This window comes from Agelaius phoeniceus, chromosome Z (genome assembly GCF_051311805.1).
Source record: "Agelaius phoeniceus isolate bAgePho1 chromosome Z, bAgePho1.hap1, whole genome shotgun sequence".
Taxonomy (NCBI): domain Eukaryota; kingdom Metazoa; phylum Chordata; class Aves; order Passeriformes; family Icteridae; genus Agelaius; species Agelaius phoeniceus.
Window position 1 is genome coordinate 32,045,707 of NC_135303.1, and position 71,331 is coordinate 32,117,037.

At 43.8% G+C, this 71,331-nt stretch overlaps 2 protein-coding genes and 2 long non-coding RNA genes across 4 annotated transcripts; 2 read left to right on the plus strand and 2 right to left on the minus strand.

The window, feature by feature from the left end:
- Positions 1 to 9,071: 9,071 nt before the first annotated feature.
- LOC143691981 (uncharacterized) lies at positions 9,072 to 14,895 on the minus strand. The gene is made up of 3 exons (XR_013179809.1): positions 14,757 to 14,895; positions 12,054 to 12,228; positions 9,072 to 10,882 (listed from the first exon to the last, which is right to left on the minus strand). It is a non-coding gene; the product is annotated as an uncharacterized LOC143691981 (long non-coding RNA).
- TMED7 (transmembrane p24 trafficking protein 7) lies at positions 14,775 to 21,970 on the plus strand. The gene is made up of 3 exons (XM_054652317.2): positions 14,775 to 14,942; positions 17,244 to 17,489; positions 19,376 to 21,970. Exons 1-3 carry the CDS (start codon positions 14,775 to 14,777, stop codon positions 19,610 to 19,612), a joined length of 651 nt encoding a protein of 216 aa, XP_054508292.1. The 3' UTR covers positions 19,613 to 21,970.
- An 8,342-nt stretch (positions 21,971 to 30,312) lies between these two features.
- On the minus strand, positions 30,313 to 31,408 carry LOC129133039 (uncharacterized). The gene is made up of 2 exons (XR_008535901.2): positions 30,851 to 31,408; positions 30,313 to 30,639 (listed from the first exon to the last, which is right to left on the minus strand). It is a non-coding gene; the product is annotated as an uncharacterized LOC129133039 (long non-coding RNA).
- A 158-nt stretch (positions 31,409 to 31,566) lies between these two features.
- LSM5 (LSM5 homolog, U6 small nuclear RNA and mRNA degradation associated) lies at positions 31,567 to 34,404 on the plus strand. The gene is made up of 5 exons (XM_054652124.2): positions 31,567 to 31,725; positions 32,184 to 32,279; positions 32,507 to 32,534; positions 33,142 to 33,214; positions 34,139 to 34,404. Exons 1-5 carry the CDS (start codon positions 31,680 to 31,682, stop codon positions 34,169 to 34,171), a joined length of 276 nt encoding a protein of 91 aa, XP_054508099.1. The 5' UTR covers positions 31,567 to 31,679; the 3' UTR covers positions 34,172 to 34,404.
- The last annotated feature ends 36,927 nt before the right edge of the window (positions 34,405 to 71,331 follow it).

Genomic DNA, 71,331 nt, shown 5'->3' on the forward strand with positions numbered 1-71,331 from the left:
TAGCTCCACCTATTATCTGTTACTGCCAGATCAAAGCTTTTAACTGAGTAAACCAATTTATGCTTCTATATTTGAGTCAAATACTCTTGACAGTGCACACTCTGCTGATTAAAAAAAGGTGCTTAATCAGCATAAATGCATGCCTTGTGCACAAGAGCCCAGAATTTCACTGGAAACAGACTGCAGCATTTCATCTGGGAAAATGGCTGCTGTCCAGATCCCCAGTGATTTGGAAGGTTTTTTCTGTGTGGACACATTAGGCACACATAGAGGCCTATCAGGCAATGGCTGCTGGATGATATTGGAGCCCTATGGCCACGGAAAGGGTCAGAAAATTAATTGTTGGAGAGATTTTAAGGGGGAATGGAAAGAAACTTGTTATAGCACCCTGAAAAGCGTAACATACAAAAAGTGAATCTCCCCTGGAGACCTTGCTCTTGAGATGTTGGAAGTAACATACAAAAAGTGAATGGGGGAGCTCACGCAGCAATTATTCAGAAGTAAAAGGGTATCACTGTGGCTTCCTGCATAGAGACACAATGTAGATAAGTGTTTGTGTCCCCTCCAAGATTTTTCTTATGACAAGTTGTTATTGAAGACAATTAAGAGTTATACAAACAAACCCTTCACTCCCAATGTTTTAAATAACCTAACAAAGGTTATTTTTCTCTTCCAAAATAAATTTTTGCTCTTCTCTATTGTGGAGTCATGATTTCCTTTGTTCTTCAAGCTCAGGACTCAAAAAGGAAAGAAGTTCTTCATTTCTAAAGTGAAATAATGCGGACTTAAGGCTAATTTAGAAACAAACTTGCAGCTTCCCTCAAGCCTGCTGGTCTAGGACACAAAGATCTAGTATTCTTCACTTTCAGGACTGAGAAGCAAGAAGAAGACAGGAAAAGCTCTCTTTAATTTTACTTGTGTATTACTTGTGCATTTCCTTAAATAGAAGGCAAACAATATGATCTAAACATCTCAAAATTGTTTTCTTTTACTTTAATTGGTTGGCAGTTTGAGTTAAGATTCTTAACTAACCTGAGTCTCGGTGTTGTGCTCCAATCCATTCCTTCAGTGCTGTAACTACTGCTTTATTATTGCTGTGTATACCTACTGATATTGCACCCACTGGGTACTTAGGCATAAAATCTGGTCTGTAGACATCAATGGGAATTTTGCTACTTTCTTTTCAGTCTAGAGTTCACTTACAGCTTGTTGAATCACTGTTTGCTTTGGTTTGGTTGGTTTTTTTAAACAGGGGGCAAGATGCAATTAGATGCTATATATCACATTAATATTTCTGATGATTCCATTGATAACCGATGGTTTATGCCTGAGATTTTCAAACTGTGTGATATGAGAAAACCTTCATTTTCTGTTTCAGTACTGCTGCTTTTTGAGAAGAAACGTTTCTTGTTAATCCACCTAAATGGGGTCTAAAAAAACCCCCCCAAAAAAAAACGGAAAGCAGAACAAGAAACAAACCTGCTGCTTCTAGGTATGCAACAACAGTTGCTAAAGCCATATCTGCAGGACAGAAGAGCTGTCATCACACCAGGAAAATGAGCAACTAACCCCTGGAGACCTTGATCTTGAGATGTTGGAAGTCATCATCATCATCATCATCATCATCATCATCATTAGTATTAGTATTAGTATTAGTATTATATTTGAATGTTATTATTCTATTATCATAATAATTATGTTTGGGAACATAAATATTAACCTAACATATTCAAATCTATCTTCCTTGGAAATGTGACTCTTTTCAGGAAAAACTGATTTGTGTGAGTGAGCCTCGGACTAAGTGACCTTTGGTGTTTTCTCATTAAAGTAAATAATCATCCTTTTTTCTAGCTGTACTAAAGAGTTCTCTTGTCCAGTGGGATAGTGATTCTTTCTCTCTTTTTGTCAGCAAAGCAGGGGGAATACCTTCTTCGGATTAGAAGTACATGTATTGGTATATTACAACACAACTTAAGAGACAGATCTTCTTGAACAACTCCAGTATATAAAATCACTGCTCCAGGTCTCTTAGTTTCATTAGAAATGAGCAGTGCAGGATCCTTCTTTGCCTCGACTCTCAATTTCTGATTACTTTCATTTCTCCATCTTTCATTAATATTTCCATTTTGCAAAGCAAGCATAAACCTGTTCAGTTTGGCACAGATGCAAATGACTTAGCAATTGCAAGCACAAATGTCCCATTATACAACTACATTTGGTTCCCATTTTAATCAGTGCAACAACTTTACAATTGTAAAAATGTGCAATTAAAAAACCTGTTGATATGATAGCATGATAGAGAAACCTTCACTTTTGAGATGCCACTACCCTCCAGCTGAGTATATCATGTTCAATGCTACAGTTCTTGTCTGTAATAACACCCTACCTAGTTCACCTGTTTACGCTCTAAGAAATGTGCTGAGTTGTAACTTTTGTGCCCTTTTGAAGAAGCAAGAGAGGACAAATGTGATGCCTTCATTTGGGTGACCTCTGCAGGTGCAGAGATGATCAGTTTGCTGCATTAGAGGTATCATGTATTGATCCATGGTAAAATTTAGCTATCTCCACACTCAAGATCCTTTTAGACTGGGGGTAGCTGACCTCAGAGTGAAAGAATTAGCTATTTCTGGAGAAAGAAAAAAGGTTGTTTTCCCTGCTTGTATTTCTTTATTGTCTTGGACAGATGATTTCAAGACAACAGATTTTTCTCCATTTTCCATGCAACACTAATAAAATAGAAAAGCCTTGTTGAGGACTGCCATCCTGGATAACTCTTCCCCTCAAGTTATGGCTAATATTCTGAATGTCAGCACTAGGAGGAAAGGCATGCGTGTCCTCTGACATACACACAGAAAATTAAAAATGATCAACAACAAGTAACAATCTACAGAGAGATATCAACACTTTTGAAAAGGAAAAGAACATATACATATATATATATATATATATATATATATATATATATATGTATAATATATATGGGGAGGAGAAATTTAATAAAGTTCCCTCTCTAATTTTTAAACATAATATTATGAAAAGTATTACAATTTCAGGGGTTATTTTATTGCTTGTCCAAACCCAAAGAAGCTTCAAGAATGCAATATATGCATATTTAACATGCTTATTCCAGGAAGGAAACAGAAGGTTTTTTGTTCTCATGTTCTCTCACTTTTTTCGGCATCTAGTATATTAAATATGTACAAATGCAAAGGGTGTCCATGAATGAAAGATTCCACCAGTTCTGTTTGTCATCAGAACCACATATATTGGTGTCCAGACCTGCAGACTGCAGTAATGATGATTACTATCATTTTTGCAGCTACAGCCCTAAAATTTAAACCCCTCACCAATTAGTAAAAATATCAACCCAGAGACATAAATTCTAACCCAGAAAAATTAGCAGAATATATACTACAAACATCTAAATTCCAGGGGAAAAAAAGTACATGGTTTCATTGCAACCTCCTTACAGCTGTTACAACAAAGTTGTTTATTATCAACATCAATATTTTGAAATTTAACTATGGGTGTCATTTTTAAAGTCTTCTGGAATTGAAACGCTGACACATGTGACTTTAAAAAATGGAAGCAGTATTCTAAATGAAGGCCCTGAATTTCTTGAAATACTTTATTTTCTCTGCAGTGTTTCCTGATGTCAGCTTTCTGTTTCATCTAATGTAGAAAAAACTGTTGTCAAAACACTGCCTGTACCATGGTAAATTAGTAATTAAATAAACCATACTACAACTATGATTAAACCAGATGTTGGTTTTTATTTCTGTATACAACTTTAATTATTACATCCTTGTTACAATATAGAGAGTTTCAGTCTATCTTATTTTTGTATTGAAAATGTGTCACAGCATCCTAACTAGTACAAAGATGCTGAAAAATAAACAACTACCTGTTGTTCCTGGCACCAAGATGATCTACAAGCACTTAGAATTTTAGAATAAATACATGTCCTAAGAAACTGACTTTTGTTAACTGCCTCTCACTCATCTTCAATAGTATCCTAACCTTTCCTCTTCCACCTATAAGCAAATTCAACTGCTGAAGCAAACCCTTGTATTCTTGGTCTTGCTTCCCTACCACAGCCACTTTAGAACTCTCCCGTCTCTGCTTTAAAATGTGCATCTGCCACACCAAACCAGGTTTGTCAGATTATCTGCTCAGCACTTTTGCTAACAACACTGAAAGAACCTGTGAACATCTGGGACACAAAGCATATTGCAAAATTATCAAGTTACTAAAAGCATCTTTTGAAGGCAGCTATGGATATATGTGTAATTTTACAGACTGGCATAAGCACATCATCTTTCTGTATCTATGATTATCTACCAGTCATCATTGAAGATTTCAATATGTAATTCAAAACACAGCATGGAAATCTCTCTGGTTTCATAGTTCATGCTGTTATAAAACCTGGTTATCTATTAACCTAGTGATAGCTACCTGTCTTACATGAATGTGATAAGTCCTGTGGACTAGACAGTATCCCTTATAGAGACAAATAATAAAGATTACAAGTTTGGGTGGATTACTTATGCAAATAATTTGAAAATATCTTTAGAAGGGTCAGATAAGATGATAACCCAAGAAATTACAGGAAGTGGAAATAGAAAATATGAGATTGGAATCACAGCCTGAAGAGAGAGAAAGGAAGCAGGTTTCATTGTCCACAACATTACTGTTTTCCTGTGCCCAGGATCCAGTAAAGAACAACACCAACAACAATCATTTCATAAAAGCCTGGCATCATGCTTGTTCTTTCTTTCTTTCAAAAAATATGTCTCCCTCAAAAAATAGGCAATCCTGTTGCCTGGTGGATGTTGTCATTCATCCTATCCATCAGATTTTGTAACAGGACTTGGGTTACTGTTTTCTCTTAACAGAGTGGCAGATGAGCAGCAGATGCTGATTGTAATATCACCTCTCATATCAGCTGTTTTTGTACTTCTTCACAGGTATTTGTCTTCCACATGACTGACAGCTGAAGCCAGTTCAAAAAGGATGATTAAGGCTGGAATAGGTACGAAGCCAAGTTTCCTCCTGGTTTCTTTTCTTCTTCCTGCTGTGCCCCATGTGGCTGGCAGAGCTTGGTCATTGTGGAACAGAGGCTGCTGGAAGTGAATTCTTCTTAAGCAGACTGGCTTTTGTTCAGTTTTGACTCAGGCTTCCAGCCCAAACTCTTGAGCAATGTGCGCTGAGAAAGCTCTCTGTGTCTGTGTACAAGGTTTGTGTTGGTTTTTGGTTTTTTTTTGGTTTTTTTTTTTGGCTTTTTGTTTGTCTGAGTTTTTCAGTTGGTTGGTTGGTTGGTTTTTGTTGTTGTTCTTGTTCTTGTTCTTTTCTAGAGGCTTCCAGTCAGATTCAATCTGTGGTTCAGAGAACCATTTTCTGAAAGACTGTGTTCTGTGCAGAGGATCTTTATTATCAGCCTTGTGCTAGCATATTCTTTGAAATTTACACTAAATTAGGCTTTAAGGTTTAGATGCAGATGAAATTATTCTTAGGTTTCTATACCTCTATTTCTTTATGTGGGCGAATTGCAGAACAAATCAGGGAGGCATCCTGCATTATTTTACTTCTTGTCTATTAATTAATTAATTTTCCCCCTGTACAAATGTGAGAGAAAAATGGTGTCTACACATTAAATTTTTCTTTCTGAAAAAGGAACACATGCTTCAACAGCTCATATTCTGTCACAGCCACAATTTCATCATGTGAAATCCAAGGGTGGTCTGTGTTCTAAAATAGTCAGTATGTTCCTCATCTTTTTGTGGACATGCAAGAGGCCAAACAGTTTTATTGGTTTTACTAATCCTTTTCCACTTCTCTTGGTATGACTTCCAGAATTCAGTATCTGCAATGTCTTTTCACAAGTCTACAAACTGAGACACTCTAGCAATATCATTTTTGGGTGCACTTATATCAGCACAATGTTCACAGAGCATTTTGTGTAATTGTTGAAGGAGTATCCCTCTTTCATTTTATTAGTGACAATGGTAGACAACCACTCCTGTCTGTCTGTTAGAAGTTGTCATCACCTCTCACCCAAGTTCAAAGCATTTCCAGCCAGTCTTTACCTGACAGCTATTTTTGTTGAATGCTTTGGTGAATCATAAAAAACTGTATGTGCCTTTTGCTGCAATATATACTATATAGATCCTTTACTTACTTCTTTTCCAGCTAAAAAGAGAGGATTGAGGATTATAAATAGTTCTCATGTTTCTCCATCTAACTCCAAGTCCCAAAATTCACATTCACCTCTCTCTATCTTTTTCTGCACAAGGCAATTTAGAACAGCTACAGCTTTGTTGTTGATAATTTTAATCCCACCTAAGAGACTTGCTTTTCCCCCTTAATCCTATTTTCCCCATCCTCATTACACCTCAAGAAACCCCTCTTCCTCTGCTTTTTCCTCCGCGATTTTCATTCTGAAACTGTTTAATGTTTGATCTTTGCCTGGACTTAATCTGTTACAAATTGTCATATCCAGGCTTGAACTCCTACTTTTTAAACACCATGACAATATATTGCTTCTCCAAATGCTTCTATTTTCTGTAAGAATACATGAATGTACCAATACTTTAATCTGTCAAATATCTTCAAAGCAGCAAACATACAGAATAAGTGAAAAAAGCCACAAAACAGAACTCCAGCTGATTCACAGTGGACCTGATTATTATGCTGGAATCACTACAAATGGAGAAGTCCCATCATTACATGCCCTTTTTAAAACTCTTTCTCCAGTTCTCTTGCAGGCCTCCTCAGACACTGGAAGACCCTTAGAACACTGTCTTGGAGCCTTCTCTTCTCCACGTTGAGGGTTAGGGTTGGTTTTCTGGGCTGCTGGACATTGCTGGGTCACGACCAGCTTCTTGTCCACCAACAGCCCCCCAAGACCTTCACCCCAGGGCTGCTTTCAATTCATTCCCTACCCAGCCAGTACCTGTGCTTGGGATTGCCCTGACACAGATACAGGATATTGCATTTGGCCTTGCTGAACTTCATGATGTTCACATGGTCCAATTTCTCCAGCCTATCTAGGTCTCCCTGCATGGCATCCCTTCCTCCACTGTGTCAGCTGCTCCACACAGCCTGGTATCATCAGCAAACTTGCTGAGGGTGTTCTCAATCCCACTGTCTCTTGTCACCAACAAAAATATTAAATAGTGCTGGTCCCAAGGTTCCCCGATGAACATAATTTGTCAATGGTCTCTACCTGGACATTGAACTGTTGACTGGAACTGTCTGAGTGCAACCATCCAGTCATCTCCTTATTCTTCAAGTGGTCTAGACACCAAATTCATGTCTCTCCAGTTTATAGACAAGGATGTTGTGTGGGACAGTGTCAAATACTTCCCACAAATCCAGGTAGATGAGGCCAGTCACTCTTCCCTTATCCACTACCTCTGCAATCCTGTCATAGAAGGCCACCAAATTTGTCAGGCATGATTTGCCTTTAGTGAAGTTTGTAACCAATCACCTTGTATTTTCCACATTCCTTAGTTAGTTACCAGAAGGTTTGGCTTCATGGTTTTGCCAAGCTCTGAGGTGACTGACAGTTTTGTAGTTCTCTGGATCTTCCTTCCTTATTTCTCTTTTTAAAAATATGGATTATGTTCCCCTCTTCCAGTCAGTGGGAACTTACTGGACTGCCATGACTTCCAAAGTATGATGGATAGTGACTTAGCTACTTCCTTCACCAGTTCACTCAGGACCCACACAAGAATCTTGTTGGGTCCCATTGATTTGTGCGCCTTCAGGTTTCTCAGATATTCTTGAACTTGACCTACATCAGGCAGCTCTTCATTCTCCCAATCCCTGCCTACACCTTCTGCAATTTGGATGGTGTGACTGGAGAACTTATGGGTAAAGAAAGAGGCAAAACCTAATTGAGTATCTCAGCCTTTTATCTCAGGGTTACAGCCCACAGTAACCGAGTTTCCTATACACATCCTTAAAGAGCTCACATTTTTCCTAGTCTTCCTTTATCACCAATGTACCTATGGAAGGTTTTCCTCCTGGCCTGACCAGGTTTAATTGTATCAGTGATTTAGTTTTTCTAATCTAATCCCTGGGTATCTCTCCATATTCCTCCCAGGCTACTTGTCCTTGCTCCAAGCTTCTGTAGGCTTGAATGTGTCCAGCAGCTCCATATTCATCTGCGCACACCTCCTAAGGCTTCCTGTTCATTGGGAGGCTCCTGAGCCTGAAGGAGGTGATCCTTGAACATTACCCTGCTCTCCTGGGGTCTTCTTGCCTCCAGGGCTTTATCCCATGGCACTCTACCAAGCAGATCTCTCTAGGCCGAGACAGCTGCTCTGAAATCCAGGGCTTGCTTTGCCCCTCCTCACTGCCCTAAGGATCTCAAACACCACCATTTCATGGTCACAGCAGCCCAGGCTGTCCTTGAGCTTCACACCCCGCACCAGCCCCTCCTTCTTGGTGAGAACAAGGTCCAGCACAGCACCTCTCCTTGTTGGCTTCTCTATCACTTGGAGAAGGAAGTTACCATTGAGGCATTCCAGGAAACTCCATGCTTAATGCCCTGCTGTATTGTCCTCCCAACAGATAATTGGGTGGTTGAAGTCCCCCAGGAGGACCAGGCTTGTGAACATGAGGTAGTTCCTATATGGCCTGTAGATGACTCATGTCCCCTGTCCCTGCCATTCCTTTAATTCTGGCCCATCATCCATCCCCAGGCAGAACTCCATGCACTCTGAGCTTACCATTGACATAGAAGGCAACACATCTTCCTCATTTCCCCTGCCTGTTCCTTTTTGAAGAGGAATATATAAAATATAGAGAATTTTATTGGTTTTGGTCTTTTAAGATATGTCAACTATTATGAAGCCACACTATTGGTTTTAATATTTTCAGGCTGTTTCTGTAGGCAGAATGATGTATTTTATTAGACTGATTACGTGTAGTTGTAAAGGCAGTAAGTAATTAAGTATTATCATGGTTTAACTCCAGCTGGCGGCTCAGCCCCATGCAGCTGCTCACTCATTACCCCCTAGTGGGATAAGCGAAATCAAAAGGGTAAAAGTGAGAAAACTCATGGCTTGAGATAAAAACAGTTTAATAGGCAAAGCAGAAGCCACACATGCATGCAAAGTGAAACAAGTAAATAATTCACTCCTTCCCAGGGACAGGCAGTCGTTCAGTCATCTCCAGGAAAGACAGGCTTTATCATGCAGAAGAGTGACTGGAGAATACAAATGTCATCTCTCTGAACTTTCCTCTTTTCCTCTTTCTTTGTCTTCTCTCAACTTCATATGCTGAGCATGATGTCATAAGATACAGAATGTACCTTTGATTAGTGGGGGTAAGCTGTCCCAGCTGCATCCCCTTCTTAGCTCCTTGTGAATCCCAGCCCACTCATGCTGGGGTGGGGTGAGGAGCAGAAAATGCCTTGATTCTGCATAAACACTGCTCAGCAAGGAGAAAACCCTGAGTTATCAACACAGTTTTCAGGACAAGTACAAAACCCAGCTCCATATTAGCTACCGTGAAGAAAATTTACTCCATCCCAGATAAAATCAGCATGAATGTTTTATAACATGTTAAAAATCTAAGTGAATCTAAATCTGAGTGAATACAAGTGCACATATGGAAACACAAGTCTTTCTTTCATAAGGTAAAGTGCAACAGGATTATCAAAATTCAACCATGACTGGGAGGAAAAAACCAAATCAAAAGGTGAGCCACTGAGAGGAGTGCTTTGGGAAGGAATCTTAAAATGCTTTATTTAAAATCTGGCCAGGGCATCCTTTGGGTTTCCTATCTAATTCACTGCAGCCAGCCTTTCATTGCCTCTCTCTTCCTGGGTTTTTCAGCCCTTCCCCAGATCCCTCCCCTTCACACCATCCGTCCACTGAAGTCCAGGTTTGGACTAACAGAAATTGATCTTTCACACATCCTGAGCACTCCAAGTCCTAATGAAACTAAAATATTTGGGGATGATCCTCTGCCATACCCTATCAGTACATGGTGTGTAACAGGCTGGGGAAGGCACCTGTCCCTGGAGAAGACTGGGAACTGCTAATGTCAGCTAGAGATTGCTGACAGTGGGTCATATCTGCCACTGATGCTGCGACAGAGACATTTCCCATGGGGTAACATTTCTTCATTTTCCATGGAGCAACTCTTGCAGCTCCCTCCCTGCTGAGAAGACAGGTGCTTGTAAGCCTCATTGCTGGCAATCTCTGTAGGTTACACACATGGACTGCTGGTACGTAAATGGATGTGTGGCTTTCACTGCTGAACTGTGAGCAGTGAACTGAAAGGTGTAGGCCTTGGATGTTGCATTCTGTTGAGCTATGCCTACAATATGTTTGGCTATGATTGCCACTATTTACTTAAATATTTTTAGCTTTCTGATATCCATTTATCACTGAATTGAAAAGTCAGTTTGAAAGGAAGAAAACCTTAGGTACTGAATATACTTTGAACAAAAACTGAGAAGAGGGAACTAAAGGGGTAATGATTTTAAACAGAAAGGGGATTTAGACTATTTAAGGAAGATTTTTACCATGAGGTGGTCAAACACTGGCACAGCTTGCCCAGAGAGGTGGTAAATGCCTCACCCCGGGAAACACTCAAGGTCAGGCCGGATGGTGCTTTGAGCAACCTGATTTAATTGAAGATGTCCCTGCTCATCGCAGGGGCACGGACTAGAAGACCTTTAAACCTGCCTTCCAACCCCAACCATTCCACGTTGCGATGGTTCCATGTAAATTGTGGTGACCAAGAGCTCCCTCTTGTGTGTCACAGAAAGAGCAGCAGGTCCGTGTCTCCACAGGTCTAGCCTTGGACCAGTAAGTAAAAACTTTTTCCTCAGACATTTGCAATCATGTTAAGTTTCCCACCTTATCTGAAAAGAAACAAAAAAACAAACAAATAATAAACCACCTTGGAATGGAAAACAAATACTAATCCATTAGACCTTATTACGTACAAACCTATTTTTAAAAGACATTGAAAGATATTGACATTTCTTGATATTCGTGTTTATACAAATACAGATTCACAAATTGCTATTATCAATAACTCAGGACTCTGCAAGAGTGCATGTGACATATTTCAGATCATAAGAGGGGTCACAGCTTTCCCAATATTCTCCCTTCTTCCAACTCCTTACACAGCAGCAGCTCTCAGCCTGTTCCTCTGTGAAGCTGTACATATGGAAAGACAGTAAATGCTTAACTTCGGGTGCACCTAAATCTAAAACATTTATTTAAATTTGTTATTTTCTTGTGTATTCTGTATGAAGGTGTTTGGGCTTTTATGTAATCAACTAACACAAGCAGAGCCAGTAGTGCACTGACTTTTTGGACTCAAAGGAGCTTATTTCTTGTTCATTGCAGTTTTGGAAACATGAGAACAGAGGTTAGAAAACGCACTGAACCTTGAAAAAAAGGATAAATTTAAGCAGTTTTAAGGTCCAGTAACTTTTTCCTCCACAGCATGACTTTGCACAAATCACACCGAAACAGTGTGATGAAAATGTGTTACTATACTTGACTGCACTTCAAGTGTTTTTTGCAAGTGCCAGAGTTATTCAATGCCACTTTTTAAAGTACGAAGGCCAGTGAAATGCCTGTCTGGTTTATTTTAGTAATTTTAGCCTATCCAAAATTAAGCACTATACTGGGAAGTAAAGAGGAACTAATTATCTTGACATCAAGGTCTATTATTTATATAAAAATCTGCCAAAGCAAGCCCAAAGCAAAGGCTTTTAAAGCAGAGACACTTAAAATGGGGAAACTTTAGCATTTTAGGTAGTTTGAGTAGCAAGATAAAGTGTACTGTAGAATATGCTTTAAATGAGAATTAAATTAAAACAACAAAGTGGAGTTTTCTAAACTGTTACACAGAGATTTCAGGAAAGATATTAAAGGACTGTAAAGGCGAAGAACAGGTTTTTTTCTGTCTCACTATTTAAATAACAGGAACTATTATTTCAGTCATAAGATCTTATTTTATAAGCCTGCAATTTCATCCATATCCACAACATCTAACACAGGTAAAAGATCTCCAATTACCTCAGGAGAGTAGCTTGATTCAGCTGCTGAGAAGAAACATTAAGACCTGAATATCTTGTATTTTGGAGATTTCCCTGGTCTTTCTGCAGTGGTTTCCGTGTGGTTTTGAAGGAATGAGAATTGCTTGTGCAACTACAGTTCATTAGCAGTCTTCAGGAGAGCATGTTTTACCTGTCTGCACAAGAAACATGTGCCATTTGTCAATTTTCATTTTCCACATACAAAAAGTGGCAACATACACTTGCAAATCAAACCAATGTAAAAATAAAATGAATCTCTGTTTTTTTCCTAGTCTTTGACTTAGCATGTAAGGTAAAAAGGATCCTTAATAAAGTCACATATCTATGCATGTATGGAGGAAGTTGTAACACAGACTTCTGCTTGAAAATATTCTGTCATAATAGAGGAAAAAAAAACCTAATAAATGTTTTTCTCAGGGAAGAACTATGCTGAGAGCATCTGAAACTGATTCTCACCCTACTTAAACAGATTATCCAGGAGGAAAGGAAAACTCTTCATTCTACTCCCTCTAAAATACATTTTTGAACTTATTATTATGTTTATTGAACTTATTTCAGTTTCAAGCTGCTAAAGAATTACTGAAATTCATAAGTAGTTCACAGCGCTAGTAACTAGTTCTCTTACTATCATGATTGCTACATATATAAAACAACTAGTCCTTAACAAATCTACACCAGGTGAGCTGCAAGCACACCACAAAGTGGAGCTGATGCTATGCATTTAGTGCTGACAGCTCTGCCTGCTGATGGTGTAATGAGGAGGCACCAGGGTTAAGGGGACCACCTGGAGAGCTTTTTGGATGCAGTCTGCCTTCTTCATTCCCTTGATGTTTTATAATCTCTGACCTCAATCCAAAAAGAAGTTGATGTAATCTCATCTACTCTTGCTGATTTATTTTGGAGATTGGAACATCTTCTCCATTTCTGCTTATTCTGCAGGTGTCACTAGACTCCTTTCTTGCCTGCTCTGTATCTCACCCCTTCTGTGTTGTTGATTATTTGGTGATATGTTTCCAATCATCATTTCTTAGGGAAGCTTCATTTTGCCCATTTAGTGAAACTTTCAGAAAACAGCTGGAAAGAATGAACTAGGAAACTGTAACCTGGACATGATCACTTCAGTTGCTGTGAAAAATCACAGAGGAAGTCTTTTTAAAATGTATTTCTTGCCACATGAAGGAGAAGGTGATTAGTTGTTTCAGTTCCTGCAAGTCTTTGGTCACTGATTTAAGTAAAATGACTGGAGCTGCATCACATGGCCCAGATATATAACCTGCTTTTGAACCATCTCAGCTATCAGCCAGTGCTTAAGTGCCACCTAAAATAAAACAGTGTGTTTAAATGAAAACAGCAAACATCTGAGGATTAATTGTAAATGGATAATGTCTTCCTCAGCTGTAAGGTGGGTACTTGGTAAAGCATCTGCCGTGTCACTATAATCCACACCTGCATATCTATCAGAGCCTTCTACACATGAATTTTGGGTACCTCTGCCCTATGAAATCCACAGTCTTCAAACTGATGCCCAAGTTTCTTACACAGTGGTGAGGATGAAAATCATACCTTTCACCAGCACAGGACTTCTCTCCAAGGCTAGAGGATTATACAGCAGCACCCAATGTGGTGCCTCTTTTGGCAATAGGTACTTCATGCAAGTTCAGCCCCTCTTCCAGAGGAGCAAAATGGGTGACCAGACCCACTGCATTACAAACTCATGCGCCTGCCTGGGAGGTTTGGCCTGAGTTTTTCTTTTCCTACTATGCCTGATTTGCCGCAGAACTTAATATAATAAGAATGGAGGATATATTTTCTGGTTTTTTTTTTTCTTTTTTTATTTGTAAAAATAACTGAGAAAGGCTGAGAGTGTTGATGCTAGAGAAGGGAAGGTTTTGTGCAGACCTCAGCAACCTGGCAGTATATGAAGGGGGCCTACAGGGAAGCTGGAGAGGAACCCTTCATCAGGATCTGTAGTGGTAGGACGAAAAATAATGGGTACTAACGAAAGAAGGGAAACCTAGGTTAGACATAAGGGAAAAAATTCCTTATAGTGAGGGTAGTGAGACACTGGAACAGTGCCCGAGGAGGTTGGGAATACTCCAAACCTGGCAGTGTTCAAGGCCAAAGGGAGCTCTGAGCAACCTGATCTAGTGGGAAGTGTCCCTGCCTAGGGCAGGAGGATTAGGACTCACTGAGATTTCCAACTGTTAACATTCTACGACTCCATGACTGACTGCTGCAATCAGCGTGAGCACTTTAATCGACGTTTGATATCTCTGTTTATGCATTCACCTCTTACTGACTCTGCAATGAACGTTCAAGTATCTGCACAGCAGAACTCTCCAGACTGCTCGGAGGGCACCGAGGTCGCTCTTTGGGTGCGCTCGGCCACAGGAGCCCGCCATTTCCAGCTACAGGGCCTAGGAGGACCCCGAAAAACTTAATCTGCGGGCAACGGCGCCGAGTGGACACCGAGGGCCCAGCCGCGACACGATGGGGGAAAGGGGCGAGGCCACGGCCGCCGCTCCCCCGCCCCTTCCCCGCCGGACACCCGTCCCGGAAGCGCTCCGGGAAGGCGCGGGCGCTTCCGGGTGCCGCCGCTCGTCCCCTCGGCCACGCCGCGTCCCGCCCGCAGCCTCGCGGTCCCGCAGCCCCGGCCGCCCCGAGCCCCTCTGCCCCTGCTCGCCTCTCTCCGCGCCGGGCGATGCCGCCACGGGGCTCCCGGGGGCCGCTGCCGTCCTTGCTGCTGGTGTGGGCGCTGGCGGCCTGCGCGGCGCGGGCCTCCGAGATCACGTTCGAGCTGCCCGACAACGCCAAGCAGTGCTTCTACGAGGAGATCGCCCAGGGCACCAAGTGCACCCTCGAGTTCCAGGTACCCCGGCGGGAGGAGCCGCCCTGGCCGTGGCGCCGCGCTGGGCCGCGGCCCCGACCCCTCAGCCCAGGCCCCTGCCGGGGGCTCTCCCTTAGCTTCCTTCCTGTCGGGAACAATTGGGAACAGCGCCCGGCCAGGGAGTAGCGGCTGGATCCAATGAGACGTTTCCAGCTTGACTGAGGAAAACTCTGCGGGAGTGGCTGGGAGGCTTCCGTGTAGTGCAGGGTTGAGTGGGACACAGAGTTGATCCTGAAGACCGGCAGTGTCCGTAACCTGGTGGCTCCCATTAGTGCCCCTCCTGAACAGCGCAGAGAATACCTAAAGCACGCCTGACCAACAGGTCGGTGTGCCTTGTGGTTTGTGAAGCATCGACAGGATGAGCACGGTACCTCTTAAGAGCTAATATTTCGTGTTTCCGAGTACAATTCAGGTTTGGCTTACATACTAAACAGTGAAAGGGTGATAGGAGAAGGATGTGGTACAGCATCACTGTTTTGGTGCCTCTGAGTGTATCAGCAGGGCTGGAACTTTTCGGTCTGTCACTTTAGTAGATGAACTCACTGATAGTACAGCATCAGGAGAGAAAACTCATGCCCGCTGACAAAAATCACAGTTATCTTTGGGGGCTTTTGAAAGGATTATGTAATTTTTATGAGCTGACTTTTCTGGCTGAAGTCCTGTGCTTTCTAGTTTCTCAGTTGCTGTCCCATCTCAAGTATATTTGGGGAATGTTGCTGCCACATATCAATCCTTGTTACTCTGTCCTGTGTGGTCTTAAGTCCTGGATATTTTTTTCTCTACCCAAATATTTCTTGTCTCTGACTGTTTCTTCATACAGTCTTTTCTGTCCAGTACTTTACCCTGCAGTTTTGAAGGGGGTATCACTGGACAGATAAGCATGCTGTTGCCACTTTTATTGGTGACCAGAACAGGATTAGCACTGCTAAAAGAAAAGTCTGGATTTGACCAGCCACTGGCAGCTTGAAGTGCTGTGTGAATGTCCTGTGGCAGTATGTCTCAAGGGCCGACAGGAGGCACAAGCAAGTTCAGTGGCAAGGAATCCTAGGGGAGCTTTAAAGTTCGTTCTGGCCAATCTTTACTACCTCTGTGTAAAAGCGATATTTTCAGGGTACCTACAAAACTGAATGCAAGTGACTTCCATGAAAAAGCACACCCTTATCAAATTGTAGATCATATTTCAAAAATGAAGAGCTGTGTTATTGCTTGCCATCTGGATGCTTTTAAAATTTTGCCTTTGTGGAGGAGGTGTTGCTCCAGTCTTTTGTTTCAGTTGTACCACTAAGGTAATGATTTTAGTAACCTGGTACTTCAGTAAACTGATGAGCATTTAAACAATGCCATGTGGACTGAAGTGCAGATACAGAGATACTAAAATATTTCAGTGATTTCTGCACACATATGAAATAAGTCTCTTCCTCCTTCAGCATGCTTTAACTTAAAAGTAAAAAGTTTGCAGCAAGGATAAAGTGTAAAACTGCTATCGTAAGAGTCATCAGAATACCAAGTTGTGAATACCTAAACTCCTGATCAGTCTTTCTGGGGAATCTGCGTAGTAACACACTATAGACAAACAGTAATCAAAGCCTCAAAAATCCCCTTGAAACAATTGTGAAGTTTTGAGTCAGTTGCAGGCATTATCTGGATGTGCTGGTTTTTGCAAGCACTCCTGTGTCTAACTTCAGAAGGGAGGCGGCAGGTCCCCCAGAGCTTGCTGTCTTGACAGCAGCTGACAGGAAAATGGACAGATTAAAGCCAGACAGTTTGAAATTCCTGTTCTACTGGTCAAACACCATTCCTGCAGCCTAATGCAGCTGAGATACCGCAGGGCAGTTACACTTTCCTGGCCACACAGACGGGAGTGTCTTGCTGCATGTTAGCAGTCTCAGCTGGATGAACTAATTCCACAGAGGACTTGAGTGTACAGCAAATGTCAGACTCATTACTGTCATGTCTTTGCTGTCCCATGGAGTGTCATCTACTGTAGCCTTTGCTGTTGTACAGTTAGAAATAACAAAGTAACTAAAATTGTTCTCCTAAGGGTTTGAAAATACAGTTGACATTGCAAATGCTGAACCAGAAGCATTTTTAATTATTTTCTGTGTGTCGTTCATAGGAAAATAATTTTGCAGACTTGCTTTGAAAGATGAATGAAATGCATTATATTTTAAAACACCTGTCAAGGCAAAAAGCTTTGCAGTTCCATCTGCCAGATCAGACTTCTTAAAAGAAATATTTAGGTGTCCATATTTTAAAAAAGATTTCCTTGGTTTTTGTTTCCAGGTGATCACTGGGGGTCATTATGATGTTGACTGTCGGTTGGAAGATCCCGATGGCATTGTGCTGTACAAAGAGATGAAGAAACAATATGATAGCTTCACATTTACTGCATCCAGGAATGGAACATACAAGTTCTGCTTCAGCAATGAGTTCTCTACTTTCACACACAAAACTGTGTACTTCGATTTCCAGGTTGGAGAAGATCCACCACTGTTTCCTAGTGAGAACAGAGTAACCGCACTTACCCAGGTAAGTGTTGTGTTTGACAAAAGTTAAGTGAAGGCAATTTTTCTTCACGTTCAGCTGCTTTAGTTATCTACGTTGCTTTTGAAAATAAATGAAGCTTTTCAAATATTCTGAATTGCAACAAATAGGCCTTCTTTGTAAAGATGAGATTTGTAGAACACAAAACAGAGCTGAGAAGGAATCACCAAATGTTTAAGAGGAAATTAGGACAGAAACTTAAGGCCACTGTTGTTTGGGGTTTTGTTGTTTGGGTGGTTTCTGGTGTTTTTTTTATTGTTTTCCATTTGGTTGGTGGGATTTTTCTGAAGTTTCTAATGGAACATCCTTTCAATGACACAGTATTGTGTCTCTTGACATGTGGATTTCACAGGTATTGGTGGAATAGGGTTTAAAAAATTTCCAAGTCTGGAGAAACTGTCAAAATTATTTCTATATTTAAAACAATAGAGTCTTTTTTTAGGAGGAGAGTTCATGTAACTACTGTTTTTAAACTGGGGAAGGAAATTCTAGCAAAATAAATCAATAAAGTCAGCAATATTTATTTGGCTTCTAGATATTTGGGCTTTTTAAGTCTACAGAGTGTCAGAGCATTATTGTTATTTGTATTTTCAGGATTTTATAGTTTTGTACCACCTGTGCACAATCTAAATACCTTAAAACTTTCTTTGGATCATTTCATTAATTGCTGCAATACTTTTATTTTGGGTCCAGATTCTTGATACTGTATGTCCTGGTTTCTTTTTTTTTGCTTCTTTGGAAGGAGGTTCTTTTTGCAGTTCTGGTTCAGGCTTGTGGCAAATTTGGGCAAGCCTTTCATGGGAGCAGTTAAAGGTAAATCCATAAAACCAGAGTGACCTTGTGTTTAGATCCCTTGTGTAGATCAGGATGTTTCTACAATTTACAAATAGCAAACCTTAGTTTGGAAAAACTCATTCTGAATTTTGTCAAGAAGATTATCTTAGACTTGTTCAGACACATGTCTTGAAAGTCATCAAAATGTGGTTAGACACAGATTTAAGGGACTCAGAGCAGTCCTACAAGGACATTAAACATTTCCTTATTATTTCCTGTTTGATCTTCAGGAAATACTCATTTTAAGCCATTAAAGAGAAACCTAAATTGTGACTATAAAATAAGTCTTTTGAAGATCTAATGACTGTCTCTTAGTGATCAAAACACAGTTAGGAGTACTTTTACTTACAGCAGATAAACTGAAACTGCAAGAAGTTTATATAAAAAATTATCTAGGACTTGGAAAACCAATAATGCTTTTTGCTTTTTTTAAAATGAAAAATCATTAAATTGGCCATGTTGGTAAGTATTTTTGTATGAGTAAGGTATTGAGTGCTCAGGAGCACTGAAGGATAACAATTGTCCCTTCTCTAACCAGTTTTTGTATACATGAGTAAGAGAATGGTCCCTTGACAACAGAATAGATGTTGTACAACTTGAGTGAGAATTAATCAATGAAGGTTGTCATATTTGTGAAAACTGAAGCACGTAGTATCTGCTCTGTGTATCTTAATATTATAAGCAACTGCTTTTTTCCTGTGGAATTAACAGCTGGAGGATCAGTGACATTTCAAAAATATTTCTGAGGGTCATTTGAAATCCAAGTATAAATTTGGAATTTGTTCATTAATTCTCAGAGCTTGTTGCTTTTTTTTAGTTCTGTGGTTTTATCTGCTTCTGTATTTAACAGCGTCGCATTTTTGTGTGTAAAGTTTCATCAGTATAAGTTACATTTTACTATATTTACACTATTTCTATCTGACATTGGTCTGAGTTAATTCTTAGCTTGCAAAATTACATGACTCCTCATTTTAAATATCAAAGCACAAAATCACTAGAAGGGTTCTTAATTCTGTGTTGTGTATTTGCTTCTCCAGATGGAGTCTGCATGTGTTTCAATTCACGAAGCTTTGAAGTCTGTCATCGACTATCAGACTCACTTCCGCTTGAGGGAAGCGCAGGGCCGCAGCAGAGCAGAGGATTTAAACACAAGGGTGGCCTACTGGTCAATAGGGGAAGCAATCATCCTTCTTGTTGTTAGTATCGGGCAGGTATTTCTCCTTAAAAGCTTCTTCTCGGATAAAAGAACCACAACAACACGCGTTGGATCGTAACCAGTAGCGGCAATGCTTCAGGTGTGTTAGTTGTTAAGATTAGTGGTTCTCCAATCTAACTGTAGGTACAGAGATCTGAATATATGCAACACTCAAATGTGTATACTCCTCATCTCTTAAAAATCACAAAACAGACCCAAAAAGTTATGAAAGGGACACATAATTTGAAATATTTTTAAGGATCCTTCAGAACTTAAATATTTTAATTCCTGTATTAAAATATCTGGCAGTGTCTAGTGTCTCTTTATTTCTACTGATATTAATCCAAACCAAGTTTGATTTTTTACCACTACAATTAGTCATCTGCAGTGTAACACTTTAAAATAACACAACAGTCTAGTGTCTGATGCAAGAGATCATATATATGAAAATCTCATTTCATTCTAATTTTCAGGCTGAATATCTTGGATTACAAAACAGAAAATGTGATTAACTGTAGTGCACTGTTTTGATTTGCTGTTTTAGAAAAATGGAATCATACCTATTGCTTTTTTGTAAAATCGTTGAAAGCTTGGCACTACATTGTGGTACACATTCTTTATCAGCCTGGAAAGTCTTCAGAATTTGCTGAATTTTATACTTCATTATGATTGCTTAAACATCTTCTATATTAAAATAAATACATTTTCTCTTTTTCAATGTTTGTTTTACTGAAGAAATTGTAAGCTGAGACTACTCAGGAAATCCACTTCTGCATACAAAAAAAAATCCAAATTTCCAAGTTTATGTAAAAAAACGTGCAGTAGAATAGGGAGTCTTCTAACTTTGTCATTGAACCTGTGCAGTACTATACATGCTGCTGCTGCTTTTTGGATTTAAGACCAGAAGTAGCTTGGTTTGTTAAGCAGCACAGCACCAGCACTGGATGAGGTTATATTATGTGTTAGGCACGTACAAAGCTTTTTACTAAATTGTTTTCCTAGTAAGAGGGCAATTTGATATTGATACTGCATTGCACAAGTGCTGTAAATATTCCTCTCTGTGTTGCACTGAGACATGACAGCCTTGTGCATCTAATTGCCACTCTATTTTGTTAGTAGTCAGGAAATGTTTTAAATATTTCAGGTTATCTTTTTGGTAGAGTTATTAGAGTTACATTGCTTTCACTGCTTATGTCTTCAGTAGCTTATGTACTGTAAAATTCTCTTTTATTTCATTGTGGAAGGTAGTAAATGTATGTACATGCCCATAGTTTGAATTGAGCTGGTCGTAGTAAAACTCCTTCAAATTGCTCTGGGGAAAAAAAAAGTATACTGACCAATTCTTTAATGCACACAAAATAAACTAAAGTAAAAAATTTGTCATATATTACTAGCTCAATCAAAAGATGCTTCTTACACAAGTTCTTGGCAAGCAGAGAAAGAGTACTACACCCTTATTAATTGCTTATAGTATTTCTAGCAAAACTTTGAAATTACTTGTTCAGGTGACACTTGAGCAGTCTGACGAATTGATCTAAGATGACTTGATTTTAAAATCATGTCATGGTTGAAAAAATAAAAGTGCCCCTACTCTGTTGTGAACTGATCAGCTGCTCTTTTGGAAACTGAAGGAAAATATCAGACAGCTCAAAGACTATTTAGAAGGTCATGGAGGTATTAAATTTCCTTAAGTAAAATTCAGAATGTAAAGTTTTGCTGTCCTGTACTGAATTTTGAATACTGCAGTCCCATTTTGGGATGCAGGTTCCCCAGAAATAGTTAGACCCACTAATACAAGAAAACAAAAGTCTGCTTTTGTCTTGCGATACAAATCTGTGCCTGCACACAACATTCTTGATTGTACCTCTATGCTTTCTTCTTGTGCTTCAGCAACTGATGTTTAGTACTTTTTGTGCTGCATTGCACACAGAGTAAAGCAAGTGGTACACTTCAGGTGCAAGTGTCAAATGAAAACATGATTTACTTTTGCTAGTGTTCATTATTTCTGGAGTTTGAATATTAGTTATGTAGCTTTATTCACAACAAAGGCATTTGGTTGAAGGCTTGAATTGTGTTGGGTTTTTTTTCCTACTGAGTTGTTCTGTGTGCTGGCAAAAGTGGTAAATAGTGCTATAAAACTGATGATGATCAGCTATTGCATACATGTCTCTTTATTCTTTCATAATGTTTGAATGTGTGAAGAGGACTGTTCCATTCAATGTTACTCCCACAGCAGAGGTTTAGTGGACTTGACTTTTCCATTAAAGTTAGGTGTCTGAACCAGTGGTCTGGCATCCTGCTGCATAATATGCAGCAACAGCTTAAAAATGCCTTTATTTTTGTGTTGTTAAAAACATGGCACAAACACACGTTTAAACGTAGCTGTATATAGTTTTTAACTGACTGAATAGGATATAATAAAACACACATGCTAACACGCAGTGGGTGAAGAAGTGCATTGTGACCTTTGGTTAAAGCTGCACCTTTTTAATATACGAGCAGTTTGGTTATGGTGTGATACACAAGAAAACACCCTGCGTTAAAGGGGATATAGCTGTGTTTTTAATTGCTAAATGCTCTGGGTTTCAGCTATGCGTTGGATGTTTTATGTTTACAAGACTTTTTTCGTGTCCTGAAATGTCGGTTCTTTAGTTTGAGGACATGGGGGGGGGGGGGAAATTTAGTTTGAATAAGACAAAAAGCAGACCCTGTGAATATTGTATGGGAAAATAAAAAATTAATATATGAATGTAGTCCAATTGTTTTGTTTGCATATGGGATTGGGGAACATTGTCCTTCAAAAAATCTTTGAATTATAATTTGATAGTCAGCTTGTGTTTTAATGTACTGCAGTTAATCTACCTCCTGACAGTTGATCATTACTTCAGCCATGCTTAGCAAGGTAGTGTGATTTATTGGCTCTTTGCTCAGGACATCCTTAATGCAGGCAGTCACAGTCATAAATCTCTTCATGTTGGAGTAGAATTCAAAGTATTTAAATGCAGATGCCAGGAATTATTTGGGACCTACTGCATGTTTTCATATTAATTCTGTAGATACAGAATTACAGAGGGAGCTGGAAAGGTGCCTTCAATTAATATTTTCCAATTACAAAATATGAACTTCAAATAAATAGTGACTGAATGTGTGATTTAAGGTACTTTATATTGCGTTGCATAGGTTTAAAGAACAGATATGATAGGCATCATTGTTTTGTGTGGACACCTTCCAGAATTACTCTTCTTGCTAAGTCAGTTGCTAGATATTAAAAAATTTCAAGACTATACAGCAGTTGGATTAAGAAAAGCTATTGTCTAGAAGTATGGGTAAATACTTCTTTCAGTGATGTGTTAATATTATGGCCAAGTAGTTGTCTGGAGCTTTTTAAGGTGCACGGCACCCAGCATTTTGAAGCAGTTAGTTGTGGTCGGTGGTGCTTTTCTGCTGAAAGGAGATAATTGTACAAAAAAAAAAAAAATTAGACGAAGTGAAAAGATGAATCAGTGGATCAAGTGACATGCATGATGATGATGAAGGCTTTTATTAGGAAGGGAGGAGAAATGTGCTCTGGACCCCCACAAATGTAAACAATTCCTGAACTACTAGGCTACCAGAGGGCACAAGTGCAGCAGCAATACCACAACCACCTCCTTCAGGGGTGAGATAAAACCAAAAGTTTAACACAGGTCCTATATGAGATGGATGAAAAGTCTTTCACATTCTTCCCTTGACTTGCAGAATCAAGTTCCAGAAAAGCAAGGTTATGCTCTGTGCACACTGAGGGTGCTACTGATTTCCATCAAGTTAAGTGTTGTGAGACATGAAGGAAAGTGGTGACTCAGCTTAGCTTAGTACAAGCTCCAGACAGTAACAGCTCTCAAAAGGCTCATTTATTTGTATTAAAAAGTCCCTGTTGCACTCCACACGGCCTTTAAGAAGACTCATGCCTTCTCCCCACCTGCTGAGAGGAACCAGCGTACACATGTGAGAGGCCTGGTCAGCATCTATTGTGTGCAGCACATTTTTAAGCACATGGACTGCCTTGTGTGCCCATGTTTTATGTTTCTTATTACAGGCTGTTTTGCTAGTGAATTAACAGGAAAGGGAGTGGCATGGGTTATTTGTAGTTTTGTTGCCAGCCTCCTGTGTCAGGATGGAAGGTCCTTAAATGAGTCATCAGAACTGTAGTTTTACCAGAGTGCAGAAACAAATCCTGACAGGAACACCAGGTTCCTTAATTTCACTGTTGATCATTGTGTGTTCAGTAATCAGTAGAGGCCATTGAACAGAACTTCCTTCTTCTTGTGATTTGAATGTCATTGTGAGATACTGTCAAGTTCAGAATACAGCACATGAGAGGCAGTACAGCAGGATGCCATCCCTTCAACAGCCTGCATTGTTCAGGTGCACATTCTGTAGCTGAATGTATTTTTTGATGTGTTTCCACAAGAAGGTTGCAGTGACCTGCAGACATGTGTGACAGTGCATAGTCCCTTATCAGCTGCATACTTAAGAGGCCTCCACTTGATGGAGTATTCCTGGCTTTAGCAAGAACCTTTTTGTTAGGGATGGTTTCTATGCATATCTTGGATATTCTTTCCTAAATTATTGTACAGGGATTTTCCTGGCACCAAGGACAGTAAATTTATTCAGACTTTACTGTAAATGAGTATTCTTTATAAATCACCAAAACAGAAAGTACATTGATATATTTGATATGCAGGATATGAAAAACCAAAGACAGGCATTTTCTTCCTGGAAAAATCAAACAGGAGGAAAAAGGGGTTGGGAAGGATAACACTGATAAAAGAAAAGAGCTTTTTTGGCACAGCATTGGCTTTTGCTCTGGTGTTTGGAGAACACAATAGCACTAGATGTCAAGAAAGTAACTTGACAGGGAGAGAAAGGGGGTAAGAGAGGGGAAAGAAGGAGGAGTTAGGGTGTATTAGAAGGATGAAAAAAAAGAAGAGATAGAACCCATGTGCTGGGTTTGTGAGGCTTAAGGAGTGCCTAGTTTGCTCCCTATGGTCAGGAGGTGTTCCATCTGAAGGGGTGCTGGTGGCCTTTGGTGGCTGCTACCCCCAGTACAGGTTTGCAGCACAATCTGCAAATAGCAGCTGAAAATCAGACAGAGTCAACTCTTCTAATGCATATTGGTACACACATAATGAGGAATTCAATGAAAATTACCCTGGGGAAACTCAGAAGAAACATGTGTCAAAGGGTGGGTGAAAGTTGGAAGAGCAGGCAGCTGCTACAGGGAGGGAATGTGAAGAACGGAGGATGGTAACAACCAGGAAGTGCTGCCACCTGTGAAATACTCTGCCTCTCCTAAAACCAGTCTTTAATGCACTGACACAAGCCCACAGTGACTCTGCATTTCTGTGTCAGTGATTGTCCTGAACTACTGACTCAAGATAGTCACCTGCCCACCCCTTCGGCATGTCCCTTTCACTCACAGAGATGCCTAAGACATTAAAGACCTCACTTACCACTACACTTGCCCTTCTCTGGAACAAAAGTCATCAGAATCCAAAAATTCACAGAGCAGAAAATGAGTCCATATTTCATGACTTGCACAAATTCTTAGGTCAAGCCCCTAGAGAGTTACACTTCATTAAGTGGAATTGTGTAGCAAATGGAATTTTTACCCTCCTGCAAATAAATTTTTACCCTCCCAGAATTTGAATTTCAAAATGCAATTAACATCTTAAAAACATTGGAAAATAATGCTTTTAGGCAAAGTATGTGGCATTTTTAGTCTAAATATTGCAGTTTAATTTCAATTATAGACTGTTACTGTTTACAATATCTTGGGACACAGCACATGTGTCCTGCAAGAATATTCAAAACCAAAATATTCCTTTTACTTTTTACTCCAAAACTCCAAGAGTTGAAAGTTGAGCTGCTGGCAGCCAAGAGTCCTGCATGCAGTGCAGTCAACAGCAGAAGAAAACACTTGAGGGTGTCCTGGGAATCTGTATCAGTCTGTAGGGTTGGGCTCCAGATATCTGTTTCTTTTCCATAACATTTTCTCATAACCTTGAGTGGAAGCAGGACTGCTATAAACTAAGATTGCTTCTGAGCACTTGACTGGAAGCAGTAATTTTACTGAAACACATATTTGGAAGTACACAGAATGCATAGCAATAAAGAAATAGGATGAATGGCACATGTCTGCAACTGTAAATCAATACACTTCATGGATGCCAAGACAAAATATTGCTGCCTACCTTCAGCTCATCTCTGTAGGACTGAACTTTCTTACCATAAGTCCAGTCAATAGTGCATGGTAAAAAAATCCAATTAAGTACAAAAATTAAGTAGAAATATTGAACTCTCGGTAGTCATACAGGTAAAATTCCATATGGGGGAGGATGACTGATTTAGGGCAGGGAGTGCTAATAGGTGCATTGGTAACTCATCTTCTTTACTAATGCATAAAGAAACCCAGTGTCCATGAGTGATAGGAACCAGGTTCTGGATTGGAAGGTATTCAGAAATTACAATATTGGGGTGTCTTGCTGTATTGTGAGAATTTCAACATCTGAAATCACTGCAGAAACTATACTTCTGCCTTTCCATTTACTGGCAGACCAAACACTGCATTTAGTCAAGAGATCCCTGCTTGGTGAATACAAACTGTCACTTAACACTCTCACTGCCTTTGGATGTTTAGATAGGAAAAACTCTGATGGGCTTTTACCATATTCAAATAGTGATAATTATAAACCTCTTCATCTTTGTCATACCTGTGGTACATACTGATACAGCCTAAATTCCCTTGGACCAAAAGTAGTTCTGAAGTCATAACAAAAGCCCTCAGGGAGTGGGGCTAGCCTGGCACTTAAGCCAACTGGATGTGCCTTCTCCTCTTGAGGCACTACTCCCTCCTCAGGACATCTGTGCATTTCATGGCACACAGAACCATCCACTTCCCTTGAACTCCTAGGAATATATCAAGATAAAAACAGGGATCGTTTGGATCACTAAATCATAGCTTCTTCAGATGCATCAACCATGAAATGAGCATTTATGCAGGAAGGGCTCAACATCCTCCAGCCACTACAGCCTTCAGCACTCAATAGCAAGCAAATGGCCTATCATTAAAATACAAGCTCAAAAGTCTCAATGAAGATTCCCCAGACAGTAGTCCACTGGAAAACCTTTAGCAGATCTTAAAGAAAGGTCACTGATGGAAAATAAAGTTGAAGGAATTAAATTCTGAAAGACCCAGAAGCCATCACACCTGCTCATTTAGTTCTTTTTGAAGTTCTTCTATGAGTTTTAGACACTGTGCTGGAAATAGCAGACCAAACACAGCTCTGCACACAGATTCACAACTCCATGCTTTCAAATTTTTGTGGCTATCCTCAGAGCTCTTCACAATCTTTGAATCAACCAGATGTGAACACCTGGATGGTGGTACAAGATGGGCAGAAGAAGCAGGGGCATTTGAGTGGTTATTTCCTTGCCACATGATTAACACTAGCTCCTTTTATTGTGGATTTGGAGCAATAAAGGTTCTTTTTTCCCCATTCTGCAGACTAGACAGTGGATCTGAGGAGGGCAAATCCTTCTGTCTCAAGTTCCTCATTGAGTTTGTGGAAATAACTCCAAGGCAATACTTGTGTTGGGCTATGGAGCAAGACTCACAACTCATGTCAACTTCCAGACTCCAGGACAGCACGGAAACCCTCCTACCCACCTTGTGAAACCTAATAACCCATAGTCTTGTTCTTGTTAATGCTTTCAGCCCACCCAGGCCTGCATGGCTGGTATCATGGAAGTGAAGGCACATAGTGGCCAGGGAAGAAGGAGAGGGAGAAGGGAAGTGCAATAGTTTGCTTCCCAGCACTTTGCCATGCATGCAGGAATGTGGAGTATCTTTGAGTCTGTGGTGATTGATTATGGTTCAAAACTGTTGCACAGTGTCTAGTTCTAGCCTTGAGCTGCAGATGTAGAAGCTGGCACACAGTCTACAGGACAGAAGACAGCACTAGACAACCTGTCTGAGGGTGGTGCTGCACCCCAGGGATGCCTTAAGGCAGAGCAGGTGGCTGCTCATTAATTCCAGCTCCTCAAAAAAAACCCATTCATTTGAAGGTTTATTTTTAGTATGTTGCCCTTCCAATTTGGCTGATTTGGCTAATTGGCTGTCATGATTTTCCTTCACATCTTCATTTCCAAAAACTGCTTTCAGGTGTGAAAGAAACACACAATTTTTGGTCTCTAACATTAGTACTGCAGGACAGCAAGTGGATGCAAAGAGTGAGCTACTAATTTTTCTGCCAACATTGAGAAACTTTCAAGGACAAAAACTGTTGCTAGATGGCTTATGCAACAAGGTCCATGAGATAACACAGTGTGACAGCAAACTCCTGAAGCTGAGTAGCTGGGTACTCTGAGTATATCTTTACACTTTCTAGACCAATAAATAATACTTCCTGTGCTCTACCAAACACTCTGAGTAAGGACAGGGTTCCATAGTTTTTATGTAGCTCTGAATTTGAGTTCCACATGTGTTCCCTTGCCCTTTCCCCTCAGAATAAGTGCTCACCCAAGCATTGAAGTTGGCTTGGGTGCTTCAAAATTACAGTGCCCTTGCTGTAGTTTTGCCTACCCTGTGGCTGGGCTGCAAGACTTCTGCTGTGAGATTATTGCACTGCATTTGGAACCCAAATGAAAGGTAATGTGTTTCTATGCCAGTAACCTAAAGAGAAAGACTTCAGTGTCATTCTAGAAAGTGGAGAAGGAGAGCAAACAAGTCAGCCTGGCAGGTTTGTGCAGAGTGGCTGGGCAGATGGAGAACACAGGTAAGTATAGGCAGTGTAGAGGCTGCAAGACCAGATCTTTCCCAGACCCAGGCAGAAGTAAAGGACAGTAACTAAGCACTGGGAACCACAAACAGGGAAAGTGCTGTGGCCATTTGCACCAGGTAAGGTGTGGAGCTGAAGGGATAGGACAACAAATTAGCTGAATTGGCAGAACTACAGAAGTTCAGTCAACACAAGATTTCCCCAGATGGCACACTCAGGCATTCAAGAAGGTAGAGATCCCCCAAAGGTCAGCATTGCAAGAATTGGAATTACTTCACAAGAGACAGTTTCCTAGTGGTGGCTATGGGACAAGAATCTGCTGCTTGTGCAGAGAGAATATTTGTTTTCTCAGATGGAGAGCTCTCTCCAAATGGCAGCAGCTGAGAGAAATGCAGACACCTTCAGTAGCAGTCCTCTAAAACTTATGCTCTCCTCAGGCTGTCCGAGTTTCCTAGGCAAGAGAGCAAGGATTGCAGTGCACCTTGGAGGAGCAAAGAGCATAAAGAACAGCAAGAAGCAACTTGATGCTGCCAGAAAATTCTGTTACTAGACCTGGGTACCTGTGCTTGGGAAATTTAATAAGAGTCAGCTGCTGGGCACACAGGCAGCAGGCTTTGTGCAACATCAAGATGCGGGGCTCCAGGGTCACAAATTAGTATTTTGGTCCATCTTTGTTCCATTGATGCAGGTCAATGGAAGGGGCCAAGTTTCAGCTGTCAGACAGGTAGCTGAGGATGAGGACGTGGCACTCTATGCAACATTGTCAATTGCATGCATGAAGACAGGAATACATAGAAATCCTAGCTCTAAAAAAGAGTCTTAGTGCCCAAATGAGATACAGAGAGCAAGGTCCATGGAGCAGAAGTAGGGAGACTTCTGGGACAAGAGGAGTTTGAACAAGAGGAAAAGGCTGCACTTTGATCTTAATGAAGTGAGGCTTTTGGCCCTAAAAATTCAAAGGCTCCCAAAGTAATATTGAAAGTAGAAGCTGGGAGAAAGCAAACAGGCACAGATGAACATGTAGTGTAGATGATGTGATGTTAAAAAGTGGATACATCTAGGGTTCAATGCCTCTTGTGAAATACCAGAAAGGAAATGAAAATAAGAATTGCAATAAGTAAGGACAGCAAGTTAGACCACCAATGCCAGTTCATTTTCACATGCAAAATTAAATGTTGGTGTCAGGGCAAAACTGGCACATCCTTGCATGGAGCCTGGGGAAATAAGTTAGGGATGCTGAAATGGTTACCTTCACAGAACAATGGCCACCTCAGCAGCTGGGATATGGACGATCAATGGTATTCAGTGTTACCTTGCTGACAGTTTTCATGGCAAGGAAGGAGTGAGTGCCCTCCCTCCCCTCTGCAAAGCTGTGGCCAATGCCATCCTATCTCCCCCAGTACCAGCAGAATACTCCCCATATCCACTGAGTGCTGTTCTGCCCCTACAGGAGCGCTGCCTGGGCCTTCAGGGCCCATTCCCCGGGCACAGCTCCCGTGATGCCAGCTGGTGCCTGTGCCCAGCAGGTGGAGAAGGGATGAGTGCCAGTGACCCCAGTGTCCACAGTTCCAGCAAGCATCTCCTTCTCTGAGCAGGTCTGGGGGCTTCCTGTGATGCAGGGTGGTAGCCAGTGCCTCCCTTGTGCAGCATTCCCCATGCCCAGGAGGCCCAGAGGGCTGTCTCTGGCCCTGGTGCCTACTGCACACAGATGAAGCCAGCTGGGAATGGTGGTGGGATGAAGTTACTGAAAGGCTTCAAAAACCTCCCACACACCCACCTCTAGTGAGTCAATTGACAAATGTGGGAAATTAAAATATTCACATAAAAGATTGGGGCCAGCAGCAGCAGGCAGTGATTGCCCCCCTATGCTCAGCACTGGTGAGACCACAATCGAGTCCTGTGTTCAGCTGTGGGCCTGTTACCAAAAGTCAGTAAATATAACAACTCCTTAACACTAATGTAGCATTAAGAAGGCAGCATTCTTTATTGAGCTGGATGCATGAGGGGATAGCTTCTCCAAAATCTCATTCATGCTGAGTACAGAGCTCTAGTTTATGCACTGTATTTTACATACACATTGATAGGATTTCCTAGAAGAAACATATATATGAGAATCATTTCTCTGAAGTCATTAACATATGTTCCCTCCCCTCTCTCCATGTGTTCTTCTGTCTTGGGGGTCTCTTTGGTGATCCCTGGTGGTGAGGGACTCCAAAGTCATTGCTGACAGCCTTGTGAACTAGCAAAAGTTGGCACAACTGGGCTGGTTGCTTTCCAATTCTTCTTCCTACAGAATAAGCATTGTGCAGTTCCACAGGTCAATGGTTTTTGAAGAATAAGCATTGTATTAACCCACCCACTGTGCAAACAATTCCTCATCTGGCAACAGGCCCCTCTCTGCAAGAAGAATACAACAGAGCTGATGAAGGGCCTGGAGCTCAAGTGCCCTGAGGAGCTGGGTTGTTTAGTGTCAAGAAAAGGACATTCGGGGGACTTACCACTCTCCACACCTGCCCAAAAGCAGGTTGTAGACAGGCAGGGGTTGGTCTCTTTCTCCCAGGTAGCAAATGTCAGGACAAGAGGACAGCCTCAAGCTGTGCTGGGGAGGTTTATGTTGGACATTAGAAAGAATTTCTTCACAGAAGAGCTGCCCAAGGGGGTGGTAAAGTCAGTGTCCCTGGCGTTGTTTAAGGAAAGACTGGATGTGGCACTCAGTGCTATGTTTTGGTTTACATGGTGGGATTCGTGGGGTCGGCCTCGGTGATCTCAGAGATCTTTTCCAACCTGCCTTCTTCCGTGATGCTGTAGGAGCTGAGCCATCACAGCGCACACTACACAGTCCGCGGTCCTGGCGCGGAGGCACAGCGGTACCGGCGGCGGCCCCGCCGGAGCTGCTCGGCTGGGCCGGCAGGACGAGAAGGAAGGGGGAAAAGGGGGGATTTCCTTCAAGTCTCGTCTCTACGTGGAGGCAGCACAGAGCGCGATTCCCGGAACACGTCTGCACTGCGAAGGGAGCGCGGGTGGCGCTGCGCGGGGCGCGGCTGCCGGCCCGGCCCTTCCCGGGTGGGCGGTGCTGCGGGCGGGCGGAGCGGGGCGGAGCGGCTGCCGGCCCGGCCCTTCCCGGGTGGGCGGTGCTGCGGGCGGGCGGAGCGGGGCGGAGCGGCTGCCGGCCCGGCCCTTCCCGGGTGGGCGGTGCTGCGGGCGGGCGGAGCGGGGCGGAGCGGCTGCCGGCCCGGCCCTTCCCGTGTGGGCGGTGCTGCGGGCGGCGGGGCTGCCTGCCCGGCCCTTCCCGTGTGGCGGCGGCCATTGGCCAGGGCCGGTTCCGACATGGCGGCCAGCGCGGTGTCCAACCCGTCCCAGCTCCTGCCGCTCGGTAACGATGGGGGATTCCCGAGATTCCCAGTCGGGGCCCAGGGCGGGGTCCCTGTCCGGGGGGTCGGGGCGGCTGCGGGCCCCTCCAGGGGCCGAGCTGCGCCGGCGCGTGGCGGGAAGCGGGAGGGCGGGAGCGCCAGGCGGCGGGGCCCGCGCACGGCCCGCGAGGATATCGGGGTCTGGGGCCAGTGGAAAGGGGAGTGTGAGAAGGGGATAGGTGTGGCGGTGTTGGGGTCTGGGGGATGAGGTGTGGGGCTGTTGCACTGTCTGAGGGAGGCCGGTGGTAGTGGGGATGGATGTAAGGATGTCGGGGGGGTGTGCTGGTTTGTGTGGGAGAGTGGAGGGGGGATGTGTAAGGTTGTGTGGAATGTGTCTCTGTTTGTGTAAGTAAACACAAAAAAACCCGAAAGGCACGAAACCCTTGCTTTGTAGAACGTATGCTTTTCTGTGTATCTACAGAACTTGTGGACAAGTGCATTGGTTCACGTATTCACATCGTGATGAAGAGTGACAAAGAGATTGTTGGGACACTTCTAGGATTTGATGACTTTGTCAGTATCCTTTGATGGACGTCTAAGGCTACCTGCTTTATGCTCTGGCCTAAGTAATTTGTAGCTCTTGAGAGTTTTGGGTTCACTGAATAGAACTTTTTTTTATGGATCGGTTGTATTCTGATATTTTCAACCTTCAGGTAAAATCACATTTTGGCATAAAATGAAAATAGCATTAAATAGTCTAGTTGTAAAATCTGGGCCTTATTTTCCTTGAAACTAGATTTTCAGATATGGTACTGGAAGATGTTACGGAATTGTAAGTATGTTTTCTGCCTCTTGTTGGTATTTATTGTTTGGGTCACTTAGACAAAGTACTGTGTAAGATCTGCAAAAAAAGTGGTTTTACATCTATGGGATACTTACCAGCTGAGTAGTTTAACAATGGACTTAAAACAATAGAAAGTGATCTGTTCAGGACAGCCATGTCATAGAGTAGCTATTGTGTGGTTTATACTTGTATGGGGATCCTATTTGTAGTCTTAATTTTGCACGGGTTGTGTGGGAAACTTTCCAGTAGTTAATTTCTTTTTACACTTCTTTAAGACCTAGGCTAAGATTCAACAAGGTAGCAAACTTAAATATTTTTACTTTGTCATAACATGTTGATATATCATATTCAAGAAATTGTTAAGCTTTAGAGGGTGAATACACATCTCCATGTACTGAATAGAAGAGACCTTTTCAGTTAGCTTTCTGTACCTAGGTGCTCCATTTATCCATGTTATGCTGCCATGTAGCTGATTTATTTGTTATTTCCAGCAATGGCCACCTTAATGCAGAGATTTCTGTCCATTCTGTGGTCAAATCTGGAGCCATTGTCCCTGGTTCTGTGTTCTTACTTACCGTTTCTAATGCTCCTTCAGTGAGATCACACCTGAGGGCAGAAGAATCACAAAGCTGGACCAGATTCTGCTCAATGGAAATAACATAACTATGGTGAGTCATGCATGTGTTGACTTTCTGTGCCTGTAAATCGATCAGTGATTGTATTCAACTCCTTTAAGCCGAGTTTTCCTGACAGTTCCACTACATCAGGAAGTTTCAAGTAGCTTGCCTGCATAGCTGGCCACAAAGCCTGGACTTCCAGTACAAGGGCATTCCTAATTTTGTGGGAAGAGGAAGGCTGAAGTGGAAAGATCTGAGTCTAATTTGGCTCTTTATGAATGAGGAATAGTCTCCATTGTGTTGTTTTACCTATCTTGTATCTCTGCATTGTGTGTCAGAGCAGGTGCCATTCTGTGTTAATTTCTAAGCCTTTTTTCTGCTTTGGTTATTGTTCTGCATGTTGAAAGGACAGCATATGTTCTGACTCCTTGTATGGGGTGAAATTTCTACCATCCAGTTAGGCTGGGCATGTGTTGCCCTTGAAGAAGAACCTGGTGAATTTTCAGCAAGACATAGATACATTTCTGCATTAGATCTCGTGTGTCTTTTGGTAATGTATCTTCCCATATCAGGAAGTCCATGATTTAGACTTTTTCTTATTTTGATCCCAAAACCAGTGAAGCTCTTTCTCTTTAGAAGTGCTTAGCTGATAATGAAAAAGATACCAGTAAAAGTAGTGGTTAATCCTTTTTTTTCCCCTCATGTTTTACCTTTTGTATTTCTTTTTCTGTTCTTCAGTTCTTTGCTTTCTTCACAAGGAGGTGCTATGCTGATTTACTCTCTGCTGCCTTTTTGGTTTGTGTGTCTCTGGCAATAACTGACTTTATCTGTTGGGAGAGTCTGAAAGCCACTTTTGTGGTCTAGCATGAAGTCTCCATGTCCTAAAATGTTTGTTGTAAAGTAAGAGCTGTTGTGTATGGGTTTGTAAAGCTTAACTCTATGGAACTAATGCAAAAATGTCTTACTCTTTTATAGCTGGTTCCTGGGGGAGAAGGACCTGAAGTATGAAGACATGATATTCATAAGTACTTTTTATATATATATATGCAAAATCTAAATAGAGATTTTGGGGTAGAAATGTTTGGGTATGGATCGTTTGCTTTGCTTACACAATTGACATTGTACAAAAGACAACTCTTAAGGAAGAGTGCTGGTGGTAATGTTGATTTTGTAAATTGAAATCATGACTTTCTTGTAAAGACACCTGAACCTCTTCTGAATAAAAGGCTTTTTCTTCGTTGGTTGCTGTGTTCTGTTATGTGAGTGCACAAGTTTGATAATTGTATAACTACTTAATGGAGTAGAAAAATGACAGTTGTGTTTCGGTTCCCATCAGTCATCATTTTTTCTACATCTGTTGCATTTGTTTCTGGCCCAAGTTTGTATAATACACAAGTCATGAGCCAGGATGTTGCTGTGGTTTGGCATACACACAGATACTGAGCTGGATGTTTTGTTCGAAGTCTGTGACTGGAAACCATGTGGCAGAGTTCTGTAGAATTCTGAAAGCCCTTCAGACTGGGTGCATCTGTTTGATGCTCAGCAGCCTTTGGTTCTTCTGGCCTTGAGGTTCAGCTCTTGTTGACCATTTTGTCAGCTGATATCCTTCCTTACAGCACAGCCCCTGCAATGGCATTTGGCAAGTCAGAACAGACAGACCTGACTTGTTTCATGTTCTGGGGTTAAAAATCCCCAAGGCTGGTGTTAAAATTTCTCACTGGTGTCAGTGGTGACTCTGCTTTCACCAGGTGCCTGTGGCTGCTTGCGTAGTTTGGAACACTCATTTTAGAGTAAACAGGAGTCTTGTGTCTCCATCTGTTCTCTTGTGATATAAAAGTGTGACAGTATTGCAAGCTACTATTTTAGGATAATTTCTGTAAGTAATTGCTGTTTTGTTATGATGCCATGCTCCCAGTGTAGCTTATGCTTCCGTAGTACACCTCTCAGCTGGCTTCTATATGTAAATGTCTTTGGAGAGGAATCACAGGTGCCTGCTGTCACTGTAGACAAGGTGGATGCAGCATGGGCTTATGTGGACAGGACGTGCTTTTTCTTCCCATGACCAGAAGTGAGAAGAGTTGAAGAAGGGGGCTCAAGAGCAAGATTCTGCAAGGAAGCTGCTGTACTAGATCTTTCTGCCTTAATCTGACAGAAAAGCTGCCTTCTGCTTGCTGGGTGTGAGCTCAGAAAGCAGTGACAATCTCTGTTGCTGTAGCCTGTTAAAAGGGAGAGGGAGTCCCTGCTCTCTCACAGGGAGAGTGCGGCTTCTGGCTCACGTGTTCTGAATAAGTGATCCGTGTTTGGATTGTGTCCTGGCAATCTATACCATTACTCCCTGAATGTGTTTGCTTTTTTCCTTTCTGTCTCCATTTCTTCCTCCAGCTTTTTTAAATACATACATTAAAAAAAGATATTTCTTTTTTAAACTTAGATTTGATTGAAGCATCATCTGTGGGTGTTTGTCTCAAACAGTTTCCTTGAAATAAGAAATGAGAACACTTCAAAGATTTCTAGTCAGATCAGAACTACTGTGTTGGGCTATAGTTGAATAAAATTTTGGTTTTATTCCAGTTTTCCAGTTTGCACTTGATTTCTACTTCACTCAGTGTTTTGAAAACAGTCATGTTGCTGAGAGAAGAAGAGTAGATCTTGACTCAAAAGCAGCTTTCACTCTGACAGCACAAACATCTTGTTTGTTGCCTTGAAAAAACCCAAACAACTTGACACTGCCTCAGTTTTTGCTTGATTAGCTGTGTTCTACTCACTCCAGAGGAGTGCTTAGACTTTCAGAAGACATTTTAATTCCTGACTCAGGTCCGCAGAGATCCTCCTAAAGACGGTTTGTGCATGCAAAACACTGTTAGTCCTTTCTAAGATGAAACATTTTTCCACTGTCAGCTGAGAATACAAAGTATTCCAGGTGCATCTAGTTTGCTTTGCATTCATTATTCCTGTAGCCTGTTGCTTTGGAAGTGGAGCTAATAAGCTTGTCCAGTCAGTAAGTAAGTAGTGGTGGTTTTTGTTCTTCCTCCCCTAGAAATCCAAGCACTTAATTATACTGCACTGCCTTCTTGTTGACACTGATCTTCTCCAGAATACTATTCAGGGTGCCACCACATGTAGGTAATTTAAAATAATCACCTTAGACTTTAAAAAGATGGAAAACTGAATGAGGCTTTAAGTTTAGGGAAAGATAATTGTCAGGTTAAATAACTTTGTGGTTATGACATGCACAGTAGTGATTCTCTTCAGATTTATGTTTGCGTTGCTTTCTGTTTTTCTTAAGGATAGCACTGGTTGCAGTGATCTTTAGTTCTACTACCTGGCTGTCTTAGCATGGAGAAAGTTCCCTTCTGAGAATACTTGCTCATTCTGTTTTGGGTATAATACCCTCACTGAATTTATTACAATGATTCCTGTCTGTCCCAGGTCACTGGTAATTCTTAACACAGACAGTGCTTCTAAAGCTTATCATTGTAATTTAGCAGTCTCATCAGTAACATGTCATTTTGCAGGTGTAACAATATTTTGGTCAATTAAAATACAGTCAGACACAATGTAAGCAGAGAACACTAGAATATTTATTCCGGTTTCAATTCCAATGACTCTGACCTCAAGACAGTTGATTCTAGGAGTCAGCATATATATTTAGGAGCTTGGTTTGACATTTTTGAACTACCATAATGAACAGGAATCAAAATTCAGCTTTGTTTTGACAGGTGTTGCATTAATGCTGGGCCACACTTTTGCTTTCTGCTAAAAGAGAGAATGGATCTGAATTAATCATTTATCAACAGATTCTCCAGCTTGATGTCACTTTCATGAAGACACTATGGTTGGTTAATTAAACTGTTAGAAACAAAATCAGGAATTCAAAAACCGCGCCATTTTATTTCAGAAGTCCTTGCTTATATTTGTACAATATATTGAATAGCTCTCCATTTTCTGCAAAACCTAATATATCTTTCATGACTTTTTTCTATAAACTTATATGAAGTCACATTCTCTTGAAGCCTTCTAGAAGCTCAAAATAAGCATTACAAATGAAGTATTTGTTGTTTTCACAGGAAAACAGTTACAAGAAAACACAAAAATATACCTGTTTAATCCATTATGAATAAATACTTCAAGCAGATTGAATGCAATCTTCATACATCAGTACTTAATACTGATACTTAATTTGTTAGCTGTTTTCTTTTTTTTATAATGTATTTAATCAAAATTTAAAAATACATTTAAATATGGCAAAGTACTGCAGTTTTATTCCAATTAATGGGTTCTCAAAACCCAGAGTAACCTTTTTAAATCTAATTCAAACCTGTAAACATTTGCCAGTATTTGGTTTGGGTGGTTGGTTGGTTTTGTGTGCTTCTTTTAATGGATTCTCATATTTTGTTTTCAGTACTGATTAAAAAAAGTGGCCTGCAGCAACCATTAAGAGCAAAGGGATTTGGCAAGTCCTCCTGTCACCTGCATTCCCCTGGCATTCCATGTGGTGAAGAACTTGATGTGGCAGCAGCCCCTGCACAGGAAGAGGAAAACACAGGTTATAAGGATTTATAAATAAGCAGTTAAAATGTTTTTTCCATTCAGTAAGCACTGGTATATTGTCATGATTTAGGAATGTTACTCCTCAGTTCAGTGCCCCACTGAGGCTCTCCCAAACTGTGCACAGTTTTTTGACCATACCAGAGGCCGATGCACAGTAAGAAATATGATACCTACTCAACACTACAGTGCTCTCTGGCACAGGGGTCTATGAGACTACTTTTAAAATTAATCCCATTGTCTGACTCAGCTCTTTCTGGGGTTCCACATCACCACAGGCCTTGCTTTTCAAGACTCAAGATGGTGTTTGGGCACAGGGTACATCTCCAGCCATCCCGTGGTGGATTCCACCCCTGTCAGCACATAACGCTTGCCTTCACTGGTTTGTGGAAGTGCAGTCTAATTAGCCAGGCCTCCCCATATTTGTATTTTGGGCATTGTTCCCCATACCACAGAGGCTTTACTCGGCCTGCTTGATTGCAGTGCATGTTTCACAGCTAAGGATAATCTGGGAGATAGTTTCCATGGTTAAGTCCACCCCTCAGTCCCGAGCCCGTCTGTATTGTTGCATCTCTTCTCTGATGACCTGAAGCATCATGGGCCCAATAAGCCAGAAATAATTCACCCTTATGTTCCCAGTTCAGATCCACCTGAGACGCTTTGATCTTGGCAACCCAATCCACCTGTCCATTGTTGTGATGTTCTTCAGTAGCCCAGCTCACAGCTGCATGTAAAAGCACATCTATGTGATGTGGTTTTACAGCCAGCTTTTCTCTCCAAGCAGTGATGTCTTGTCAATCTTCGGCAGCCCAGACGGGTTAACCTCTGTTCTGCTAATGTTCATGTTTTTCCATTGATCCAGCCACCCCTACAGAGTGTTCAGTGGTCAGTGTAGAGGAAGGGCACTGACCATTTCTCTTGTTTAGTGATATCTAAAGCCATCTGGATGGCTTTCAGGTCTGCAAATTGACTTGATCCACCTTGTCCTGTAGAAGCTTCTGCAACTTGCCATGTAGTACTCCATATAGCAGCTTCCTATTTTTGATTTATCCTCAAGATACGGTATTGGAATAATACCAATATAACCAAACAGGACGTGCCTGACCTTGACTGGCCCTTGCTGCTTGACCAAAAGGCAGCAACTGTGGTGGTTTCAGCTCAGAGACACCTTTGGCTGGCTGGATGCTGCAGCTGGGCGCTTGGAGGCAAGTCCAGGCTTGCAGGAGCTCAGGTTTACCTTTGGCAGAGAAGCTTCAAGGTGATGGTGAAGGAAAAGGAGTCCGGGTCTGCTGGAGGGTTTTGATCCAGAGCTTTATTCCTGGCCCACAAGCCTCTGAAGCCAGCAACAGCTCCAACAGAACTCCCTGAACTGTGTCCCTGCTGTTCCTTTTAACCCCGGGGAGAGGGGGTAGGAAGGGGTAGGGATCCCACCAACCAGGTAAGGGGGGGAAATCTTAAGAGACAAATGGCACCTGGATGGCCCAATGTCCTCCAGGGCTGAAAGGCATCTTTTGAACTCTGCCAATCACTGGACGCCCTTCTGGAATGCCAGGACTGACAGACAGCACTCAGCAGGGGTCAGGGTGTGGAAAGGAGAGATGATTGACACACCTGGCAGGGAAGTATCAGGGAGGAACGTGGGGTATCTGTGGCAAACCATGACATCACACCTCAACAATATGGGAGGACCTGTCAATGGTGAGGCCTTTTTCTGGTAGCTGATTATATGATGGGGCCTCCTCAGTACGTCACCTTTTAGTCCTCCTCTGATGATGATAGTCCAAAATGTTTGGCTTCCTTGATTTCCAAGATTCCTGGGTGAGTGGTATTTCCTATTGAGCTTGCTGAGTGATCATCACAACTCACTCCATGTAGCGTCAATGCCATGATGTGTGGCAGGGACTTTCTTTTGAACATCCAGCCCAGCACTGGCAGTCAGGGTGCCAGGAGGAACTGTGCTTGGGTGCCAATCACTTCCAAAGCACTTCAGAACCCTTCATAAGCTGCCAGGATCTCTTTTTCAGGTGAGGTACAACACGCCTTAGATCTCTTGTATCTCTGAGTCCAGAACCCTGCTGGTCATCCTGAAGTCTCCCTGGGTACTTTTTGCCAGAGACTCCAGGAAAGACTATTCTCCCTATCTGCAGTGTAGAGCAAATTTTTTGCATGTGCTCCTATCCTGACTGGCCCAAAGGTTACTGCATGAAGAATCTCCTGTTTAGATCATTCAAAAGCCTGTTATTTTTCAGGACCCCACTTTAAATTATTCTTCTTCCACGTCACATAATATTGAGAGGGCTTACAATCTGACTGTAATCTATAACATGCATCCTCCAGAAACCTGTAGGGGCTAGGAAAACCTGTGCTTGCTTTCTGCTGGTTGGTGGATACATAGCTGCTTGTTTCTTTACCACATCCATTGGAATCTGATGACATCTCTCTTGCCATTTTACTTCTAAAAGCTGAATTTCCTGGGCATATCCCTTGAGTTTGCTTTGCTTTATGGCAAAACCTTCAGGAGGATCTGGATTTTCTTCTCCCCTTTCTCAAGAACCTCCTTTGCTGTGTTGTCCCATACAATATCATTGATGTACTGCAAGTGTTCTGGAGCTCCACCCTTTTCTAGTGCAGCCTGGACCAGCCCATGGCAAACAGTGGGGCTGTGTTTCCACCCCTGGGGCAACAGTCTATTGTCAGTCTCCACTCTCCATTGGGCTTACACCTTGGCCATATAGGACTAGTAAAGGGCCAGCGAATCTTGCTGACCACTCCCTGGCTCTCCAGCTCTCAAATCATCCCCTGGATGGGGGTCACAGAGTCCTGTTGGTGTGATATTGCCAACAATGCACTGTTGTAGTAGCCATCAGTACCTGTTGTTCTTCAACCCTCAGCAGTCCCACAGCAAAGGGTCCTCTGAGACACCAGGTAAGATCATCCTTGAGAGAATACCTTTCCCTCACACTTGACACAAACTATCTCCAGTGGCTGAGAGTTTCTGTGCTCTTCCCAATCATCTTGTCAATGCCCATATTCCAGGACAGAGATCCCAGCTGCTTGGCTTCACTGCTGTCCAGTTTCATATCACGGGCCATGACATTCCAGAATTAGAGCAGCCAGGTCACCAGGGGCTCTCCTGACTAGAGGCTGAAATCTATTTTTATATCTCATAGCTCACCTGAGGATTGGGATTGGGTGATTATCTCTGGCCCTGCCTCTTCGTCTTGTTTTGAGGGCTCTGCTTCCTCTTCATCCCTCATGCAGTCAACTGATTATATGTAGGATTTCTTTTTCTGTATAGAGTTGACTGCTACTGGTTGTTCCTCTGGTTCAGCAGCAGTTTGAGTGGCCATGGTCCCTGCTGGTCTGTTTCCTTTCTCCACCCCTGGGAATGATGTCTACTGTTGAGCAGTGTCCAGTAAACAGTAGCCAGGACAGAACATGTTGTGTAAGTTCATGCCTCTCTATAGCTTTGACATATTTCACCACTTTATCAGGTTGTTAAAGTGATGTAGCTGTTCACAGGTGAACTGCTAAACTATTGGAGAAGTCCTCCCAACACTGGCTTGTGTCCTCCTACATTCCATGCCACTCATTACTATCCCACTTCAGGGTAGATCTCTGAAAAACCTCCCTAGAAATCTCTCTTGGCTCTAAATATGGTGTGCACTGCACTGAGGAGACCTAGCAGACCTAGCAGCAAGAACACACTTTCCTTAACATCTAAAGGGAATTCAGAATTCTTAAAAGCTGTTGTAATAGGCATGAAGGGGTAAAGGAGGTGAAAGGTTGGGGAAAATCATCCTCCTCTTTCCTCTCTTTCTTCCCCATAGACTGGATGCTTTTAAAGATTGGCTCCCAAGGGTAGCACCTTAGTTAAGAGTAGGAGAGCAACACTGAATCCACATCCCAAATGACCCTTGATATTATCATGTTAAGAGCTGATATCAGAGAGTGCAACGGAGCAATCCTGATCCCTCTCCATGCTTCAAAAAAGAAACACAATGGGCACACAGTACATATATGGAAATGTATTTAGTTTATATTGGCCAGATTTTGGTTCGGGGGGGGAGACAGGGATGGCTTCTGTGAGAGGCTGCTGGAACCTTCCTCGCTGTCCGGCAGAGCCAATGCCAGCTAGATCCAGGACAGGTGTGTCACTAGGCAAGGCTGGGCCAATCAGAAATTGCAGTAATGCCTCTGCAACAACATATTCAAGAAGAAGGAAAAAAAATGTTTTTGCACAGATGCAAAAACAGAGAAGAGCAGAAGAATATTTGAGAGGAACAACTCTGCAGACACCAAGGTAGTTGGGAAGGAGGTGGGGAGTTGTGATCCATCTGCAGTCTGCGGAGGACAGCCAGGCTCAGGTGAATGCCAAGAAGAGGCTGTGAATTCATGGGAGGCCTCTGCTGAAGCAGGCTCCTGGCAGAGACCTGCAGACCCATGGAGAGAGGAGCCCATGCTGGAGCAGATTTCCTGGTAGGACTTGTGACCCTTTGGAGGATCCATGTTGGAGCAGCCTGTTCTTGAAGCACACAGTGGAAGAGTAATCTCTGTTGCAGCAGTTTGTGAAGAACTGTTGCTGATGGGATAGACTCACCTTGGAGGAGTTCATGGAGAACTGACTCCAGTGGGAGGGACCCCATGCTGGAGCAGAAGAAGGATGCCTCTCCCTGAGCAGCAGCAGAAACACACAATGAACTAACTGACTGTCCATCCCCTGTCTCCCTGTGATGCTGAAGGGAAGGAGGTAGAGCTGGGAAGGTGGAAGAGGTGGGGGGAAGGTGTTTTTTGTTTTATTTCTTATTATCCTTCTCTGATTTTGTTAGTAATAAATTCAATTAATATCCCTAATTCTAGCTGGTTTTGCCTGTGACAGTATTTGGTGAGTGATCTCTCCTGGTTCTCAGCTCATGAACCCTTTGTTATATTTTCTCTCTCCTGTCTAGCTGCAGAGGGGATGATAGAGAGGCTTTGCTGGATGTCTGGCATCCAGTCAGGGTCCACCCACCATGGGGTTAGGTAGCACACCCACATGAGTAGACCAAGCAGCATTGTGACCACTGACTCTGTACATAATACAACTAATACTTAGATCAAATAGTTTCCAGGTCACACTGGCCAGACCTGTTATTATCTCAACCCTGCAAGCCCTACACTGGGAGACAAATAAGGCTTTTGTGGTTTAGGAATGATACTCTCCAGTTCAGTGCCCCCACTGAGACTTTACCAAACTACACACTGTTCTCTCTTGGTCCCCCATGCTGCTGCAGCATGCTGGAGAGGAGTATTGGAGGCATGAAAGACAATGGTCATTGGTTAAGATAAGAACAACTTACTTGAAACAGCAATGAGATACAAAACCAAATGGTAACAGCAAAAATACTAATGTCAGAGGGTATATGAAAAGAAACAGTTCACATGGGAAAAAAACCAACCCAGATAATAAACAATATTAGACAGCTCCCTTTGCCACATTTTCTTGACTGGAAGAACTCCTTCTCTCCAGAACAGAGTCCCTTTTCCTTGCTTCTGGCAGTGATGTGAGGCAGTATGGAATAACCTAGCCATGCTTTCTCCTGGCTACTGCAAAAGATGAACCCTCTCCTGGCTAAAATGAGGACATATATACTGACTTCAGTATTTAATGCCTAGTGATGAAAAAAGCCTCTTTCCCCCAGTTTTGGCACTGTTGCCCCTTAAAGCCCTGACTGACCAGCCATGCAGGTCAAGAGTCCAGCCAGAGGATGCCAGAACCTATTCCTGACCCACCAGCAAGTCAGCTATTCTCTTTCTTTCCTCTGGGAGTCAGCACAGATAGGACCCTGTCCCACCACTGAATCTGTACCTCCTCTGGCAACCAAGTAGCAACTGCAGTTCCATTGCAATGGCTGCAGCCATAAAATCTTACTGTGATTTCACTCATTCTTCATTACTCAGTGAACTCTTAAATGCATGCATGAACAAGACATGGAGAAAATTTAACACCTTTTAACGCTCTTGGCACAAGGCACACTAGAACATTTCCTGCAGTAAGACATGTGGCAGCTTCAGAAAAATTAGACATTTTATTGATTGTGTCCCTTACACTCTTGAAATAAATCCCTAATCCTAAGTGGAAAGCACTAAGTAAGCACACAGGCAATGCTATAGGAAATGTATCTAATTTGACAAAAAATGAGAAGTTATTAAAACCCATTCTTTCTTTGCTGCTTAGAAAAGTTTATTTTCTGTATATTGTTTCCTGTATAAAATAGTTATGCTGTAACAGAATTAACTGGATTGACTGCCTTGTTCATGTTTCTCCCCTTACATCATCATTGGGTATCTGATCTGGACCTTCTAAAGGTCATAAATAACTGTATCCAGTGTTTTCAGAAAAACAGTAAGCATAAACACAATAACAGCAGTAATCTCCCTAAAGATTACCCAAATCTTGTTAAAACGTTAGTAAGATGACATGCAAGTTAGCTCTCTAAAGGTATATTTTAGTTCCCAGCACTTACTTTCCAGCTCTTTTTTTTTCTTTAAACGCTTTGTCCGGTCAATGGCAGCCAACTCAGCTTTCAGCAGCCGGTAGCGTTTCCGAATTTCCTGCATTTTTGCTTGGAGAACTGTTATGCGCTCGGTGCTACTCAAATTTTGCAAGTCAGCTGCAAGTTAAGCAATTTCTGTTAATTATTGCACTGCAGGAGTTCCCAAGCCTTCTGAGGCTTCGATGAAGGGGGAGGTACTCAAATCTTAGTGATGTGCTTTGAGGTTGTAGGCAGCAAAGCTGAAAACAGCAACTGCTGTTTATTATCACTATCTTGCCTGACACAAACATACTGAAACTTCTTCTTACAAGAAATACTAACCAAGTCCTGGTTCATTATGGCAAAATGGAAGGGGAAGATTTAAAAATTTAAAATCTTAGAGGCTGAGTAAGAAACAGAGAACAAGGAGTAAAACAGCAAGAAAGGAAAACTATCAGGATGTATGGCAAAATTAAGCAAACTGGGGATGGAGTGATTTTAGAAGTAAAAAATCCTCACAACCAGAAAATTCCAAAAGCCTTCTTATAGTATACCACAAGACCACAAGAGGCATGTTTCGAAAAAGATACTTACACACTTGAAAACTCCATTTGCAACCTTTGGGCAAATGACTATCATGTTCTTTTAGATCAGACTCCCTCTCTCCACTTTGCCCACATTTTCCTGTGGGAAGGTAGATTGTTACAAAACAAAGTAACTTTCCCACCCAACCCAAAGCTTACCAGGAGCTGTCTTACTCTAACATGACAGAATCCATCCTGGTGTAGCAGCTTGGCACACAGCTCTCTGCACCACGGGTGCCCAGGTACAGGACCACAAACCAGGTCTGTAATGGGGCCCCTCTAATTCTGGCATGCTGGGAAAGGGAAACCTTGCACTGGAAACACGGGCCAGTTAGTTGTTTTGCACGTAGACTCAGATCTGTTCTGTGGATTTATGGGAACCATAGTCTTACAGACCTAGTTGATAAAAGTAAGAGACTGTGGCTCCACAATCCATCCCAAAAACTGGCAGGTATTTAACTGAATGTGTGTCTGCGTGAACATAAGGAGGTAGGGTAGGGACACACTTCCTGGAAGGAGATTCTTGAATACGATCCAGCTGCTCAAGGTTCGTATAGCCATAGTCCACTCTACTCTCCAACTGGATCACGACAGCAGTGCACTTATTGCTTTAGAATCACAGCCATAAATAAATTGCCTGCATCAGAAAATAAGGCAAAGATGCACTGTAATGTGTTCATGTAGGTGCCAAAATTATCCACGTTTCTACTTATGGAGCTATATAGTCTTTAAAAGACTTTGCAAGAGTGATTATTACATCCTAGCTCCTATTCACCTTTTTTAATATTCATTTCAAACAAATGACATGGTACTTTCACACATTTTATTTCACACTGAGCTGCTGTACTTACTACTTTTATTCTTCTTTTTGATGTTCACAGATATTTTGAGGCTTGTTTTCTGCTTTTTGGAGGAGCTGTCTCTTCCCTGAGCATTTTGAAGGTTTTTTTGGCCTCTAAACACTATAAAGGAGGAAAAATACCCCAAAAAGTAGAAAGAAATGGAAATAACCACAACAATTTAAATAAAGCCTGCATTTCTCTGCATTTTTCTCAAAGTATGTACATCTGTGATTAACAAATCAATAGAGATATATTTTTTGAGGGCTGCCTATTGACCTCGTTCAAACTCTCACCTTTGTTGAACAAAACACATTTTATTGCATTCTTTTAGAACAACATTTCCAGATGAATTATAGTAACACACCTTAAGGGCATTTTGAGGAAATTCAGTTAATTGTTAACTGAAGTCTGTTGCAATGAAAAAAACAAGGAGTATAGTCAGACAAGCATTTTCTTCCTCAGTGTTAAAAATTTTTCAGGCACTACAGCACAGTGAAAGCACTGTAGTTTTGATGAACTGCAAAAGAGCCAGTCACTTTCACAAAAAACCTTTTGGATCCAGCCTTGCCAACAGTTAAAATGCAGGCAGCAGTACGCTGACATCATGTGCACAAGTGTTGGCTGTGTTTATTATCCTCTTCTCTCTGGTGGTCTCAGGATGAATCTCAAAATCACATGAATGTGAAACCCAGCTAAGAAGGTCAATGTTTGATAGCTTGACTTCCATTTTTCAGAACATTAACTTCATAAGGGGCAATGGTTTCCCAAACATGCAATAACTGGCACTTTCTCCCACAAATTAAATAGCTTACAGAGAATCAAGTTTTATGCAAGAAACAGCATCTTCTACTTATAAGCAGGGCACTCAAAATGCTTTCATCTTGCTACAAGAAATATTCCTTACACACTGTATTACAGATTGTTCTGGGCCTTTCTTTTCAAGTCCAATATAAAACATCATTCTTATATACTTTTTTCCTCATTGAAACCATCACAATTCCTAACAAAAGGCCAAGAAACTTCCTGGCAGTTGTATTTTTTTCACTAGATGATTACACATCTGAAGTAGACAGTAGGCTACTATTTCCTACAAAAATTCACTTCCCAGCAGCAAAACTATAACAGAATGAAGATATATGGGCAATGGTAAAATGAAAGTTGCTTAGGTTGAAGACAGTTCTTTTTGCCCTTTCCTTTACCATTTTCAGCATGCTCTGGCTCTGATTGATTACCACTACTGGAGCTGACACTGGCATCAAAACCTTTTGAAGAAATATTTTGATGAGACTGGAGATCTTGCATCTGCCCTGCAGTATTCTGTGCCTCTGCTGTGCCATGCATTTCACTTGTGATGCTTTGTTTCCCTTGATTTGGTGGCAGACTCCCAGAGACAATGACAGTGGATTGATGGTTACTGTGCTCTGCTACAGCTACTGTGGAAGGTGACTCAAGAGTTGGAGCACTGTTTTGCACTAAAAACTTCTCTTCCTTCTTTCCATCATTTTTATTCTAGGTGAAAGAACAGATGAAAAACTTTTCTCATTTGAGCAATTACAAGATTGCCATCTTAAAATTATGCAGTGCTTGCAATTTGTTAAACATTTGATGTGTAGAGGAAAGCTCTCCTCTTTACTTAAAAGTCTACAAGTACCTTCCTATGGTCCATGCTGAGACCTTTCTATTGAAGACACGAACTTTGTCAACACCCAGAGAGATGTGAGAGCAAACACAGCCCTAGAGTGCTGTCGGAGCAGTGGGGCCACAGGGTGACAGGCACAGCACAGCAGCCGTTGGGCAGTTGGGCAGTTTGTGGCCGTTGGGCAGTTGGGCTGTTCCTTGGCACAGCTGTTCCAGAGGTTCCACCATGCTGCAGGGGAAGGAGGGGAGAAGGTGGGGCAGCAGGAGCACTGACTCCTGTAGCAGAAGGAAATTCTTCCTTGTAGCCCACCACCTGAGGAACCTAACCTATGCCTAAATATCAGTTAAAAAAAAAAAGAATTTTGAAGAAAAGGCTCTGAAATAAAATTATATGGATACACACGAGTCCTGTTTGCTCTTCAGAATCAGCAAAGGGAGCTCCCAGATTTCACCCCATCAAGTTGGCTTCCAACACTGATGAAATGGGTTCTTCTCATTGGTTTTCTATTAAGTCATGCATAATAAGAAAAGAAAAGAAAAGGAAAGGAAAGGAAAGGAAAGAAAAGGAAAGAAAAGGAAAGAAAAGAAAAGAAAAGAAAAGAAAAGAAAAGAAAAGAAAAGAAAAGAAAAGAAAAGAAAAGAAAAGAAAAGAAAAGAAAAGAAAAGAAAAGAGAAAAACTGAAAATCCCAAAATCTTTATGGGAAAAGTTTTCATACCTAAAAGGCTGGGAAACCACTTTTCCTGTCATTTACAGGAGAATTTATACACCAATACACCAATTTATACACCAATCAAAAGGAAGCAGAATGGGGTGTACTTAAAAATGTATCGAGCCAATATTGGGAGCAACAAGGGCATAAAAGAGAGTGAAACTACCTTTATTTTCTTTTATTCTAATTTCTGGTACTTTCCTTTGGTCTGCCTTAATCATTCATCGTACCTAAATGCAAAACTAAATTGTACATGTTCATGGTTTTTAGCAGCAATTATGACATTTGTAAGAGAACTTACTAGGAAAAAAAAAGAAAATCAGGAGCCATATAAAATGGAATTTGGATTTTAATAAAGCAGTCATTTGTGTACTTTTCAATCTGCTAAGTTTCAGCTAGGATTCAATTCTCCATGTGTTGGGACACAGAGAATGAAGGCTTTATTACACTGGCAAGTAAGAGGAAAAGGTGTGTTTTTTCCAGTCAGCACTGAACAGTAGAGTCACAGGTAAAACACACCACCCAAATGAAAATTCAGATGGATTGTGGATCTCTACTAGAGAGATATATAGTATATATACTATATACTATATATACTATAGATAGAGTATATACATATAAGGTATATCTACTTCATATGTATACCCTAAAAATTTAACAAAATAAATTCTTACAACTAGATAAAGTGTGGCCAGGTAATAAAAATAAACACTTCTGAGCCTGAGTGTCAGCAAAGTGGGTATTTGGGGTGGCTAACCCACTTGAAGTCACTAACTTTCAAGTCACTGACTTTGTACTAAAAGTTTTTTTAAAATTCTTTTTCAGTTCAAGGCTTCTATTTTAGATCAGAATGATACAAAACAAACACTACTCCCTGTCACAGACATCTTTTACAAAAAATCCTTTCCTTAGGATTTTTTCTCCTGAGAAGCTGAGAGGCCTCAGGACCAAAATGTAAACAATGGTTATCTGCTTCTGTGGAATGCAACAGGTGGATCTTTGATTGGCCCATGTTGGTTGTTTCTAATTAATGGCCAATCACAGTCAGCTGGCTCAGACTTTCTGTCCAAGACACATACCTTTGTTATGATTCTTTCTTTTCCTATTCTTAGCTAGCCTTCTGATGAAATCCTTTCTTCTATTGTTTTAGTATAGTTTTAATATAATATATATCATAAAATAATTAATCAAGCCTTCTGAAACATGGAGTCAGATCCTCGTCTCTTCCCTCATCCTCGGACCCCTGTGAACACAGTCACAACTCCCTAATACCAAGATATTAACAATAGGCATCTTATTATCCAAGGCTGGGCCTGTTCAATCCAAAACTAAAGAGGATTCTCAGAGATTGCCTTGTAGATACTCCACAGAATTCCTAGAGGGAAAACAAGGAAGAAAGAGAATTCTTCCAGCTGCTACATTTATACTCGCAAAGGTACCACATTCTCAGGAAGACAAGGGACCTCAAGGAAGTAGCAAGCCTTGGCAAATTCACAGATAAGTTCCAGGAATCCTCTGTGTAGCTCATAACATGAAAGAATCAAAATTTTTTTTGGCTGTGATCAAAGAAAGGAGGAGAGTTAGTTTCATATCCAAATACTGGAATATTAGATGCAGGCTAAATTTTAAAATTTAGTTTATTTTTAAATAATTTCCCTTCTTCCCTCTCTCCCCATCCCAACATACACTACCCTTCAGATCTTGAAATTTCATTATATGTGTTCATTTTTTATTTCAGTGGCTGCCTCTAAAGCAAAAAACTTGTATATTGGTAAATGCGGGAAACGGAAGACAGTTCTCAGGGCCTGACAGAAGGCCTACATAGTATGCATCCATATGCATACCTTGAGACAAGAAATGCTGAATTAGAAATGCCATGGAATAGGACAGATATTGTTGAGAGAGAAATGGAGCTAGAAAAAAGTTTCAAAAGATAGCCTTGCAAATAAGACTAGATAATTTAGAGAAATAGAACTATGAAATATGTATTGTATTGTATTGTATTGGGATCCATGAGGAGTAGTTTTAGATTATTAGCTTTAAGGCATCTATAGCATGGCATATCAAAAAGCAAAATAGGCCAAGAAAAGCTTATATTGCATTGTAATTAAGAAATAGTTAGCTTCTAGTTGTGATAGCATGAATTATAATGTATGTATTGTCTTACTCTTCTCATGACACTAAAAATAGAATAAAAGTTTTTAAAATGCCTCTCAATTGCCTCATCTCTGGGTCAAGAAACAAGTATTGTCTGACAGGTAACTTTTCAATAGAGAAAGAAATTAGAACCTGGACATGCAGATTTCTGAAGGGAAGAAAGAAAAGTGTTGACAAGAATAAGCCCAAGTTTTAAATGCCTGAATCACTCAAAAATAACATGTTTTGGGATATTGTACCATATGTTACATAGAGTTAAAACAAACCACAACTCATTAGTATCTGGACTTCATTGCCCACTATGCTTAGAAATGTTGCTTGAAGGCACTTTGTGTCAAAGATCCAGTTCCTGTAGATGACTGTAGATGTAGATCAAAATCCTACCAAAAAATCAGTGTCAAAACCAGCAATAGTGACTTTTGTCCTTGGCAGTAGTTTCCAGGTGCTCCTGGCAATCAGCAGGCCTAGACACAAAGATGTGTATTCAACGGAGGGAGAGAAGCATCATGCTTAGCTCTAACTGTGACCTTTGCTAGTAGATCTTACTAGCAGGTAATAAATTACATTTGTTCTGCTCTTAGCCAGAGCCAAGATGGGAATCAAAGTCTAGATCACAGGAGAAGATCACACAAGCCTCAGCTTTTCCAGAAGAGTTAAAACACAAAGTACAGTAAATTTGTGTCGGGTTTACTGGGTTTTTTTACAGATCTATAGACAAGTGATGAAGCTTAAAAGATGACAGCAAAGGAAAATCAACAGATCTGCTGAAACTGAGTGAAGAGGAAGGAGGCTTCAAATTAACTGAAAAGCTGCACAGAAAGCTTCTCTACTTTTTGCAGTTGCTTCAAGTTTTAAATGGCAAAATCTAGGAGTATTTCCAACTTATTTTTATTAATTCTAGAAAAAAGACAATCAAAACTGTGTAGTCCTGCTTACATGAAGTAAAGCACAGGAAGCCATTAGAGTAAGAAAAATTGTGTTTAGAAGGCTGAGGCAGCCTTAGGGGTAGGAGGAATGGGGAGGCATGGAAATCAGGCCTGTGGGCACCATTCAAGGAGCATCCAGTCCCTGAGCAGTCTCTCACTGTGGGTATCCCAGCAGATGGAGTTGAAATGGAGCCACAGCTTGGTGGGAAAAGTGCCGGGGTGGTGAGATGTGGTTAGCAGGGGCTCCTCCATCAAATTGGTCACTGACAGGTGTGATATGTTCTGTGTGTCTCCAACACCTGGCAACAGCAGGCTGGCCCAGATGTGGGAAAAGGCCAAGGAGGCAGCAGAGTGGGAATGGGGCTCTGCAGGAGTTGAACACACCCGTGGGGGATGAGGCTGGCCCAGAGGGTCCCTGGAGGTCTGGGGTGAAAAGGGGGGGAAAGAGAAGCAGGGAGGAAGGGCCAGATGCTGCTGTGAGAATGCCATTCCATCCCATAGGTGACATAGTGAGAGGAAGGAGGGAACACAATGGTGATTCCAGGTGATCACCCTGACATCTTCAGGACAAGAGGTCCAGTAAGGACTGCACATCTGCCTCCTAGTGTTGTCCTGAATGTGAGCTCATAACCTGGTGTTCATTATCCAGAAGACTCGCAGCTTCCCATGGGCATTCCACACTTCAGGTAAGCAAAGCTGCCTACCTATGTTCTTTGGGCCTCTGAAAGGGACTGTCCACTTAGCTACAGCCTGGCAAGGAAGGGAGTCTTACAACACTCTGGATATTTTAGACTTTTATTGCCTCTCTGGCTGAAACAAAGTATCCCCTCACTACTTCTCCATCTTCATAATTCTGTCCTGCAGGTGGCCTGTTCAGGCTGACAGCTTGGAGTGCCTGCAGGCTCCAGTTCAGCTGCAGCCCAGCTTTTCCTCTCACAGCTTAATTCTTATTATGAAAATTCTTTCATTTCTACTTAAAAGATACCTCAGAGCTTCCCTAAATTAACAACACTCTATTCTAAGCTAAACAATTATCCTCTATTATCTAAGCTATCCACATTCTATAGTCCTTAAAAGCTGATCCCTATATTTCCTACTTTTTTTAAACTTTCATCTTTTTGAGAAAGAAGAACAACAGAGCTTTAAATTGAACCTAACAACACACCTAACCTAACCTAACCAAACCTAACCGAACCAAACCTAACAGCTAAACTGAGCAAATATCAAAACGATCACGTTTCCTATCTACGGCACAGCTCCTCTTAATACTCGGGGGATGGCTGGAGCTCTGCCGAGAGATGACACATCCCCTTTTCCCTCCTCTCGGCTGGTGGGGCACAAGGACCTCCTCAGGCGCAGGTGTCTCCTCTCCAGTCTTCCTGCACTTGCTTGGCTGAGATGATCAGAGCAGCCAGGCTGGAGGCAGGATCGCCTGAGGTCACAAAGGGATGCTACCCAGAGGAAAAGAAGAAAGAAAGGAACTCTTACTTTCCAGGATCCCATCCTCATGGGCTCAAGCAGGATTCCCTGGCTACCAGGAAGACACACAAAGAGCACCAAGGGCAGCATGTCCCCCTGCGCCTTCCTGTGCTGGGAGCTGTCTGTGCCACGTGGCCCACACTCCTCCTCATCCCTCCCTGCAGGTGTCCTCAGCTCCCAGGGCTTTTGGCCCCTTTGCTTTTTCTTACCTGGAGGAGTTCCTGGGCAGACCAGCGCCTGTCCTCATCTGCCTGCAGGCAGCAGCGGAGGAAGTCACGCAGGAGAGCCGAGTGGTGCCTGGGGTGCTGCAGTTTTGGGGGCCCGTTCCTTTCTATCAGCTCAAAAACCTACAGCACATGGATGCAAGAGGACACTCCACCTGCTCCTTTGCTAGCCACACAGAGCTCTCTCCACACAGAGCCCTCTTGCTAAGCTTCACCTTACCCTGAGGCGGGCTTCCCGCTGGTAAGGAGCTTCCCCTTCCACCATTTCCAGCCCCATGATCCCCAGGGACCAGATGTCCACTTTGGGGCCGTAGGCTTCTCCTCTCACCACCTCCGGTGCCATCCAGCTGGGAGTGCCGACGCTGGAGCTGCGCTTGCTGCGCTCAGGGCTGAGCTGAGCACAGAGGCCAAAGTCACCTGAGGACAAAAACAAAGCCTGTCAAAGCCAGCTACCACTGGCAAAGGGGCCAAAACCATTGCCCACTCCAGGCCTGACCAGGCCATGCTGAATCTCGCTGAAAAAGCAGCTGAGGTCTCCTCCCATGTGGCTGCAGCCAGGCAAATAAGGCATTGGTCACTTCAAAAACACCCTGACGATTCACGCACTGGCCAAGCGGCGCTTCTGCCCAAGTGGCAGTCACCAAAATGTGAGCGCAAGGCATATGCTGGAAATACTGCAGCCCAGCAGGGATACCCACCCAACTTGACAGATCCATCCATGCCCACAAGAACGTTGCTGCTTTTGATGTCTCTATGGATGACTTGGCGGGAATGAAGGAAATGCAGTCCTTGCAGGCACTGAGAGAGAAAAAGGAGGGAGGGAAAGTTAACGTGCAGGATCTGATTTCATCCCACCAGCAAGGAAAGAGCTCAACGGGATTGACGGCTTTCTCAGGGAATTGTGAGTGAGGGTGCAGCACCATGGTGCTGTCACCAAGAAGAGCTTGCTGCTTCAACACTCTTGGAAGTTTTTTCTAGATTTCCAAGCAAAGGCATCTGGTCTCCCAAAAGTTCCACCAGCCTTCGGTAGGAAGCACGTCACCTTTGGCTGGGAAGTGGCACGGCAAAGATTTTTGGGGAAGCCTAGTGGCAGCAGAGGAGGAAGCAGCACCTTCGAGCTGTTCCAGAATCCCTCGCCATCTGGGCTGCAATGCTATCCTTTGAAGCTGAGGACAGCTCTTTGCCCTCAGCTTGAAATTCTGCCACCTGCATGCTGCCTTCCAGTGGCAAGCAACGTAGGACAGACAGACAGGCTCCAGGCAAACATTCCCAGGCAAAGCTGAGAAGAGGAAGCAAGTGAAACCAAGCGAGAGAGCGAGCACCAGCGCCAGAGGACAGACAGGATGGAAGAGTGCAAGAACCGAGCCTGAGGAGTGCGGGGACACCAGCAGGCAGTTCACTTCCCATGCTCTTTCTTCTCCTGTGTGTTGTGACAGCAGCAGCAGCAGCAGCAGCAAAAGAAAGGTGAGAGCAAGAAATCTCAGCTCTCCTTAACCTCCAGCTGACAAGCAGCATCCTGGGCAGGCCTGGGGAAGCACAAGCAGGATCCTCACCTCCCGACAGACAGCGCCTATCTGTCCTTCCTCCAGGTACACTGCCCTGAGCACATCAAACAAGGTGCCGCCGTCCATGAACTCCATGGCCAGCCAGAGCTCCGCATCCACCAGGTAGCTGAAAGAAAAAAACCATAGCATGGAGAGACAGCAATGGGCACAGCCTCAGTCACCCCAGGGCCTGAGCCAGGTTTTTGCAACTGCTCTCCAAGCTACATGTGCCACAAGAGATTATTGAACACCAGCTCCCCCTCCTCCCACGCTCTGGAGACGGGCAGAGAAATCATCACCAGCTCCGTTCTCTGCCAGTGACCAAAGGGCATCACCTCTTCTGGCTTGCACGAGCTAAAGCTACATTGACATGAGAATACGCCAACCTGTCTAAGTAGGTAACGATATTGGGATTCCTATTGTCCCTCATGGCCAGGATTTCACTGGCAGCCAGCTCCTCGGACATCTCCTCCTCGAGTGACATGATCTTGATTGCCACCTGCAATGACATTGGCGACCGTTACCTTGAGAAGACGCACCCTGCTGGAGATCACAAGGAGCACGGAGCGAGTGCTGGTGCAATGAGGCAGCGGGCTGTGCCAAAGTGCCTTGTCACTAGACAGCAGAGCTTAGCAGAAGCACCAAAGGCCATCCCAAATGCATTCTGTCCCCTGAGCCTAGACTGCACTTCAGAGGAACAGCCACTGCTGCAGACATGGAGCAGCCATCCAAACCTCCAGGCAGAGCTCACAGCAGCGGGGAAAGCGCTCCAGAGCTGCAAAATGGCATGGGGCTGTTGGCACTTTACCTGTTGTCCGCTGCTGGTGTCAAGGGCTTTATAAACAGCTCCAAACCCCCTAGAAAGTCAAAGCAGCAGAAAGAGCCCTTTATCCCTTGGCAGTGAAAGCAAGCCCAGGCAGCAGATCTCCCCAGGCTGCCTGGACGCCTTCCTTAGAAAATGCCTGGCTGCGGCGTTTCTCCGGCCAGCAGCACGTCAGCTCGTGAGCCCTCTGCCATGCGGGGCAGGCTGTCCAAGGGAACACTAAGGTCCAGCATGAAGACCAAGGGCCACTGGAAATCTCCAAGGCATGCACCCAGCCAGGTAATTTCCAAACCTAAGGGGGAGCTCTCTCCTTGTGCGGGTGTGCATGCATGTGTGTGTCAAAAAAGTGAGAACAATTAGAGTCAGAAGACTGTCCTTGAGAATCTGACATTTCTTGAATGGCAAGGTGCTCTTTCAGGCCAGAAAGCTGCAGGGCAGGGGGTTTCCCAGCTCCTGCTCCTCATTGCTGCAAGCAAGACACTGCCAGCATCAACTTGTCTTTGATGAGGCCTTTGGATTGCTCTGACCGAGCAGTCCAGGCAGGCGACAGGAGGTCAAGCCAGAGCCTGACCATGATTGGAGCTTGCCTGACTTCACGCTTGATATTGCACTGGCCAAAGACCTGGCCCACACTTTTGTAAAATGAGCCGATGTCACGCTTACCCTCGTCCGAGTTCTTCAAATGCCGTGTATTTGCTCATTGGCTGGCCCAGACTCACGATGCTCCCTGAAAGACAAAAGCAGTGCAGGGCGCTCACTCGCACACAGAGATGCCACTCCCCAGAGCGCCCCAAAGACAGCCCCACTGCCGGCAGCTCTGGGCCTTTTGTGGTCCCTTGGCCTCCAGCAGCTGAGACCAACACGTGGGAGGGCCGTCTTCTCGACCTTTCATCAGGTGGCCTTTCCAAGAAGGCCTTTATTTCTTTCAAGCGCAGCATTCCATGCAATAAGCCAAAATGATGAGCCCTTAAGAAGGGGGCCCTAAGAGGTAACCAAGGGCCTTTGCAGCCTCTGCAGTCACACCCACCATCACTGGCAGGTCCACTGTCAGGGGCACAAAGTGTCTGAGCCGGAGGAGGAGTAAGAAGGAGAGCCAGAAAACAGCTGGGGCCAGAGAGCTCCCTGGGGCCTAGGCACTTACTAGGTGCCAGCCTTCTGCTCAAGCAGAAACAAGCTCGGCTTTTGTCTTTGGCCCAGAAGGCAGCCCAGGCAGAGCCAAGCCAGGCCCAGCCGCCCTCACAGGCAGCAGGGACTCCCTGAGCGCTGCCGCGCTGCCTCAGAGCACAACAACAGCTTCTGCAGAGAGGCCTAAGTGCCTCTGAGACCGAGGGGCAACTTCTGGCGCAGCCTACACCCAGACACGCACACAACACACTGCTCTGGCAGACAAGAAATGCACGGGACGTACTCAGTGTCTTCAGGCCCTGCTCCTCCCTCATCTCGGGCTGCTGGGCTGCGCTGCTGCAGGAAGTGCCAGCAGCGGGGGGTGAGCTGGCTGCTGCAGGCCATGCTGGTCCAGCGGCACCAGGTTGAATTGCAGAGCCCGTCTTGAGCTGGGACAAGAAAGGATTGCCTGTCAGAAGGGTGGCTGGCAGAGATGCCCCACAGAGCGCACGGCAAAAGCAAGGCCTTGGGAAGGTGCTGTCAGCCACCGCCAGGCCTCTCCAGCTAGGGCGTTTCCCACGTCCCCTTCTCAAAGGCAACTTTGGGAAAAGCCCAAAGGCTACTTGGACGCAGCCCCTCAGGGACGCTTCCATGCTCCACGTTTGCAGCTTTTCTGCAAGACACTGGCAACAAGGTATTGCTGGGGCTGCCAAGATCCAGAAAGAGATCAGAGCAGAGCCCCAGAGCCTTGTTGCTTTCCTCCTCCTGTCTTTCCCTGGGCAATGAAATCACCCCGGAGCTGGCATGCAACGGTCTGCTCAGAAGCCCGCAGTGTGTCCCTTCTCTGATCTGTTTCACGGATTTCCCCTCTCTATGGCAGCCTTTAGGGAGCGGCCCTTTGGAGCCGCCTTCCAGCCCCGCCCAGACCCACCTGCCCTTTACAATGCAGGGCTGCCGAGGATTCTCCTCTCCAAACTCTGCTCTGACCGGCTGGAAGCGAAGCACAGCCTGAAGCGAATTAGTCTATTAGGAGAGGGCAGGTCCCTTCCAGGGCCCAGTGTCTCCCAGGTACCCTGCAAGGCTGTCAATTGTGTCTTTGGGCCACTCTGTCCGCTGACCATGGGCAGCCTGCACTGACAATGGACACAAGGGGCTGACTCCTACACTGAGAATCATTGAATGCTGCCTCCTGTCTGATCCCAAGAGACATTCTTGGGCCCTCTCAGCATCCCAGCTTAAATGTCAAACTTCAGAACCCATTGGCTGGGGCTCCCTGGCTTGCCTGAAGCAGCACTATGTCATGGCAGGAAGACAGACCGTCAGAATTTTCAGCCAAGAGCAACAAGGGCTGCTCCAAAACGGGAAGCCTGGCCCTGCACCAAAGGCAGTGCCAAGCTCAGCTGCCACTTACTGGCTCTGCAAGTTCAGGCTGTGGAGGGACAGCAGCTGGAGGCTTGATGTTCCTTTGCTGCTCTTCAGCCTCTTCCTCAATGACAGAGGCAGCTGGAGGAGCAGCTGGCCCTGCTGTTGAGCCCTGCAGACAGACAGAAGTGAGAGAGATGGGCAAAAGCCAATCCCTTAGGAGCTGCTTTCTACTGAGCTGGGAAAGGACCCAGAAGAAGGGGAAATCATAGACTTTGATACAAGTGGGACTCTGAGTCACGAAAACCCGAGGAAGTTGGCTAAACGAGCTGCTACTCCATCTTGCTGTGCAGTTGAACTTCCCTGCTGCCTAGAAGCAGCAAGATGCCTTGGAGCTGTCCCATTTGCCTTTCGTCTCTTGAAAGGCTCTTCACTGGAAAATCAGCAAACGGCCAGTGCTCCCTTTGCTACTGCTGATGCCTCCGGGCAGCTGGCCTTCCTTTCAGCCTCCCATGCTGGCACTCCACACTCGACTGCAACAGGCCAAGCTGGCAGAATTGCTGCACAATTCTCACACGCCAGCAACGTCTCAGCTTCCTTTGCCACTCACCAAAGGACAGGCTTGTCTCCACCCGCGTGTCAGGTGACCTGCAGCGAGCAAGGCAAAAGTTACCAGAGACCCTTAGAAAAGTGCCCGTGCTGGCGACTCCCACAGCACAAGGCAGTCCCAACACAGAGCATTTCCCTTTCCCAACATGACTCCAGGAGCAACAGCTCTTTCCCACAGCCAGCAAGAGAACAACAAGGGCGCTATAGTAGGCTCTGTCTAAATTTGGGCCTCTTTTGCCAAGAGAGAACTAGAAACAGAGTGGTGGAAATGCCTGTTGCTCTTCAAAAGTTTGAGCTTCTCTTGTGCCCAACAGCTCAAGCAGCATTTTCCTCTTCTCTTTCCTGCATTTTAGATCTCTATTCTTTTAAATTGCATGCCCTAATTCCCATCCCTTGGCTGAAGATGATAGCCCAGGAAAGCTTCCATAAAGGGCCCCTTGACTGCGGCAGCTCCCTGCTGAAGCAGCCCAGGAACAGCTGCTGGGCTCAGCAGCAAACCCTCCCTGCATTGGAGTATGTGCTGCATCACCAAGGGAATTGCAGTCTTGGCACACCATCAAAGGGTCAAGTCACGCAGCCAAGGCCTCTAAGGGGCAGAATTTGGAGGGAAAGGGGCTTTCCTTTGCTTCTGGAGAGAACCACTGAGTTGGTGGAAGTACTTCTGAGGATCTCCCCTCAGAGTCTGCAATTTGCAGCTTGTCTCGCTTGAAGCAGCAAGCTGAGGAAATGACGGACTCCGCTGCCACACACTCTCTTGGGGAGGGAAGGCAACTGCTGCAGGTTGCACTGCAAATACTCTGCACCCGCCACCCAGTACAGATTCCCGCTTTTTAGCTGATGCTGCTGGCAGGACATTGACCAAAGCAGTGGCACCTTCATTGCCATTTTGTTCCCAAATAAACTCGGTCACTGCTGCGGCATCAAGAGCAGAGTGAAGCAAAAGCTGGGCAATGCCAGTCCCAGGAGAAACCTTTACTTACGAGTCAGCTGGGTCAGGTAGTAACCAGAATAGACAACGGAAAAGACGGTGCAAACCGCAGCACAGACTTGCCCGATCATTTTGGCAGCACTGTGCGGGTTTGCACTCTGAATGCCACCCAAGAGAAAGCCAAGACTCCTCTCGGGGTGCAAGCCGTCTGCTGAGAACTCCTTGAGCACAAGGATCCTCCTGCAGGGAGCAAGCGGAAGAGCTGCTCTGGACAACCAGGCCTTGTGCGCACCGGGACAACACTGTGCTGACAGCACTGTGACGTGGCACCGCTCCTTTGACCTCACAATAGCAGCTGCTCTGTGGCTTTCTTGTGCCCAGCAAGCCAACCTTCTGTACAGCTAATGCAAAAGAAAAGCCTGGGAAGTTCTCCTCACTCATAAAGCAGCAGAAAATGTCCTCCCAGCCCATAAGGCAGTGCTCAAGGCATCCCAGGGGAACTCAGAAAATGCACCAACCCAAGCGGCATCCAAGGAACCCAAGCAAACAAGACTTTTGGTCCCAAAAGCTTTGACTGAAAGCAAGTCTGCTTCTTCTAGGTGGCATCACAGCTGGTTCTGAAAAGTCTCACTTCTTCAATGTCATTTAGGGGGCAAAAGAAGCAAAGAGAATAAATTTCCAGGACTATTGTTGGCTGCAGTCACTTCTTGAGACGCGGGAGCATGCTGACCTTTGCTCTGACTTGCTTTGGAGGCTGACCTCCCTTTGTGGAGGGAGACCCTGGCTTAGCTCTTGACACAAATCTTCTCTGGTCCTGCTTGTTGTTTCTCTGGCAGCTGAATGTCTCAGAACATCTGGAAGAGACGTGCACTGATTCTTGGGCTGCCACACTTGTGGCGTGTCGCAGCTCAGGCAGCGGCCTGTGGCCCACTGCTCTGCAATGGCCTGCAGATGTTGAGCCTAAAGGAGGCCCCTTTGGAACAGTCCAAAGCTGCAGTGGTATATTGGGGTGCATGAGACAGACAGTATTTTGGACTTTATTAGCATAGAGAACTAATAGATAAAATGCCTTGGTAAAATGCCTTGAAAGCATGTTGTTATATGCATAAGTTTTGTATGTGATTTCAACCTATATCATTGTAGTACATGTTACTACTCTCCCTAAAATAGTATATAAGTACTTGTATCCCACAAGAAAATCGGATTCTGATCACCAAGTCAGTCTCCCCATCTCTCTCCATTGCTGAAAATTGGTGCCCTGTTTGAGGAAATGAGTTGGCCTGATTGGCGGGCAGTTGGTGAGGCCCTGGAACTGATCGCGACGGTGAGAGAACCGCATTTGGGCCCGCAATCCCTGTCTGATGCAACTTGACAGGTGAGCCAGGGGATCTAAAGGAATGGGAAAGGAAATGTCCAAAGAGAGAGACATCTATGAAACCATGCTAGTCCTTCTGGACAGGTGTGGCTCCCCCATCCCAAAGCATGACCTTAAGTCACTTCTACGATGGGTGTCACCCATGGTCCCCAACACTACCCCTTCTTCTGTATTTACTCCCCACTTCTGGGACAAGGTCGGTATAAAGCTCTATGACCTTGCTATGCTGCCTGTGCACGAGCCAGAGCTCCAAATGCTTCCTGCTTGGAAGGCGGTCATGGACGCAATTAAAAACTGGGAGGGTGCAGGGAAGCCTGCGAGGCTACAGCCTGTGAGGCTACCCTGAGACGGCCCCAGCAACTGCGCCGGATCAAAACCTGCCCAGATCCTGCTCCCCATCCCCTGTCCGCACGCCCTCCCTAGCGAGTGCCAGGGATAGAGCCCGGTCACCACCCCCAGTCCCACCGCCACACCGCCAGCCATCCCAGAGCCGCTGGGCTCTTATGGCTTATGCGACAGACACTGACTCTAGCAGTGAAGGGGAGCTGGACTCTTTCAACCCTGACCCTGAAAAAGATGCGAGCTTACTCCCTTCAGATACGCGTAACAATTGGTTCTGGATAAAAAGGAAAGCCCTTAAGGACAGAGACTTTGACACTGCTGCAGAAATCTTTGTGGCCCTTGCGCAATTCGGCCCCGACGGGCTTAAATGCACAATGGGTGCTCCTAGATCACTCAGAAAATTAAGGAACTGCACCATACCGCTGTGGAATATGGACTGAAGTGCCCATATTTTAGTAATTTGTTAAGAGCAACCTTTACTACTCACCTCATGACTCCTCATGATGTTAAGTTTTTTCCACATCTGTTGCTCACACCGACACAATATGCTATATTTATGCCACAATGGAAAAAAGGACTGGAAAATTTTTTTGCAACGTATGCAGGGCATGCAAGCCAAGCCCTGGCTGCCTTAACTGTTGACCACCTTGTGGAGGAGGGGGCACATAATGTTATAAAAAAAAAATCTGCCAATTATATTTGTGAGAAAAAGGTTACAAAAACTAGTCAGACCACTGTGGCTGCTAAAGCACTACCTGTATGTTACGATAATTACAAGTCGTTGTCGTTTATGTTTTTTTTTTTTTTTTTTTGTATCAGTAAAGGGCCCGCTGGCTTTTCTCCCGAGACAGTGAAGGGCGGGGACCTCCCCAAACAGTGAGGAGAAGGGACTAGACGTAGGAGGGGGAGCATGCAAAATAGCCTCAGGACCAGCATGCCATGAGAGGCTACTACTCCAAAGGTACTGAAAAGACCCCCAAAACAACGAGCCAATATAGAGTTGAGAAATTAGAGTGATGTCTGAACGTGAGGAACAAAGTGCTGAGCCTGCAGAGATGCTGGAGACCTTCGTGGCCCCTCACCCGGAAAAGTCATTGCAAAACCAGGAGCCAGAGAAAAAAGTCAGAAAGGTCTACATCTAACTCATGCCCATGACAGCTCCCACGAGGACTGGACTCTTAGCTTTGCTCCTAGTTGACAAAGCTGTGCATATCCTCCTCCTCCAAGTCACCCTTGGAGAGACGACAGAGACAGCAGACCCGTCCAGTCTTGAGCTGATCACTTTTAATAAAGACATTAAAAGGAGAAAAAGTCTTCTGCCCTGTTTATTTCAACTGGGAGCCCTAATGGCCAAGGTACCTTACCGAGAGAAGCCTTATGTGCAGTGTGTGGACAAATGGAAACAAATATTGGAGAGACAAATCGATAGCGAGCAAGCCAGGGAGATTATACTCCTCAAACTGGCTGTCGAGAACACCAACCTGGACTGTAAGCAGCTTTTAAAATCTTTACCCCCTGAACCTGAACCCACTTTACTCCAAATGATACAAGCGTGCAACCGCTTGGGGACATTACAACACACCACAGCAGCCACAAATCAAGCTGTGGGGCAAGGCATAGTGGATGCTTTTGCCACCATGAAATTAACCCCTGGGAAACAGCTGGCTTGTTTTGGCTGCGGGGAATGTGGACATATCCGCAGAGACTGCCAGAGAACGCAGAAACCTAAAGCTCTGGGTTTATGCCCTTATGCCCTTGCTGCTGGAAAGGCCCTCACTTTGCTAATAGATGTCGCTCCAAGTTCCACCAGAATGGCCAGCCTTTGCAGGGAAACTTCTTTCGCAGCACGGGACGGCGACACGCGCGAGGATGCAAATTCCGCAGCCGACGCAGCAGCTGGGAGCAACCATGAACTTCCAATCGGCCCTGCCCCCGCCCGCCGAGCAATTGTCGCTGACTTACAACCAGCCACCCCAGGCAGCGCAGGAACAGACCTGGCAACCTCCGACACAGTAACATTGCTTGATTCATCTGTCCATTTGCTTCCCACAGGAATTTTCGGACCGCCAGGACAGAATATGCACACTTTGATTATAGGCAGATCTTCCACCTGGATAACAGGGTTGTTTGTTCTCCCTGGGGCTATAGACTCTGATTCCCTTGGGGAAATAAAGATGATGGCTTGGACCCCCCCATCCGCCCTGTGTAGGAGCAATATAGCTCAACTTATACCCTTTCCTGCAGCACCCCTGCCTGCACCCCCGGTAGCTGAATAAAGGGAGGGGGGGTTCGGTTCTACAGGGGTCCCACAGATTTTATGGACACAATGTATTACATCTGAGCGTCCAACATGCCAATGCAAAGGGACTCTGAAAGGCAGACACTCCTAACAGGACTCATTGATACCGGAGCCGGTGTGACTGTTATCTGAAGGAGCCAATAGCCCAATGAGTAGCCATTAACGACTCAGGGACTCTCCGGCGTTGGTGGAAGGAGCGAAAGCTTGCAAAACCAACACTTGGTGCAAATACCAGTGCCTGATCGCCACAGTTAAACCTTTTGTGATGTCTGTCCCCCTGGTTTTGTGGGGGTAAGATTTTTTAACAGAGTGGAGAATTTTGATGCATTTAAATTTTGTACAGGAGTCATTTGGGACACTCGACACCCCCACAATGGTCCCCAGCTGAAGTGCCCCAGGTGAGATGAAGGACTACATTTTGTTCATCACGAAAAAGAGACCAGTGTGTTACAAGAGTTGTCTGCTGACTATTTCTGTACTACTTCATGAGATAGGAGTTACAAGGATACCAGGGAAGGAGTTGCAGGAGCCCACACATAGTCCCACCCAGCAAATGGTACAAACAGATAACTAACAGAAATAACGACCAGGGAAAGGCTGGGGAAAGGGCAGGGGCAGATTAACACCCAGCAGGGAAACCTTTCCCGCTGACAAATGGTACAAGCAGATAACTCACAGAGATAACGACCAGGGAAAAGCTGGGGAAGGGGCAGGGGCAGATAAACAGTCTGCAAGGTAGGATATTTGCTTGCTTAAGCTTGATAGGACACAGTTTGCAAGGCAGGACATTTGCTTGCTTAAGCTTCATAGGGCACATATTGCGTTAATCATAAGATTTTGGTAATTTTCCACGGAGAAGTCACCAAATAAAGACATAGGGTGAAGAAGACGCAGCTGAGGAAGACTCCGCAGCCTTTTATCACCGACCACCAGGAGACAGAAGGATGACCCTCTAGCAACAACCAGCACAGGCACAGAGAACTCCAAGATAACATGGACTCCTGAAGGATGGAGAGGATAAAAGGACTGAATCAGAAACTAGTTGGTGCGGCAGTAGGTGGAGCTGAGACTCCCCTGTCGCCCAGCGCTGAGCCTTTGCTTACTTAGTATAACTGCTTCAATAATTAATAAATTCTTTGATTGGAAATTGCTCGTTTTGAGTCAATTTTATAACAATTTGGTGCCGTGACTCGGATGAGAGTTTGGATCGGGTAAGATCTACCCAGAGTGGGGGGCGCCTCATCCAGTGCTTTCCGGGTGGCCCCTCTGGGAAGACCTCCGCCACTCTCACCGACGACCCTAAAATATATACTAGTAAGCAAACGGGACAAATTATACCGGTGAACCCCTTAATAATCTGTGCACGGAGTCCGGACGAAGACGCAGGACGCGTAAGTATAAAAGGGAATCCGTTCGGGCGGAGTTGGGATCCCGGAGTGTGGCGGTGGACAAGTGTGAATGAGAGGAGGGCCGGCAGCCGGACTCTCCAAGTGAGTGTGGACCCTTGAGTACTGCGGTTCCCGCAGACCCGCGAGGGCTCGGGCCACAAAAAAGGGGAAGTGAAAGGAATTTGAGAGTGAAAGAAGGCACTCCGGACGAATGGGGCAGGGGAAAAGCAAAACCCCAACCCAAGTAAAACTCCCCCCCATTCCAAGGGACAGTCCCCTAGGATTTATGCTTAGTAATTGGAAGCATTACCCGGGGACCGAGACTAAGGATAGGGCCAGAATGATACATTATTGCATGGAAGTATGGGGTGGGAAAGAGATTTCCAAAAAAGTTTTTTGGCCCGTGTTTGGATCATCTGAAGACTGGGTTCAACAGGACTTGAACCTATGGGTAAATTCTAAAGAGCCCTTCTCGCAAGAGGAGAGTGATTATGCCAAAATATGGGTAGCAAGACCCGAAGTGTATGTTTTCCAATTAAGAGAAGGGAAAGGGGATCCGGACAAAAAGGGGAAGAGGGACAATCATTTGGGCGACTTAATTATAGCACCGCCCCCATATGTCCCACCGCTAGCACCCAATGCGCCACCACCTCCACAACCACCTGCACCAAACAATGATGAAGAGGGTAACCAAGGGGAGGTTAACCAAACTGGTTACCAAGGCCCGATTACAAGGAGCCGCAGTAGGATGGAGACGGGGCTATTCCCTCTACGGGAGATGCCCATGGGTGGACCACAGGCGGGTATAGGATTTATTACTGTCCCCTTGAGTTCGGCAGATGTACGAGACTTTAAGAAGGACATGGGACATTTATTAGAGGACCCTTTTGGGGTAGCCGAGAGGGTCGACCAGTTCTTAGGACCAAACATCTATACCTGGGAAGAAATGCAGTCCATTTTGGGCATTCTGTTCTCTACTGAAGAACGGAATATGATAAGAAGGGAAGGAATGCGTATTTGGGACACGCAGCATGTCCAAGGCCCGGCTGCGGACACTAAATGGCCCCTACAGAACCCCCATTGGGACCACCAAAATGCGGCACATAGAACACATATGCAGGATTTAAGGACCATAATTATTCAAGGGATTAGGGACTCAGTCCCGAGGGGGCAAAATATAGATCGGGCATTCAATGATAGGCAAAAGAAGGACGAGTCGCCTACGGAATGGCTCGAGAGATTACGGAGGAACTTAAGATTGTACTCCAGAATGGACCCCGATAGCCAAACTTTACAGTCAATGCTGAAAGTTCATTTCGTTTTAAAATCGTGGGACGACATAAAGAAGAAAATCCAGAAGTTAGAGGACTGGCAGGACAGGGGGCTGGATGAACTGCTTAGGGAGGCACAGAAAGTATATGTCCGTAGGGACGACGAAAGGGACCGCAGACAAGTAAAGTTGATGGTCGCAGCAACAGGTGGGGGGAGGTACCAAAGAGAAGGGCGAAAGGGAGGTTCGAATGAACAAAAAGAGAAAAGTATAGGGGAGTCAGAAGGGGTGAAGGTATGTTTTTATTGCGGAAAAAAAGGGCATTTTAAGCGAGAATGTAGAGTCCGAATCAGAGACGAGAAGCAGTTCCAAATGGACTAGGGGGGTCAGGGGCTCTATTTGGTGGGGACCCGGAAAAATCATAAAGAGCCCTTGATAAAACTTAAAGTGGGTCCCCACAACCAAGAAATGGAATTTTTGGTAGATACGGGGGCAGAAAGATCCACGGTACAGAACCTACCAAAAGGATGTACCATCTCTAAAGAAACTGCCACTGTCATAGGGGCGAAAGGGGAACCTTTTGAAGTACGAATCATAAAAAATGTGACTATAGAATCAGGATCCAAAATAAGGATGGGAAATCTATTATTGGTACCCGAGTCAGATTATAATCTGCTCGGGCGAGACATGATTATAGAATTAGGGATTAGTATAGGTGTAGATAATAAGGAATTAAAAATTAAATTATGCTCTTTAAGGGTAGAAGATGAAAAGCAAATTAACCCCGAAGTCTGGTACACGCCTGAGAGTGTGGGACAGCTAAAAATCACTCCATTTTCGGTAACTATCAAAAATCCGGATGTCCCCGTCCGAATTAAGCAATACCCATTATCCCCAGAAGGGAGACGAGGATTAAAACCAGAAATAGAAAGGTTGTTGAATAATGGATTGTTAGAACCCTGTATGTCTCCCTTCAATACTTCCATCCTACCAGTTAAAAAGCCAAACGGCACCTATCGATTGGTGCATGATTTAAGGGAAATAAACAAGCCAACCCGGTTCCCGGTGGTGGCAAATCCTTATACCCTCTTGACTAAACTGGGGCCTGAGAATTTATGGTACAGTGTTATAGATCTCAAAGATGCCTTTTGGGCATGCCCTTTGGCTAAAGAAAGCCGGGATTATTTTGCATTTGAATGGGAAGACCCCGATACGGGAAGGAGACAACAATTAAGATGGACGGTACTCCCTCAAGGATTCACTGAGTCCCCTAATCTCTTCGGGCAGGCTTTAGAGCAAATTTTACAGGATTACCAAGCGGGGCCAGGGGTTACATTAATCCAATATGTAGATGATCTACTCCTGGCGGGGCAGCAGGAAGAGAATGTACGGAAAGAAAGTATTAAGTTATTGAACTTTTTAGGATTAAAGGGATTGAAAGTCTCCAAGGCAAAACTACAATTTGTCGAAGAAGAAGTAAAATACCTAGGCCATTATCTAAAGAAAGGAGAGAAGAGAATAGATCCCGAACGAATACAGGCGATTTTAGCATTACCAATTCCAAGAAATAAGAGACAAATCAGGCAAATACTTGGACTAACTGGTTATTGTCGTCAATGGATTGAAAATTACAGTAGTAAGGCGACTTTCTTGTATCAGAAACTTACTCAAGAGGGACTCCTAAAATGGGATCAGGAGGACACCGAAAGGCTGCAAGAGCTTAAAGAAAGCCTAATCCATGCCCCGGTATTAAGTTTACCTAATACTAATAGACCCTTCTTTTTGTTCATAAACGTAGACAAGGGGGTCGCATATGGGGTCCTTACTCAAGAATGGGCAGAGAAAAGGAAACCGGTGGCTTATCTATCAAAGATCTTGGACCCAGTAAGCAGAGGATGGCCTACGTGCTTACAAGCAATTGTAGGATGTGCTCTTTTGGTAGAAGAAGCCCGGAAAATTACATTTAATAGCAGCCTGAAAGTGCTGTCCCCCCATAACATACGGGGAGTCTTACAGCAAAAGGCTGAAAAATGGATCTCAGATGCAAGGCTTCTAAAATATGAAGGAATATTAATTGAGGCTCCAAATTTAACTCTAGAAACTACTAATATCCAAAATCCAGCTTCCTTCTTATATGGAGGACCAGAAGAAGCACTAACACATGATTGTATAGTGACTATAGAAGAACAAACAAAAATCAGACCAGATTTGGAAGAAGAGGAATTGGAAAAAGGAGAAAGACTGTTTGTGGATGGATCCTCCAGAGTAGTTGAGGGACGGAGAAAATCAGGATATGCTATCATAAGGGGACCCAACCTGGAAGTGATAGAATCGGGACCCCTTAGTGGATCCTGGTCCGCCCAAGCATGTGAACTATATGCTGTACTACGAGCCCTGGAATGGTTAACAGGAAAAGATGGGACTATTTTTACGGACTCGAAATATAGCTATGGGGTAGTCCATACATTTGGCAAAATATGGGAGGAAAGAGGACTAATAAATTCACAAGGGAAAGATTTAGTTCACCGTAAATTAATATTAGATGTGCTCAGTGCCCTACGAAAACCCCGAAAAATAGCTATAGTTCACCTGAAAGGTCACCAGAAAGGACTGGATTTGAGAAGTAGGGGAAATAATGCAGCTGACCAGGAGGCTAAACGGGCTGCCCTGAGACTCCTCACTTTGCCGGAAAACATAAAACACTCCCAAATGCCAGAACCTGACCCTGACATCAAGTTTAATAAAGAGGAAGAGAATAAAATACAAAAACTAGGAGCTAAAAGGGATGCACAAGGAGCATGGAAATTAGCAGATGGCAGAGAAATAATACCCAGAACATTGGCACATAGATTACTGACTAAGATACATCAAAAAACACATTGGGGATCACAGGGACTGGTAGATTATTTTGCTGCAAAATATGTGAGTGTGGGAATCTGGGACATTGCCAAACAAGTAACCAGAGGATGCCTAATTTGCTTACAAGTAAATAGAAAAAATTTGAGAAAATTACCGGAGGGAGGCCGACCGCTAGCGAAAAGGCCTTTCTCCCACATCCAGATAGATTTCACCGAGCTCCCCAAAGTAGGGAGAACCAAATATTTATTGGTCTTGGTGGACCACCTAACACATTTTGTGGAAGCCTTCCCAACCGTAAGAGAAACAGCCAAAGTAGTTACGAAAATATTGATGGAAGAGATAATCCCGAGATATGGGGTCCCAGAAGTCATTGACTCAGATAGAGGGCCGCATTTTATTTCCCAAGTTACCCAAAACTTAGCAACAGCTCTGGGCATACGGTGGGAACAACATGCCCCCTGGCATCCCCAGAGCTCTGGACGAGTTGAACGAATGAATGGGGAAATAAAAAAGCAATTGACCAAACTGGTAGCAGAAACCAATTTGACCTGGGTTAAATGTATTCCTCTAGCGTTGCTAAATATAAGAACAAGACCTAGAGCTGATTTAGGGGTATCACCCTTTGAAATGATGTATGGGATGCCGTATAATCTAGAAAATCCTAACGAACATCCTGTCATTAATGACACATGTACACAAAAATATTTGGTGGAATTGACAAAGTACAGAAAGGCATTATGGGAAAAAGGTATGTTAGCACAACGGCCTCCTTTAGATTTTATCTTACACCAGGTACAGCCAGGAGATTGGGTGCTCGTGAAAAGCTGGAAAGAAAACCCCTTGACTCCAAGGTGGGAAGGACCGTTCCAAGTACTCCTCACCACAGAAGCAGCCATACGAACCGCTGAAAAAGGATGGACTCATGCTAGTCGCATAAAAGGACCGGTGAAACCCCCTCACAGCTGGGAGGTTTGCAGTCTCCCGGGAGAAACCAAATTAAAGCTGAAACGAACTGATAAATGATTTGGATAGTAATCTGGGTTGGAGATAACCATTATCTCCAAACCCAGCTAATAGGGAATCGGGAGGCTCTTGGATATTGCAAACTCTTAGAGGACGAGTTAAGAAAGCCCTACTTTAAGTCCCCGAGATTAGAACATAAAGGGCACCCATGGTGGAAGGGGGAAAAAGCACAAAACAAAGATATAAGGTTAAAGTGTAACTGGTTAGATTGTGACTGTCACCCCCTTGTATGCTTTTCCTGTAAATTGTGTCACGAACCTTGGTGGTCTCATTGTCGGAGTGGTAGAACACCTAGGGGAATTTGCACGCCGTGCTATGAGAAAGAGAGGAGACTAACTTCTATCATTCTTAGTAGCAGAGTTGCTATGGGGGAGGTAAAGCTTGGATCTGACGAGTGGTGGGAAACCTTTTCCAAAGGGGTAAATCCTGATCGGTTCTGCTACCACCCTAACGAACCGATCCCCTTTCTCCTGGACATCCTGGAAGTGGTGTGTCAGAAGAAAGCCCCCAATTTGCGGCGTGACCTCTCATTAATAAAAGCTGATAACTGGGCTGCCAGTGCTAAAAAGTGGAAACGGGAGGTTTATCCGGCTCCTGAAGAATACCTCTGCTGCCGAGAAGATGATAAACCCCGAGGCTCGCAGCAACCGAGTCGTCGGGCGAGGCAGAGAGGTAATAACCAGTGGAGTCCGTCGGAAGCCTCAACCCCCATATGGGATGTCCAGGAAATGTTGGCTGTCCTGCCCCAGGATTGGTAACCCACCACTGGGGAAACCAAAGGTAAAATTTAACCTGAGCTCCGACAATGACAGCCCCAAATTACAAGCCTTAATTCTTTTCTGGTGCATTGTAACAAGTTCAGGGGCAGAAGGGTATTCACATCAACCCTTCAAATGGTCACTGATTAGATGGGAAGACCAGTATGTTATCCAGACCAAAATCACGTCTGGCGCACCCAGCTTTTTATGTACTTTGTGTGATTTAATACCTGTAAATCCATGTTTAAATCGGTTTGGATATTATTTTTGTCCAAGCTCAAACCCGGGAAAAGGGTATTGTAACTATCCAGGACACTTTTACTGTGCTTATTGGGACTGTGTATCAGTAAGCTCCTTTGGGGAGAACGAGGACGGGTTTATCAGAACTGGATGGGGTCCATACGGGTGTACACAGCCCACTTCCACATATACCCAGAAAGAAGGAGGGTTAGATGGAACATGCAATATGATTTACATTAATGGGACAAAACCACATGACCAAGTCTGGTTATTAGGGAAAATGTGGGGAGCCCGATTATGGGAACCAGGGACAGACAGAGGGGGGCACTTTATAATCCAAAAGACAACCGTGCCACACGACCCTGAACCAATTGGACCAAACCAGGCGATAGCTGGAGAACTAACGCTAGGAGAAAATAATGGAAATGAATCAGAAACAGCCCCAACCACTAGTCTTCCAGAAATGTATAAGCAAAACTTTACTAATTTGACCCGAGGACCTGAAAACCCGGGAGAAGGGGACTTGTGGAAAATATTACAGGCCACTTTCCTAGTCCTGAATGAGACCCATCCAAATCTAACTAAGGAATGTTGGCTGTGTTACACCGTAAACCCCCCGT

Bases quoted from the DNA above. Each gene is read 5' to 3' on its own strand.
- TMED7 (XM_054652317.2), top strand. From the start codon at position 14,775: ATGCCGCCACGGGGCTCCCGGGGGCCGCTGCCGTCCTTGCTGCTGGTG. The intron at 14,943-17,243 runs GTACCCCGGCGG...TTTTGTTTCCAG, and splicing joins AGTGCACCCTCGAGTTCCAG to GTGATCACTGGGGGTCATTA. The intron at 17,490-19,375 runs GTAAGTGTTGTG...TTGCTTCTCCAG, and splicing joins GAGTAACCGCACTTACCCAG to ATGGAGTCTGCATGTGTTTC.
- LSM5 (XM_054652124.2), top strand. From the start codon at position 31,680: ATGGCGGCCAGCGCGGTGTCCAACCCGTCCCAGCTCCTGCCGCTCG. The intron at 31,726-32,183 runs GTAACGATGGGG...GTGTATCTACAG, and splicing joins GTCCCAGCTCCTGCCGCTCG to AACTTGTGGACAAGTGCATT. The intron at 32,280-32,506 runs GTATCCTTTGAT...CTAGATTTTCAG, and splicing joins AGGATTTGATGACTTTGTCA to ATATGGTACTGGAAGATGTT.